The 72,089-nt window shown below is 41.9% G+C and overlaps 1 protein-coding gene across 2 annotated transcripts; it reads right to left on the bottom strand.

Moving 5' to 3' along the window:
* Positions 1-21,416: 21,416 nt before the first annotated feature.
* LOC148036721 (mraW methylase family protein) lies at positions 21,417-62,834 on the bottom strand. Of its 2 annotated transcripts, XR_015690492.1 has the most exons (6): positions 62,434-62,834; positions 23,565-23,816; positions 23,392-23,460; positions 23,017-23,215; positions 22,199-22,783; positions 21,417-22,104 (listed from the first exon to the last, which is right to left on the bottom strand). XR_015690492.1 is itself a non-coding variant. In XM_087675600.1 (5 exons), the coding sequence occupies exons 1-5, from the start codon at positions 62,773-62,775 to the stop codon at positions 22,353-22,355; spliced, it is 1,293 nt and encodes a 430-aa protein (XP_087531726.1). In that variant the 5' UTR covers positions 62,776-62,834; the 3' UTR covers positions 21,417-22,352. The 2 variants fall into 2 exon arrangements, 1 of the variants encoding a protein (XP_087531726.1); XM_087675600.1 differs by having other exon boundaries at positions 21,417-22,783.
* Between the last annotated feature and the right edge of the window lie 9,255 nt (positions 62,835-72,089).

The raw sequence follows: 72,089 nt of genomic DNA, 5'->3' as shown, positions 1-72,089 counted from the left end.
TAATTGACTATCTTCATCACGCTTTCTCTTGCCCAAAAAATCTTGTGAATTCGTCCACGCGATGAAGGGAGTTGGGTCATGAAGTCCCCAAGGCTACCTCCATTAAAGTACGGTGTAATTGTCCACAAGGGCTCTTCAGTAGTGGCTACAATGACACACACCAGTACTTGGTGTCTAATCTTCATTATGATCTCCTTGCGTTGCTCTACTTGCCTTCTATAATTCTTCCCTTTACCAGCATAGATTCTACTAGGATCAAACCCAACTATACCTATAATTTTCACTTTGAATATTGTACCATATGTACCTCTTCCCAATTCTTCTCCCTTGACTATCTCAGTTTCACTCAAATATGTTGTTGTATATACATTGGGCATATCAGCACAAAGACTATGGAGATCTTGTGCTTCAGATCGTGTCTTTGGAGTGGTTACGAGCCTTTGCTTGTACACAGTGTTGAGATATCGAGCTCTACTCGTGATACGCCAGGGTGACCGTTGTGTATTTATGTCACCGACTTGTCAGTTGCAGACGTGGTTGGTACACCGCCCATGAATAATAGCTACATGATAGCTATCCTTATCTACTCTAGTTCGTGGCTCAGTTAGTATGCCACCGTAGTTAGTTGAGTTTGGTTTGAGACCCATATAGAGGGTTCTTCTATTTCTTTGTACTTGAGTTCTTTTGGCTTACACAACTAAGAAGAGGAAAACTGTTTTCAGCCTCCACCCTTGTGTGTCTTCCCCCATTGTGCAAGCAAGAAAGCTTCAAGCGAGACTCCTTCCTTCTCTCCCACAATCTTGATATGGTATCAGAGCCTTGTTCGTGGTAAGGAGCTCAAGAAAGCAAGCCAAGCTCGCGGTGGTCTGGTAAGAGGAGCAGTGTTGCTTTCATTTTCTGTTTTGGGAGCAGATCTCTGCAGGTAGCACAGCCGGAAATTGCAGGAGTGCATTGTCTCAGGTTGAGACGCCCTTCGCGGTGAAGCAAGAGGGCAGTATATGCTGCGGGAGAGGCCTTTAGCCCTCGGCGACCTTGTTTTTTTTATTTGAGGCCATTTCGGGGCCTGTTTTGCAGACGGAAGTTTTCTGCACGCACTCAGGAAAAGGCTCGGTTTTAAGCTGTGCAGCCACTGTTCTACAGGTCGGTGAAAAGTTACTGTAGAAATTGCATCATATGCTTGTGCGCAGAGACATTGGGAGTTTCAGAATCATCCTTGGTTCCTGTTTATGCAAAAACGTCACTAGGAAGTGACTGTGTGGTCAAATACCACTTTCGCCAGTTTTCCAGATTTGCCCTTGTGAGGGTGAAGCTGTGTTTTTTGCAGTGACAGAATTTCTTGCAGTATTCTGTAATGGCGTCTGATTCTCTTTCACAGATTGTCACTGAAAAGCTTGACAAGAACAACTTCCAGGCATGGAAGTTTAGAATGACGAATTTCCTTATGGGAAAAGGATATTGGGAATTTGTTGCAGGAAATGAAGAAGAACCAGTTCTTCCTGATGTTCCCAATCAACAGCAAATGCAGGCATTCAAAGCATGGCATGAGAGAGCCAGGAAAGTTATGTACTGGCTATCTATCAGCATTTCAGACTCTATGATTGTGCATATTCAGGATGCAAGTATGCCAAAGGAGGCATGGGATACTCTGTCAAAAATGTATAGCACAAATACACAAGCCAGGAAAATGCAGCTCAAGCAAGAGTTGCATAATGTGCAAAGAGAAAATATGAGCATCAATGACTACCACATGAAGGTGAAGAAGATTGCAGATGCACTTGCTTCCATTGGGTCGCCAGTGGAAGATGATGATTTAGTTTCCGTGACCTTGAATGGTCTAGGAAAGGATTATGCACAGTTTCGAACATCCATTTCCGTTCGTGAAAGATTTCCTGACTTTGAGGAGTTGATTGCTCTTCTAATTTCTGAGGAGCAGAGAAATGGTGGTGCATCTTCTTCAGGAGGAACTTCAAAAGAAGCTGTCTTCTACTCAAATGCTGGAAGAGGTAGAGGCAGAGGTAGAGGAGGCCGATTTGGAGGCCGTGGTAGAAATCAGAATATGCAGCAAACTCAAGAAAATCAGTCCTATGGAGGAGGACGTGGTAACTCTAGAGGCAGGGGGAGCCAAAGAGGTCGTGGTGGATGGCAAAGAGGCCAAAATGCAAATAGTAATGTTGAATGCTACTACTGTGGTAAAATGGGTCATATGGCTAAAGACTGCTATAAAAAGCAGAATGACATTATGAATGGAAAACTGCAACAAGGGAATTATGCATCTTCTAGTAGACAGGGTGATGACAGAAATGAGCATTTGTTTATGGTGCAGCACATGAACAATTCTGTGACAAGTGCAGAAGAAAGCAATGATGTATGGTATGTTGACTCAGGTGCATCAAACCACATGACAGGTCATGCAGAATGGATGGAGGATGCAAGGAAAATGGAAAAACCAGGATTTGTGGAGACTGGTGATGATACTGCACATCCTATTGTGCAGATTGGAAAAATTCCTTTGTCTATGCAGGATGGGAAAAAGAAATACCTGTCCGATGTATTTCATGTCCCGAATATCACCAAGAATCTGGTTTATGTTGGTCAAATGGTTGAACAGGGCTTGCAGGTCAGATTTAATCCTCATGGATGCTTTGTTGAGGATATGAAAAATAAAGGTCGCTTGATAGCAAAAGGAAAGAAGAAGGGCAGAATGTTTACGTTGGATGCAGACATGTCTGAATTGAGTGCAGCAATGTTTGCACATGGGACCGGTGTAGTTGCAGATATTGATATCTGGCATAAACGCATTGGTCATGTTAATGTACAGCGACTTAAATCAATGCAGGCCCAAAATATTGTTGCAGGATTGCCCAAATTCAAGGTTGCAGAAATGCATAAGGTATGTGAAGCCTGTCAGCTTGGAAAACAGGCAAGGAAACCATTTCCTAGACATGTTCAAGAGAGTGAGAAGCCATTGGAATTAATCCACTCTGATGTGTGGACTACTAAAGCTGCATCTCTTGGAGGCTGTCATTATTTTGTCAGTTTTATTGATGACTATAGCAGAAAAGTTTGGGTGTATTTTATGAAAAAGAAAAGTGAAGTTTTTGGGCATTTCAAAACTCTTAAAGCGATGGTTGAAAAAGAAACATGCCTGCAGATAAAATGCCTAAGGTCAGATGGAGGGGGAGAGTACCTCTCAAATGAGTTTGCAAGGTTCCTGCAGGAGCATGGCATAAAGCAGCAATATTCATGCAGTCATACCCCACAACAAAATGGAATTGCAGAAAGAAAAAACAGGCATATTGGAGAGGTATCTCGTGCCATGCTCAATGAAAAAGACTTGCCAGATTTTTATTGGGCTGAAGCAGTTGCTACAGCAGTCTACATAATGAACAGGACTCCCACTGCAGCAATACATGGAATGACTCCAGAGGAGAGGTATACTGGTAGGAAACCAGATATTTCTCATTTGAAAATTTTTGGTTGCATTGCCTATGTACATGTGCCAGATGAGTTGAGATCCAAGTTGGATCCAAAAGCTGAGAAGTGCATCTTTATTGGTTATTCTCTGCAGCAAAAAGGGTATAGATGCTATAACCCTTCTACTCGTAAGTTTACAGTGAGCAGAGATGTTGTTTTTGATGAGATGAGTAGCTGGTATAAACCAGTAAATGTGATTGATGATGTAGATGCACAAAATGGTAATGCTGCACAAAATTCACAGCAGCAGTCACAAAATATTAGTGGACCTGGAGCGTCCTCTAGTAGTGGTTCACATTCTTCGCCATGGACAGGCAGATTGAGATCAGGAGAATCTTCTCAAAGTAATGCAGATAGTGGTATGCAGGTATCACGAAAAGGAAAAGAGAAGGTTGATCAGCCCATGTTTGATGTGAATGCAGGTCACTCTTATGTGGATGGTGAATCCAGTGGCTCAGAACAGAGCATTGGTGATGAGTTGGGTATTCCTTCTATTGTTACACCTGGAGTAAGGAAGACCAGGGATGATTTGAGAGCACCTGGGAGTGAACCTACTTTGCGCAGGTCTACGAGAGCTAGGTATCCTGTGGATAGGCTGAAATATGATGGATTTACAGCCATTCACTATGCATATATGGTTAAAGTGATACAGGAACCAGAACCCACTTCTTTTGAGGAAGCCACGGGAAAAGAAAAATGGGAGAAAGCCATGGATGAAGAAATGGATGCCTTGGAAGCAAATGTTACATGGGAATTGGTACCTTTGCCTAAAGGTAAAAATGCAATTGGCTGTAAGTGGGTTTATAAGGTGAAGCACAATGCAGATGGTTCTGTGAACAGATACAAGGCAAGATTAGTAGTCAAGGGGTATGCACAAACATATGGCATTGACTATGAAGAAACATTCAGTCCGGTTGCAAGAATGGCAACCGTAAGAGCAGTCATTGCTATGGCTGCATCAAAGGGATGGTCTTTACATCAGATGGATGTAAAGAATGCCTTCTTGCATGGTGATTTGCAAGAAGAGGTCTATATGGAGCAGCCACCAGGTTATGTGCATGCTGTTCATCCTGAGTTTGTTTGCAGGTTGAAGAAAGCCTTGTATGGCTTGAAGCAAGCACCTAGAGCATGGTCTGACAAGATAGGACAGTATCTTGTCACTATTGGCTTTCAGATTTCCAAGGCAGATTTCTCACTTTATGTGAGAAAAACAGAGAAAGGTATTATGCTACTTGTCATTTATGTTGATGATTTGATTATGACAAGTGACAGTGATGAAGATATCCTTCATGTGAAAATGCTATTGAAGCAGAAGTTTGAGATGAAGGATTTGGGAGAGCTGCGTTATTTCTTGGGCATTGAGGTGATTAGATCACCAAGTGGGATACAGCTCTTGCAGAGGCAGTATGGATTGGACATGCTGTCCAAATATGGGATGACAGGCTGTAAGCCTATTTCAGTTCCTTTGGAGCAGAATGTGAAGCTGAGCACAGATGCAGGTGAGCTTCTAGAAGACCCTACTATGTACAGACGCATAGTAGGAAGTTTGATTTATATGACTATTACCAGGCCAGATTTGAGCTATGCTGTTGGATTCGTAAGTCAGTTTATGCAGGCTCCAAGGAAACCATATTTGGATGCGGCTAGACACATACTCAGGTATGTGAAGTCCACATTGCAGTATGGACTATTTTATGAGACTGGGGTTCAGATACAGTTGCATGGATACACTGATGCTGATTGGGCTGGTAGTATTTCTGATAGACGATCTACCAGTGGATATGTGTTCTCTTTTGGGAGTGCTGCAGTCACTTGGAGCAGCAAGAAACAGCCTACAGTTGCCTTGTCAAGCACAGAGGCTGAGTACAGGGGTGCAGCAATGGCTGCATGTGAGGTAGCTTGGTTGCATAAGCTACTTTATGATATGCATCAGTCTACAGATGGGCCAGTTGTCATTTATTGTGACAACATGAGTAGTATACACTTGGCAAATAACCCAGTCTATCATGCTAGAACAAAGCACATTGAGGTGCATTATCACTATGTGCGAGAGAGGGTTTTACTAGGTCTTATTGATCTAGTTTATGTCAGCATAGAGGGTCAGGTAGCTGACATATTCACGAAGGCATTGGGCGCAGAGAAGCTGCGCAAGTTCAGAGACCTGCTTGGTGTGCAGGAATTGGGATTGAGCTCGAGGGGGAGTGTTGAGATATCGAGCTTTACTCGTGATACGCCAGGGTGACCGTTGTGTATTTATGTCACCGACTTGTCAGTTGCAGACGCGGTTGGTACACCGCCCATGAATAATAGCTACATGATAGCTATCCTTATCTACTCTAGTTCGTGGCTCAGTTAGTATGCCACCGTAGTTAGTTGAGTTTGGTTTGAGACCCATATAGAGGGTTCTTCTATTTCTTTGTACTTGAGTTCTTTTGGCTTACACAACTAAGAAGAGGAAAACTGTTTTCAGCCTCCACCCTTGTGTGTCTTCCCCCATTGTGCAAGCAAGAAAGCTTCAAGCGAGACTCCTTCCTTCTCTCCCACAATCTTGACACACAGGCTGCATCTTTTTCCACCAAGAAATTGCCTAATTGACACTTCTATCATATTTGCTTTCGGCAACTTGTACTTCAGCATAAAAGCAATCCCATTTGTGTACTTTCTCACCATTAAACTCTTCCCTAAAACTAGATTTACTCTTGTTCCAAGTTTCCATAAGATTCCCAATCATGCAAGAAATCCATCGAGTCATGGTGATATCTAAGTCTATCTTTTCCAACAAGTATCCAAGGCCTTCATTTTTCGTGTGTTTTTTAGTTCCAGAAATCACCTTGCACCTTAACACATCCCTTTTTCCAAGGTTCCAAAAAACCTCATCTCATCATCGTCCATAGCTAAAATGGCACTCAATAGCTCATATTTACATATTTCAACAAGTAACTTCCTATCTGATTTACACATACTTTCTTGTTGCATTGTTTTCTCAATGTACATACACTTGCTAAGTTTAGTAGGTACATATAAAATAACTCGAGCCTCTCTCTCTCTCTCTCTCTCTCTCTCTCTCTCTCTCTCTCTCTCTCTCTCTCTCTCTCTCTCTCTCTCTCTCTCTCTCTCTCTCTCTCTCTCTCTCTCTCTCTCTCTCTCTCTCTCTCTCTCTCTCTCTCTCTCTCTCTCTCTCTCTCTCTCTCTCTCTCTCTCTCTCTCTCTCTCTCTCTCCCCCCTTGAAATGAGAAAGCTACAATCTGTTTAGGCTAGGAGCACTAATGCACTAATCATGGTGCCACTTTGGCGCCAAGCCACGAGAATGTGGGACCCAGACACCATGCATCGTGTCGGCATAAGGAAAGCCTTGTTGTTCCAACTGAGGCCTAGGACATCGTTACAAAGTGAAAAGTGCAAGCCTCAAATTGTTTAGGTCAGGTGCATGACCGCACTAATCATGGTGCCCCGTTGGTGCCAAGCAACGAGGATGTGGGACCCGAACACCATGCACAGTGCATGCATAAGGAAAGCCTTGTGTCTTTGTGTGCTAAGCGAGGCCTGGGACATTGACACACAGTAAAAAGTACAAGCCTCAAATTGTTTAGGGTAGGTGCAAAAATGCACTAATCATGGTGCCCTTTTGGTGCCAAGCCATGAGGACGTGGGACCCGGACACCATGCATAGTGCAGGCAGAAGGAAAGCTTTGCATCTTTGTGTGCCAAGCAAGGCCTAGGATACTAACACGAAGCAAAAAGTGCAAGCCTCAAATTGTCTAAGTTAGGTGCACGACTACACTAATCATGGTGTCCCTTTGGTGCCAAGCCACAAGGGCATGGGACCTAAACACCATGCACAGTGCAAGCATAAGAAAAGCCTTTTGTCTTTCTATGCTAAGTTGGGATAGTGACACAAAGCAAAAAGTGCAAGCCTCAGATTGTTTAGGTCACATATAAGAGAAAACCACACACATTTGCATTTTTATTCAATTGCTAGATTGAGCTTGCCAATGTAATGCTTGTTGCTAAAATGCTTGCCAATTTTAAAATGTTCTTACTTTTTTCACATGGGCTTCAATGTATTATGTAATATTTTATGCTCTTGCTTTGTTTCACATGGTCTTCAATGATTTTTCCCAAATCAAGAGTCTTTAACATGCAATGTCGCGTGTTACCACAACTGACAAGGTGCTAACCAACCCTACAAGGCACTAACGGGGCACTAACCCACCATTGTTTATAACCTTGCTACTCACTTTGCGTTGCCACTAACAATCATATTCTACCAAGCCACAAATCCTACAAAGCTAATAAGAAATCCATTGTGCATTGCTTTGGAATGAACATATAAGCCACTTAATGCTACTACAAACACATAGCCCGCTACAAGCGCACAAGCATTTATATTCTTTTTTGCCCGCTTACATCACCAACTCAAAACAAATAGCCAACACATTGCTTGTTATCCACTCACAAGGCACTAACCAACCATACAAGAAGGTCATAACCCACCATTGCTTATAACCTTGCTACTCACTTTGTGTTGCCATTAACAATCATTTTCTACCAAGCCACCAACTTTACAGGCTAAAAAGAAATACAATGCACATTGCTTTGGAATGAATTTATGGCACACTTAATACTACTACAAACACATAGCCCGCTACAAACACACAAGCATTTACATTGTTTATTATCCACTTACATTGCCAATCCTAAACACATAGCCACCACATTTCTTGTTATTAACTCACAAGATGCTAACCAACCCTACAAGGCAATAACCCACAATTGCACATAACCTTGCTACTCACTTTGCATTGCTAGTGACAATCATTATCTATCAAGCCACCAACCCTACAAGGTAAAAAGAGATCCATTATACATTGCTTTAGAATGAAGACATGGCCCACTTAGTGCTACTACAAACATGTCGCCCTCTACTACAAACACACAAGCATTTATGTTGTTTGTCACCCACTTACATTACCAACTCAAAATACATAGCGATCACATTTTCTTGTTGCCAACTCACAGGTGCTAACCAACCCTTCAAGGCACCAACCCACCATTGCATGACATGGCATGGTCAAAAGCATTGTAGCTAAGTAGTGCAAGGGAGTGTGAAGTGTGGTCACATGAAGTCTAAAGTGTAGTTGAATAGTGCAAGTGACTTTGATTACCTACATCCTCACCTTAGGTTCAATTGCAACAACCCCGCCCTCGTGATACCTATCCTACAACCCCCCAAAATAGCAAACATTTAGAGAAAAAATGAAAAATTATTTATTGTCCTACTTGCATACATAGAGATCATAAACAAGTAGTCCAACAATGTTTTGGACTAGATATCATTACTAAGAAACTAGCCTTATCATGTATATTCAAGCTCTCATAAAGAAATTAGATGCATACTTGAAGTAATTTCAATAAGCATTAATGTAGAGGGGTCTCCCTATGTACATTTTTTAATCCTCCTTCAATTTGGGTACTCCTTATGATATAAATACACTTCTTAGCATATAGAAGACACATAGATTGCAATTGTCTCACAAATTAACATATGTGATAGGATAACTTTCCAAAAATTGACCACCTACTAGGAAGAATCCCATGTGAACAAGAGCTATGATTTGTACATTGTGTGGAAGTAGAAGTACTACATAAGTGAAAAAAGGAGGACTAGCCATGAACATTGAACGAAAAAGGAGGTGAATAAGAAGACAAAATAGTACATTTATATCTAAATCTATCTACCTCTATGCATTTTTCTCTCATTCTCAGTTACAAGATGTGCTTCGATTTCAAAGCATGTCTTTAAAAAATAGGCTTTTGCATGTAAGAGTATTGATTGCAGTCATCTTGGCCAGTGAAATAAGGTCTCTATAGTAAAAGTAAGAAATGGTTCAGATGTTTACATGTAATACTAACATGGATTCAACATCCATTTGAGGTCTACATATATACTATACATAGAGACACATACACATATGCACACACACACCCACACACACCTACCTGTACAAAACCAGCAAGAGGGTTAATGTGATGCAACTAGTTTTTTAAATGTCTGTAAGAGAGAGAGAGAGAGAGAGCTCCAAGTTCTTTTCTTTGAGATATTCATTTCTGAGAGGGAGTGAGAGAGACAAACCTTAGTTCACACAAAGGTTCATAGGAGGTCGTTAGTAGGTCCATGAGCAACTTGGCAAGTAGGGAGCCATCACACCCACCACTGCACACTGTAGGTGGTAGGCGCCCTTCATTGTCACTTTATTATTCATTCTTTTAGTGATAGTTTGAATAAAGTAAGGCCCGATCACACATTGTGATTGTTGGAGTTTTCATTTGGTCTCTCTCTCTCTCTCTCTCTTGCTCTTGCTCTCCCGCCATAGCTCTCCCATGTAAGCTTCGGTCATTCTCACCTTTCAAGTACTTATCTAAGCAGCCAAAAACATAGCAGAGAAGTAGGAGTGCCAAGTGGACAGGGATGCCTTCATCAGAGCATCTTATCAAATCGGCAAGGGCACAAGTAGATATCTCACTATGAATCCTCAAGAAGCCTGTGGCCACAACAGCCATAATGTAAGTACCCACTCCTAGAGTAGGACAAAGTAACATGGAATGTGTTTATATACTCTAGTGAGATCAAATGAGCAACCCTGGTTTTATGTCCTTACCCATGCTGACATGGTTGTGAGTATGATAAAAAGGAGCATGGTAGGTACAACTTCCCAAAAAATTCTAAATATAAGGGCCCTTGAGAAGAAGAAGATCTACCTAATCCAACCCTCCAACTTCATCCTTCTTTCATACTCTTTGTGAATAAATTCATCAACTCTCTTGACCCTTTCTTCATCTCATGACATGTAATTATCTCTACAACCTCATTTATTGATTGGCTTTGAGTTGGGTTCCAAATCAGTAGGGTGATCTACTGCTCTCTTGGGAGGAAATGAAGCAGGCACCTCAAACAAATCCCTATACTCCTCAAGAAGAGCTGTCAAGGCTGGATGACTTGCTAAATTATTGGGTTGATCTTCCATCTCTTTATTCAAATGCAAAACAAATATTTGTGAACGCCTCTTGTACTCCCTTTTGAGTTGTTGAATTGTGATAAGCTGAAAATTTGATCTACTAGGAATTCCTTGTAAATTGAAGATGAACTCCATATACAGCTGTGAAAAATCCATAGTGATTTTGCCTGATGTCATCAACCAATCATGCTCAAGTCCATCTATTTCAAGCTCATTTATCCTCATAAAATGGGATTTTGAGGGATCAAGCACCTCAATTTTTTATTGTTATCTATAGGGAAACTCATCTATAATACACCTCAAAAGAAGCAAGATAGTGATTATATGAAAAGATAAATCATACCATAAAAATGTAATTCTCAAGGAAAAAATTGGAGTATATTATACCTCAGCCCTACAAGAAAAATACAATCGTTGGTTTACCTTCTTTTATCCTTGAGGATCTTAACACATTCTTAGTAAAAAAGGAACACAATCCTCCCTATTACCTATGTCACCAAGAAAAATGTAATGTATATTGAATCTATGTTGATCAACACTTTGAAGTAGGTCAAAGACCTTAGTTTCTAATGGGCCCAATAGTTTTGCCCTCCTTTTCTTCAATTTCTTTCTCTTGTGTCCCCCTCCATGTCTCTACTTAATCTTTTATAGCCTTTACCTCTTTTTAAGAAAGCCTTATTTTTTTCACGTATGCTATCTTCAGTTCTATGGATTTTATCTACCTATCTCTTATTATATGTTGGAATATTCAAAATTTTATATATCTTTACATTTGTAAGAGAATCTAGCTCAAGAATCTTAGGAAATCTATATTTGAGCCTTCTAAGAATGTTCATATATTTGTCCATTAGGGTCACTTTATATGCATGAATAGGAAAAATGCAAGCTGCTTGAAAAAACTCAGTCAAAAAATCCTTTGTAGCCTCCTAGATAGAGTCAATATCTACTCTACTCCATCTACAACCTTTGAGAGAATGATTATCACATATCTTCCTACAAAGTCCCTAAAGGGAAGCTTAGGAATTGCATTGTTCAATGCCCTCATTGTCTTTCTAATCTCCCTTAAACATCTCACACCTTGTGAAAACTTTCTCTATTTCTTGGGTGGGTAGTTCTTTTTTATATGCTTTGTGGATTGGTTGATCTTTTGAGGCAGCTGCCTTGGATCAAACTTATGCTTTCTTATAGTTTTCTTTTGTTCTTGCCATATTGATGACCATGAAAAGTTGAATGTGCAAATGTCAAATAACAAAAACCAAGCCTTCATAGATAGCAAAATCAACCATTGCACATTTCAATAAGAAACATTAAATAACTCATAATTATTTAGGAGTGTGTTATGAAACACAAACAACGAGCTGTAAGGAGAGACAGACCCTGAAATCACATTTTATAAGACATTTTCCTCCCAATGTCTTATAAAGTGTGAAAATTGTAGTGAAGTGCATAGAAAACAACCCAAGTCGCATTTGATAAGACAACTCTCTTTTTTGTGAGAAAAATCATTTTCCCTCCCCCCCACCCAAAAATTCGCTTTTCATAAGACATGTTCAAGTTGAAATTTAAAAATGTAAAATTTGTTGCATACAACAAAATAAAATTTTGACGCATAAAAAGAATGTACTCAACTTCACAACGAGAAGTGGCTATAATGGGCTACTTCTTACTCAACCACAATATACATGAGTTGTCAAGCATAAAGAAAAAACCATTAGCTCAATCAAAATTTAAAAAAAGCATGTAAATCTAAAAATAATGATACCCCCTTGGTATAAAACAACCCAAGGTACCAAGTACTACTGAAGTAGTGAAAGATCTACTTCATTACTTGCCAATCCTTAGTGCCAATGTTATGCATAAACTTGCTCATCTATGATATTGCAAAATAAAAGTTGGTTCTTGTAATGCATATATATATCAAGCATTTAGTAGCTTATTAATAGAGAAAGACATCAAATTATCTCTGGAATCATGAAGGCTCAACATCAAACTTGTCTACCAAGGAGTAGCAATAAATAGGCTTGTAATCTTCTAAGAAAATCTTTGCACTCAACATAATTTGTTGGACAAAAAGCAATAACTCCACCACTTTGCTTAAATTGAATGGGCAAATAATGATGTTGTAGGCCCAAACATTATACATCAAAAACTGAATTCAAGTCAACCTTAAATTCAGCAATATGTGCCTCATTAGGGCCAATGAGTAGCATGTCATCAATATAAACCACGATGATCAGGGATACATCAATCTCATATCTAGCATATGATGTGCTCTTGATGGGACTATTGTAAAAACCATGTGTAGTCAAGTATGCTTGTATCTCCTCATACCAAGCTCGAGATGCTTACTTCAAACCATACAAAGCCTTTTTCAATCTACACACTTTATTTTATTTCTCCTTCTGCATAAAACCATGAGGCTAGAAAATTCTCATGTAAATCACCATTCAAAAATGCAATTTTGATGTCCAACTAATGTACATTCCAACCATTATGAGATACTAATATGAAAATGCTATGAATAGTTATCATATGGCAAGTGAGAGCAAAGATCTCACCAAAATCAATACACTTCTACTGAGTATAACCCTTCATAAGTCTAGCTTTATAGTAGCGATCAACACTACCATCTAACTTGCACTTTAACTTGTAAACCCACTCAACACCAATGGCTTTTTTGCCAAGAGAAAAAGCACATAAGAACCAACTATCATTCTTGATAATTGTATTACACTCACAATACATAATAACCAATTTTTTGAATTCTGTGCCCCTTCAAAAGTCACATACTCATCCTCATAACACACACTAGAAATAGCCAATGTATAACAATTTTATGCGCAAGAGGTATTATAAGAGCTCGAATGAGTATGACTAGCCCTAATAGTACATCTAACTTACTATCACGCAATGTTTGCACCAATCATTTTGGCATAGTCCTAGACTACTCAATATCTAATCTCTATCAAGAAGTGTATCTTCTATATCTACATCAAAAATAGGATGGTCTGCATTATCATGAGAGACCTATATAGGCTAAAATTTTGCCTCATTTGGCACTTCACATGATTACACACCGCCAAAAAGAGTCAATAAGTGTCATCGATATCCTATGAGTGTGCATTTGTCTCTTTTGTATATGGAAGTAAAGGTTGAATAACATCTTCTACAAAGATAATATTAGAGCTAACCAAGATAACGCATACTAGATAATGTCATCAATATCCTATGAGTGTGCATTTGTCTCTTTTGTATATGAAAGTAAAGGTTGAATAACATCTTCTACAAAGATAATATTAGAGCTAACCAAGATAATGCATACTTTGTGGATGGTATAACCTATAACATTTGCTTTCATTACTATATCGAATAAAAGATATATTTTACAACTTTGTCATCCAACTTCTTGTGTTATTGCACATGAACCAAAGCAAGTGAAAACATGCAAGTGAGCCACATATGGTTTCTTACCGTACAAAGCCTCATGTGGAGTGATAGACTCCAAAGCTTGAGTGAGGCACCTATCAAGTACATAGGCTACATATAAAATACTTTTAAGCCAGAAACTATATAGCAAATCTTGACTCTTAATCATGCATCATACTATCTCCATCCATGATCTATTTTTTCTCTCAACTACACCTTTTAATATGATGTATATGACATTGCACATTGGTGTCCTATTCCACATTCAACTATATATACATTAAATGTCTTAGACATACATTCCTTCCCTTGATCGAAATTGAGAGTACCCACTTCACATCTTACTAATATTTTTGCCATGCTAACAAGTGCTTAAAGCACACAAAAAATTTTGACTTAACTTTTAAGCTATATGCCCATGCATGCTTAGAGTAGTCATCAATGAAAGTCATAACAAGTGGTTGCTAAAAGATATTGTTTGCATTGGACCACATGCCTCACCATGTACAAGTTGTAGTTTGCAAACAAGTCTCACTAACCCATCTTTTGGAAATGAAGCACGTTACATTTTACCCAATATAAAACCTTCAAAATTGTATTTCTTGTGAACCTAACAGCAAGCAATGAAGACTCTATATTAGATTTTGATAGATGCAACAAACTAGAAAATTTCAAAATGGCCAAGACCTACATGCCAAATTTTTGTGTTTGAATTTGTCTACAAATCTACAAGACCACATACTATGTCTTCTACACATTCTCTATGATTATTGAATCCCATGATATAGTGAATCAAATGCAATAATCATATCACCACAAGGAGAGATCATGAATTGTACATCTATTAAACTTTATAATCAAGCCAGCCATGATAATTACGAAAACTGACAACAAATTCTTTTTAATCTTTGTTATAAAAAAAAGCATCTATAAGTATGAAAGTACTGCCACTAACTACAATCAATATAATTTTTCCAGCTTCTTTGACAATAAGAGGATTTATTGACACATATCACACTACTACCCTTGGGGACATGCTCAAGAGAAATGAACAAACTACGTAGAGAAGTATTATGCTTGCTTACTAGCAAAAAAATAAGCTTTACATTTATCTTTGTAATTAGCCATAAAGGTTGGGTCTACGATCATGTATAATGCCTTATTTAGCTTAAATTGTTCTTCTTGCACTTTAGAAAAACCAACTCATCAAATAACAAAGTATTCAAATTGACTTTCACAATCAAATTCAGAGTAAATGTAAAACTTAAATAAGAATCAAGAAGACCATTAAGAACAATCTACACAATTGAACTTTATAGTAAAATCTCATGTGTAGCAATCAACTACACCTTAAGATATTTTATTGTCATCAAAAAATTGACCATGGAGTCATGTTCGTCCATATGTTCACTTTCTAACTAGTTACTAGGTAAGCAACAAGTGCCTCATTTCTTCCTTGATACTAATGTGTAAGAATATCCCAAGCATCCTTAGCTATATTACCTAATTGAATATGTGGGATCATGGTACATTTAATAGGGAACGCAATCAAAGCATGAGCCTTTGCATCTATATCATCCCAAAAAAACTACTTAGGAGTAGGTGATGGTGGTGCTCTAGTATCAACTAGAGTAAAACTTAAACTTATAGCATCCCAACATCACCCTTTTTTGTTGCTTCTACTACACTTGCACCTTAGGAGTAGGTGATGGTAGTGCTCTAGTATCAACTAGAGTAAACCTTAAACTTACAACATCCTCAGCATCACCCTTTTTTGTTGCAACTACTACAATTGCAGCTTCTGAAACACCACCAAGATGTCTTTCAATTCCATGTATATTGTTCTCCCTTTATAAGCAATACATGATGCATCATATAAGCCCACAACAAAAAAAGTTGGTTCCACCCAACTTGTCCCAACATCCAATATATAGAATATATCATTGTTTCTAGCCCTGGCCATTGACTATATTTGACACAAAAGCTATTTGTATATTGGAAAATATACAAAAATATATATGCTATATAGCACAACATAAAGGAGATTGTACTTTACTACAGAAATAAGTAATGTCCAAAACCTATACAAAAGGATGAAATAGCATGTATATAGTACTAGCTATAGTACAAATGAAGGCCAAAATCAACCTGAATTAAAAAATCTGATGATATTGAGAGTGCGCAATCCAAAGTGTATCAAGAGGCATCAATAGAGAATATCTACAAGATTAACTATGCACTAAAAGTGAATAGGTATATATATAACGGCAAGGGAAAAAAAACTCCTAAAGAGAGAAAAAGGCATCACAACAATCCTAAGTGTATTCATATATATCGTTATCAAAATATAGTAATACCTAACACACTATACAAACGAGTCCTTTTCACATACATACACTATAATACATCGCACTAAACCTCAAAAATATCCCTATAAACTGCAGCTTGAATATCCTCACTATACTCAACCATGGGACTAATGAATTTTATGCATCATTATCATTCTTACGTGTGGATTATACCCCCAACTAACATGGCCATTTGGGTCCCATAGCATTAACCAAATGAGAGCTAGTTGATTTCTATCACTATACCATACTTTGTTGATACAAACTTTCTGTCAGCTATACCATACTTTCTTGATACATAACCATATATTTCACATGCATTTACCTCTCAAAAACTTGGTATATCTTTGTTTTTGGGCTTTTTATGGTTGCAATGATAGTTCAATTACTAAGACCTACTCATTTTTATACACCTAGAGTCCAAAGATAGTTATCACTAGTCATGCTGAGGTAGAGCCTTCCTGACACATATGCATATATAAAGATAATATCAAATCAGATATTTCAAAGAACACCCAATAAATAATCAATAAATTTCAATAACTCTCTAAAGACAATTGAATCAACATAAGATCTCAATCGATGTAACCAATTATGGTAGCGTATGACTAGTCAAATGACTACCTAGTTAGACATATTTTAACAATATTCTCTTGGCATTCCATGCACTTAGAATGTAGTAAAAAATAAGATATCACTTGATTGTGTGCTCTCCTCTTTACACGTGAAGGTTTTATGCCTCTTGCATAGCCATTCATTATACATATCGACTATGCTAGACAAAAGTATGGTTCTGTTTTTAGAGTTTTTTTTTTTGCTAATTTGCTTGAATAGAGGCCTTAACTTAACAAAGAATCCATCAAATCAAGCCTATGCTAATCTAATTCTGCAATCTCTTATTACATATTGATTGTCTTCTAATCTGTCCTTCCTACTCTATGTCATATAAGATTTTTGCTATCACACATGCATGTGAAAATCCCCATCCTGATAATGCACTGTGTATTCCTCTTATGGGTGGTAAGGATATACAAATGATCAAGAATCAATTGTGTCCTAGCAAGGAAACCAAAATATAGGTTGCAAACCCATGCTTGTTGGGTCCAAATAGATTTGCTAAATCAATTGTGTGCTCTCAATTGGTCACTCATGACTTGTCACACCACAGAGTATCCTCACCACAATTGTCTCTCAAGCCTATCCTAACCAAGAATCTATTTTATAGTCAAGCATGGCTCTTGAAACCAAGGAAAAAAAATAGACAAGCATTAATGAACTAAAAGGGGTGGGCATTCTTCTAGCTCCTTAAAGAGAAAGGGAACATAGCATGGAGTAATTTGGCCCCATTATCCTCCATGCATGCATTACTCAAACTTTCACCACTATGTATGGCACATAAGCAATGTTCTTAGGAAAATTTGAGATTTCTTCAAAGCTCTCTTTTTGCTCGATTTTGGCTTCAAATGGATTATGGAATGTTTATATGATCCAAAAAAGTAAATTTTGAGCTTGTTTCTTACTCTAGCTCATTGTAATCATATCTTGTTGATTAAGTCTATTGCTCCATCTTCTTACAATTGAGATTTCCTTCTTGCTTGATGTCTTTACTTGCCTATGCTATATATGTTTCACCTTGAACCTCTTTCACCACCATGCCTCCTATGAGTTATGTCACTTCTACTAAATGAAATAGAGACTTGATGTCCATCTTTGTATTTTAGAAGAAAATGATGGTTTAGAGAGCAAGAGATGAGCCACTTGACGTAAAGCGACAACTTCTAGTCATGTATGTAGGAGTGTGGTATGTTCGATTGTTTTTAATGTGCAACATTTTGGGAAAAAGGATAGCGATTCACAATAATAGTTGAATAGATTTGCATGAGAGGTTGATATGTTGCAATAGAAAATGTATGCCACCATATAAAAGAAACATAGGTAGCCCAATTGAACACTGGTGTTGGCTAGTGTAAGCTCACTTCAATGCCATGTAGGAGGAGACAGAAGCAAGGTGGAGCCCTAAACACGTACATATGTGAAGAAATGTCATGCGTTAATTGGAAGGTAATGTCAAATACACAATAAACAATAAAAATTATTGCTAGAAATTTGGGTGGCTATTAGAGTTGCATAGCACCAAGGATTAGGGGAAGAGAACCAAGCATAGGGGAGGGGCCAATAATGACACACTTTGTGAGCACTAGCAAGGGCCAATTAAAAAACATCCCAGCTACAGTGAGAACAAGCCGCTCTATCCAAGCGGTTTGAACGCCTGCCTCCTGACTCCACGAGGCGAAGGACAAAGGTTCGATTCTGGTGTTGCCCCCCCCCCCCCCCCCCAATTAGCCTATCAGTCAGCATGCCGGTCCAGCAATAATTTTTATTGTTTTCCAAATGTAGAATCTGAATTACGCAATAAAATTTATATTCATATTCATATCACCAAAGCTATGAGACAACAAAAAAGCTAAACTTGGCTATTGATGAACGCTTTAAAAGAAACCTTGTAAGTCTATGACATTTTCTTGAGACCTCTAGAGGCATGCCACTAGAATGTTCTCTTTAAGCATCCCAAAATCATGTATAAGGCTATCATGTTTGGGTGAGCCCCTATATAAAATCCTATTCCTATGCTACAACACATGAAAGGCATACCAGCAACAACTAATTTGTTGCTAGACAAATTCGTAACAGTTTTAACATGTTGTACCCTATCATCAACATTATATCCGAAATAGTGTTAGAACGAGAGCAATAGTATTTCCACCAATATTACCATTTGTATGTTGGATAGTAGATACCAATGGCAATACTTGCAAGAAAATTTACTGTTCGAAGACATACCAATGGTTGTTGCAAGAGGAAAAACTTGGCATGCCTATTGCAGGGGCCATACCCTTATGATTCATATTTGCTATTCAATCAAGCAAGGAGCGCAATCACACATCTCAATAATCAAGACTACCTAAGCCAATTGATGAAATAAAAAGAAGTACAAATACACTTGAATGAATGGTTATTATATGGCCACAAAAAACGAGTACATATGGAAATTTGTAAGCCAATACATCCACATTTGAAAAAAAAAAGGCTATACAAATAATGAAAGAACTAAGCCATACATAATACAAGAGATGACATTCGTAACCAAAAATCTTGTCCTCTTGTGGCTTCTAGACACCCAATTCTGCACAGACAAGCATAGCTTATGACAACTCTTGAATAGAACACAAAAAACACATGACAAAAGTATGATGATTTTACTTGCGTTATCTATCCTCCATGTTTCCATCACCTCTCAACAAGTACCACAAGCCTGTGGCATGCCCCGTACTCCTTTTGCATCATGGTCCATTAGTCAATGAATCCAATCTAAATAAATATTAGACAACAAAATGAAAATTTGTGAAGATAAATAAATCTAAAATTATTTTACAAAATTGAAACTCAAAATATAAAAAATAATTAAGCATAGCACTTATAAATTCAATCTTAAACAAGTGCCATCCATCACTATCAAGATGCAATGTGAGACCCAGCCAAGTTGCATGCATTGATTTCTTCTACTACTTTCACTCGATCTGATTTTCCTTTACATCCTTTTTTAAATCATGTTCCACTCATCTTGATCAAGCCAATCAGATAGCATTACAAGCTAGTCAGATAGTGTCCTTCCACCACTATCAAGATGCAATATAGGACACAATCAACTCACACACACTTTCTTCTACTACTTCCACTTGTTAGGATTTTCCATTGTATCCTATTTTTAATCTTGTTCCATTCATCTTGATCAAACCAGTCATGCAATATCATAGACCTCTAAACGAAGATGGACTAAATGCTTCCACATCTTGATCATCATACATGTAAATTTGTATGGCATAGTGAACAGAATCTAATCAAAGGATAAAGAGTACATGTCAAGCTAGAAAAGATTTGATATTTCTTTATTTTGAAAACAAGGTGGTACAACGATTGGCTTTGTCCGCTCGTATGCTTCCATCATGAAGGCTAGACAAATTCTTGACAAAGAGCTTACAACTTCCTAGATCAATTCTAGTTGGTTGTATGAACAATCATGGTTCTAAGGCGAGCATCTTTTAAAAGCCCATGAAGGTGGTCCATTAGCATGATCAAAATACCATATTGTTACATTTGCTAGTTAGCTAGGGAATATTTTAGAGAATATAACCTTAAATCACAATAAAATCCTCCACACAATCTCTTCTTTAGCTTGCAAACTTTGTTCTCAAACAAGGAGTCCCAAATCTTAGTGGCTGAGCTATATATCTCATTGATGACATCGTTCAAGAGCACTAACTTGACATCCACTTAGTAAATCAAGCACTTTTTGTAAGTGTCCATCGTGTTATTGTAAAAATAGTGGCCATTTAAATAGTTGAAACAAAGGATTCTTAAAAATCAAATCCTTTAGCCCATGAGCATCCCTATGCAACTAATCTAGCTTTATACTTTTCTAAGGCCTTATCAACATCATCTTTTATCATCCAATTGGACGCAATATCAATAATCTTCCTCTTCACGATTAGTTCAAAGTCAAGAATCGGAAGGCATAAAGGGGCCAAAAGTAGGATCAACTTGGATTAGATTCATATAGAGGAAGTAGCCCAAAAAACTATTATTTGCAGCAAATCACCCATATGATCATACCATGAATCATTCATCTCAAGCTATGGAGGATGTAGTTCAAGAGATCAATTTAGAAAATGATCAAAAGATCCAAGGACTATAAATATCATCTTTAACGTTCATAAGAACTTTGAATAGTAGTTACTTGGAATGTTGTAGAGTTTATTAGACATATTTGCATGGGATCGTATTGACACGAAGAGATTTGTCCCAAAAGCCTATCAACATAAAATGAACCTAAAGACAAACGCCCAACATGAAACTTTGGAATCCTTTGGTAGCAATGTGTAGCTATGACATTTTGCATAAATAAAACATGAAGATATGTGAAAATATACTAGCCTCTATGAAGCCATACACTGGCTCTGAAAATGTACACTTGATTTGATTTATTTTGATTAGAATAATTACACACATGTTCAAGGAGTATGAGGGATTGTATCATACAAAAGGCACATACATATTTAAAAGTCTAACAAAGAAATGCTTAGCAAATAGAGTAGGAAAAAATTGGTCCTTAAAAAACCTCTCATAGTCTTAACACAAATGTAAGGGGAATAATTTTAAGGTGAAGAGCTATTTGTAGGCAAACTCTCTGCCTGGCGTCGGAGTACCGATGATGGAGCATGCAAAAGAATGAATGGTTTAGTCTTGACAAGAGACATGGGTGTCTATATACATTGAGGACGTCGAAGGGCGTGAGCCACAAATGTTGCAAGTGAAGGATGATGGACCCTCAATATATTTTTATAGGGAAAAAAACTTACAACAGTAATAGATAATCCACTAGTTACGTTTTTAAATCTATATGGCAGGACAATACAAAGCCGTGTCGAGAGCGCGCAATGTGATCTGCAGCTGCATTGGGATTACGTGGAAGTCACTGCAGCATCGCTTGTCAGTATACAACATGCCAGCATTGCTATTCATCACGCAACATTGAGCTTCTTTGTTCCCAACCCCCCCAGAAGCTTTGTGTTTATCTGGCAAAACTACTCTAATCTTCATATTTGGACACATCAATTCCCTACTGTGGCCACAGACATATCTCTATATCCAGCTTGGTTGTGATTCTGCTCGTTCTGGGACTCTCAGATAGTCTCTCTGATTCTGGGACTTTGAGATAGCCTCTATGAAAGAATTCTGCTTGGTTGAGGCCAAGTTCTGGATCTTCATCGATCTAATTTTGTCTGTTTTCAGACAGCCCTTGATTCAGGAACATTAGAAAACACAGCTTGGGAAATGCACGGAGAATACAAGGCAGTATGCAGTGGGATCACCAACCTTGGAACAGCTCAAAGACCTGCTCAGTTACGATTTTCTGCTGGACCTGGCCTTCAGAAACCAGCAGTCCAACAACCTGTTTCTTTTGAAAGACGGGCGTCTGTACCTAAAACCCACCTGTCGGTAACCATGTGAGCGGGAAATAAATGCATTATCATTTCTTCTCCAAGATCCTCAGTTTTGCACTCCTAGCTTTTGGATTCTGTTTAACCTCTTCCGTCTTTGCAATGATAGGTTTTCTTGTCAGCACTAGGGCATGACTACCTTCCAAAATCCTGTTACTGCCTTTACTACTACTCTCTACTTCGTGCATAATGATGCCATTTGAATTGTCCCTGTCAGGACATTCTTTGCACTTAGGCTTGCTCAGCTTCACCTTTGTAACTTCGCCTGCAACCCTCAGGAAAAACTGTTTAACAAGTCTATCCTCTAGGCTATGAAAAGATATCACCGCCATGCGACCTCCAGGATTCAAGCACTCATATGCATCAGGTAGAGCTGCTTCCAATGCAGCCAACTCATCATTCACTGCAATTCTCAAAGCTTGAAATACTCGAATAGCAGTCTTCTTCCATCCAGGCCGTCCTGGGACATCAAACAGGACGTTGCCATGAGCATTTGACGAAAGGTAAATCGTTGTTTTAGAGGCTTTTCACCACTATATCTACAAATTCACACAACAGCCAGAAATAAACAAATGCATGCCTTCGACCACAAGGTGCATTGTTGTTTTACAAGCTCTTCACCAAAATATCTACAAGACTACAAACTCCCATCATAGCCCCATCTTGTTTTGGAAAAGACAAACAAAACCCAACCTGGAGAAAATTTCAGTGGAAGCGCAGCTTGAATCAGCTCTAGCAGCTCTAATGTAGAATGTATGCCCCCAGCTAGTTGTGCCTCGCTTATTTTCTTTGCAAGCCTCCTCCATTGCTTCTCTTCCCCATACTCACGGAGAATGCGCCCTATCTCTGTCTCAGGCCAGTTATTCAGGATATCCTTCGCTGTCAAGAAGGACTGCAAAAGAGGGAGCACTACATTAAGCTAGAGAAGTTAATTAAACGGAGAGTAACATTCGAAATTATTTTGCAAGTACACGATATATAACATTATTAAAGTGTTAAACTATCAAATGTAACAAGAATCGTTCAGTCATAGCCCAACAAAATGAAATTCAGCTATAGAAATTTTACAGAGGGGTCCATGCGCATATCCAGTGGTGCATCATGTTGTAAGCTGAAGCCTCTCTTTGCACCATGCAACTGCAATAAACATGCCATGAACTCACAGACTCATAGAAGACACAAGCCACTAGACAGACATAAGTTTAGCCTAACCTGTATTAAAAAAAAGAATGGATGTAGACCTGCATTGAGGACATGCCTAAATCCATCAAAATGCCATCCACTCCTCGCTCTGATAGACCTAATTGCTCTATGACAGTCTTCACACTCTTAAAATTTATCAATCGCATATGTAGTGTCAATTCAGGCAATGAAGTAAGCGTCTTGCGTCTGACTTCGATGACATGTTTCAGCTGTACAGTAGCCTTTGAATGTGCCACAGGATCCACATCCAGACCAACAAATGTTTCCATTTCCTTATGACTCTTTATAATCTGCAGATGGTCAAACAACAGTGCAACAGAACTCCATAAGAACTGTATGTTATCAGATATTCAGCACAGCGAAAAAATATATATAGCAAGTTTTTATATTGTGTGGAAAGGCCACTTTTTACAGGATTTTCTCGTTATCAAGTTGGCTCACATGTTACGTTTGAGCATTCACAAGCCAACAGCACATTCCAATATACAACATCCTGGATGCTCATATGTCTCAACAATTTGCGAGGATCCAAAATTTGAACCATCAAAGCCTTAACATCTTTGGAAAGGCATTTTCCTTCATCCCAAATTCCAATATACTTCCATTTTATGTTTCCCAATCCAACTCTAAATAATTTAAAGTTCAACAAAATTGCTAACTGTACATTTCATTTACAACTGACACTTGTTTGTCTTAATTTCAAGCTTTGCAAGAATCCAAGTTTGAACCATTGAACTCTTACAGCCTTGGGCAAGCCTTTTTCTTCTTCCAGCAATACAAGCATTTCACCAATCCAACTGTATCTTACATTGAGAAGTGTAATATAACATTGTCAAGACATAGATGAACCATGATATATGATAATCAATCATTCTCCAGTCGTGATCCCTCTCCAGCAGGTCAATTACTGTGCCCTCGCTAGAGTAGACCATGTGCAATACAATCACAAGGCAAGATATTGTTGCCTCGAGCTTCTATGCACTTAATAGTGCATACTGGGCTATATCCTCCTCAATCTACTGCCGGGTGTGGCCAATCAAACACAATATCCTCCTGATAGCTGTCAAGAGGCCAGCCTTTCTTGCATCCAAGACAGTTGAGAAAGAAGTAGATTGAATAATCAACAAACCAAATGTGTATTCATGTTGACTTCACAGAACCTGGATTCCTGGCCACACCAATCTGTAAGAATGTACAATGGTGGCAGATGCATAAGACATAAAACATGAACACAATATAATGAATAGTGAAAGAAAGGAATGGGCAATGGAATCCATGACATCAAGAACGAGAACGAAGTACATGATCATGGGTAAGCAGCTCTGGATGTGACCAGCAGCAATACTCCCAATATCTCCCTCCAATCTCCATGAACTGAATAAATAGTGAGGAGGAGTAGGCTATATGAAAGCCCATGTGAAAAGCCACTGAGGAGGTCGGCCAGGTGAAAAGGGACCAAACCAATTGGTTCAGCTGAGAGAAGATGCCACCAGACATTATGTATGTGCAGCCCATTAATAGCTGCCCCGCCAAATTGACTAGTCAATGTGCTGCCCAAATGGATGGAATGCGCCACCCAAGCCGTTAAGCATAAGCCACAATCACCATGACATGTACAAAAGCTAGCACCCTCTCCCAAATCATGCGTGATCAGTACAATAAGATATACAATAATGACAAGACTGTTGAAATATGCCCCTTCTAACCGGCTAATGTGAATCCTCCCCTATTTGGTGGAAAAAAGGGGAGATGTACTTAGCCCATGAGAGAGATATTTACACCCATGTGAGGTGTTGGTTGGACCTACCCCATGTGGCTTTGAGGTCATCAATGATATAGTCAAAACCACTTGTCTATGCCTATAAAAGAGGCTCTATCCCACATTGTAATCACTTGATCTCTATTCTAGAACTCTTATCAATATGAAGATCATTCTACTTTGCACGTAACTTGTGTCTTGATCTCTTTTTTCATCTCCACATACACACAAACTCTCTCACACAATCACAAGTATTAAGGTATCATCCACCATAGCTATGTTCTCAAGCTCATAAACATGTGTGGATATGAAAAATCCAACACAGTATCAAGGCACACAGCTCTAAGCTTGTGCACTTAGTTCACTATTATGTTGTCCGTAGTTCATCATTAGGGACTTAATCCTTTCCACCTACATTTTGCTACTCATCATCCTCTCCATCTACTCACCTACCCTTAAACTAGGTTTTTCTTTTCTTTTTTGAAAGAGAGAGGCTTGAAATTTGAAAGATGCCTCAGAGCATACCCAAGGTTTGAACTCACACATCCGAACACTCAAACTACTTACGCTACAACCCCGTGGCTATTAACTACTTTTTTTTTTAAAGAGAGAGAGAGAGAGAGAGAGAGAAGTTTTTACGAAAAAAAAAGAGAGAGAAAGTTATATTAATGTCTACAAAATGCCAAATCGATCTATGAAACCAAAAAGTTACATCTAAAAAGTCACGAAATTTCCCCAGTCCCAAAATAGTTGTCATCTAATGTTGACTAACTAAATGGAAAATAAACAATAAACAATAAACAGTTAATCAGTACAAAATGATATCTAAGCCAGATACAATGTGGAACTACTCAGGAGGCACTCTCATCCCAAGATCTCTCATGGGTCTATCTAGCATAGAGAGGCTGAAGTGGCAAGGTATGGTATCGATGGCAATGTAGTATCCTCTATTTCTGCAGATGATGCCTCCTACGAGGGTGTGGGCTAGTTGGGCATGGGCAATAGGCTCTGCATCTCTCTATGGTTGTGTCTAGGGTGGCCCTTAGAAAGAAAACCTAGTGAACTCCATGTCATCATTAGCTGCATATTTCTCTACTTGCTTGAACACAACATCCAAGCACAATCAATAGCATGCAAAAAGCCGGTCATTACTCTGGCGAGCTTCAGCAGAAATTCCTCAACAAGGTTCTTGTCAACATCTCTTTTTATTGCTGCTGTTCTTGCTCACAGCACAACATCCACAATGAGCTGCCTCACTACTGATTGACATGCCAACTCAGCACTCCCCGACATTTGCAACTCCAGTCCCACATCCAGCTCCAAGTCAACTCAGCGCCCTTCACAACAAATTTGACAATCATCGGTACTGACTGATTCATTATAAGCTTTTAAGCTTATATCCTCATTACGGTTTAAAACCTTAATACTCTGCAGGCCCTATTTGCACTTCTCCTTTTAGCCATTCTTCATACACGGCAATCGGCATCATTACCTTCTCAAGTGGTAGCTTGACTTATTGACCTTATCCATTCAAGATAAGGTTTAAAACGCTTTACATGAAGTTTTTTTTTCATATTCCAACCCAAAGAATAAAAACAAAAGACCATAGTTCACCAACAAGCTCTCACTAAGGGAGAAACTATTTTGCTTGAGCTATTAAGGATTTTTTTTGGAATCACTACATCTGTTTATACCATGTGGACAATGTCATGTTTGCATGATACACACAAGGGAGGGTCATCAACCAAAATGGCCAACAACGAGCTTCATGTGTCTCCTATGAGGACACTACTTTTTGCATAAAGAAGATCAATGTAGATCCTTCTACATCATCTAGACCTCAAATATGTTAGCAGTCATGTGTGTCTTGTGCGGTCATCTCTTGCCTGTGAACCTCAATCTAAGTCATCAGACGAGGACATTAGGAGCTCCAACATTGTCTTCCTTTGTCGTTTTATGTGTTTTAGACACTTTACATGGAGGACATATCAGTGTATTTCTTTTTTGTCACTTCTGGCCATTTTTAGGGTTTCAACCATATTTAGGGTTTTACTACTTTTTTGCCTATATACAAGCAGCCTGCCCTTCCACTTTCATTATCCATCATTGACCCTTCATGATTAGCCAGCCCTCCGCATTCTCTCATATTGCTACTACCATCTAGCGCCGCCCACATTGACGTGTAGAGTTGTGTATTGGGGCTGACTATTGCAACCTTATACCTTCAACCATTGCAATCACATTGTTCCTTCTCCCTCTTGCATTCTCTCTTTGTCTCCTCTTTATGTTCATTTTTCTCTTTCCAATGTGCACTCTCACGTGGTATCAAAGCCACATGTGGGAGCCAGAGATCTTGAAGAGGAGCGTGTTGTCTGTGACGAATCCTGCCAACACCATCCACGTATTGCAACCCTTTCAGCTGTATTTATCAAAATCAGATTTGCATTTTGCTCTTGCACGGCCTCTACTTGTTGAGCTAAAACACGCTTTTCAGCTGATTAGCATTCTTAAACAGCCCCAAAACACACTTAATTAATGAAAAACCCTAAAAAGAGGAGCAGTTTGAGAGAGTTTCAGTGGTACCCTAAAAACCCTAATTCTAATGCCAGGAGACATATTCCATGATGGATTCTGTGGGACCACGGTGGATCCTGTGAGTTTTTTATTCCATGGTGGATTCCGTGAGGTTTTGTTGTGGATTCCGTAAAACTATATTTATTTGCCAGGGCTCGTACACAAGGTGAATTCCTTGTGTGAGAAGTTGACGGGGACGCCTGTCCTTTTCAGGTGTCATGTTAATTTAATGTGCACATGGGTGATTCCACAACGGGTGATTCCGCAAAACACATTTTTAAATTAATGGACGTTTATGAGTTTAGAGTGCACTCGTATTAAATTAAGGTTAGGACAGAGTTCCAACCTATTTATTTATTTTGTAGTTGAAGACTACTAGGTATTCACTTTTGTCGGTTTAATGTAATTATTTTCAAACAATTGTGAATGCTTCAGTTGATGTGTAGAGCAGGCAGCAGTGGCGTTATGAAGCATTGGGCGATAGCGTGTATTCAAATTACCTAGAAGAAATTATCATTTTTGATGGACGTGCACCTTATCATTAAAAGCGTGGTGCTAATATTTATTTAAGCGTGTTTATTTATTAAAGCGCTTGACAGACATTTATTATTTTGTATGCACATGGATGCACAGTTTAAATATTTCATTATCGAACATTGTATTTGAGCACAGCCCGACTTTTGGAACATCCAACTGCTTTATTCTTTATTTGGACAAAAGCAAACACAAAAGCCAAAGCATGCTAATTATAAAAATTGGGCTATTTTTTAGCTTTAAAATGAATAAATTTATAAATACATGCCTTGTGAAACGCTCATACAAAGCATGGAGAGAGATTGTATCCAATTTGTCTCTTTTCTTCATGTCGTGCATGGGGACCTTCCAACGCTCGCTACGTACACATCCAGCATCTGATTTGCGCACCAATGGTATAAGAGCGAAGCTGAGATCAAGAGCTTCTAATCGCTTACCATCTCGCGCGAAAGCGAAGCTCTTGGAACAAACGGGCTCTACAGTCAATCTCGCGACGAACCATCAATATCAGCATGTTCTTGGCGGTAAAGAACCCCCTGCTGTACTATTGGATCACGAAGGACTACTCTCTAGCGACAGAGGACCACTCGGGAAGCTCCATTATCAAGACCTTTTTTTTTCTCAGAGAAGCAGAGACTTTCATTAGTCATTATTCAATTGGAGATTATAAAGCTTAATAAGCTTTACAAAAAGCTTAATTTCTCCAATTCAAACGTCTGCGGCGGTAGGACGTACTCACTGCCGTTGAATCCGACGTCAACATACCGCCGTCTTGTCACGTTAATCCTCAAAAAAATTCAAGCTTTTTCTTTAAAGCTTAAGATTACTAAGCTTTCTAAAGCTTCAAAATTCAACCTTTAGATTCCTCCTTAGCAAGCATTCACACAGAGCTCTTTCCCAAATCAATCTCGAACTGATTTTGCAACTCCAGCAAGCCCCTATTTGTACCTGCGCTGTAACAGAGACAATTTCCAATAAGTAAACTGACACGCATAGTCTACTTCCCGCTTGGAAGAAAACCTTCATCAATTACCGTAACCGCAAAGAAGAAAGATCGTAAAAAGCCCTCTTTTTTTTTAAAGCAAGCCTTGTAAACCCAACTTTGAGCTACGCTCATCCCTCTAACAAGATTTCGAGTGTGTGAGGTTGTTTGAAATTTTACAAGATGTCTTATCAAACCATGGAAGATTTTACGGCCAAAGATGATTTACCGAAACCAACGATGGAGCAAAAATTGAACCTAATTATGATGCAACTTCAAGAGGAACAAAGAGCACGTAAAACTTTGCAAGCTCAACTAGCTACTCTTTAACGATCCACTGTCGATCAAGATGGACCGCAATCCAAAGATATTATACAACATACGATCGATGAGACACTCAAAGCACAATCTGTCAGGAAAGAAACCAAGATAAGTAAAAGAAATTTCAAATTCCGTACTTTTAATGGGCTACGTGACGAAAAAACTGTTCTCGCTTTTATCAGTCAGTTTGATGATTATTTCCATGAAGAACAGTATGCCGAAAAAGATAAACTCAAATGTGTCACTAACCATTTAGTGGACACTCAAAGCACAATATATCAAGAAAGAAACCAAGATAAGTAAAAGAATTTTCAAATTCCGTACTTTTAATGGGCTACGTGACGAAAAAACTGTTCTCGCTTTTATCAGTCAGTTTGATGATTATTTCCATGAAGAACAGTATGCCGAAAAAGATAAACTCAAATGTGTCACTAACCATTTAGTGGACAAAGCATCGCTATGATAGACTGTTATCCGCAAGAGTATTGATTATCCTTCTACTTGGGAGGCTTTTCAAAAGAAATTTTTACAGAATTTTCTTCCACCTCAATTTTATGAAAAAACAATTAAATAGTGGGATCTTCTGCAACAAAGAGATTGTGAGCCTATTCCACAATACACTGAGCGTTTCTGGAATACCTTATTGCAACTTCGAATGTTTGAAGATGTACCTGAGGCGATCCACAAGTGCAAGTGCAAGTATATGTCTGGTTTGCTTGGTCACTTCTATGCGGAGATGAACATGTTCAAGCCAACGACTCTAGAGGATGCGATTTCTTCAACCCATGATACTGAAGACAAAATTTGTGGACGAGAGAAGCGATCGCAACAATTTCCAACTAACGGTAGCTTCGGTACAAAGCAATTCAATTCTAACTTTCAAAGATTCAATCAAAATCGCTTTGTTCCTTCTTCTTTCCGTAAACCTTGGATACAACCTCTTCTTTTACCAACAAACACAAATCCAAATCCTAAGCCTTCTCTTCAGCCAAATCCCAATATACCTAAACTCCCAGCCATTATCAATACTATTTCCAAAGCCAAGCCTATAGTTTGCTTCAAGTGTCATCAACCTTGACACCCAGCGGTGAATTGTCAATTCAAAAAGCCAATTATTCACATCAACTACTTGGGAGCGACTGACGATAAAGACCATGAAAAAATGCAAGATTCCATAGAAGATGATGATGATATCGGTACTACTTCAGATACTTTACCATGTATGTCAAATCCTCATTCATTATTAACGATGAAATATCTTGTACATGGTCACAAAAAGATTGTTTTGCATGATGATGGGAGCACACATAATTTTATTTCTGCAAAATTGATCAAAGAATTGAACTTTGTACTGTTCCAACTCATTATCACATAAAAGCTACATTCTTAGGTACTAGATACAATGATACACAAAAAATTCATGATTTAGAAATTAAAATTGGTGATTATGTTGAGCACAGAAATTTCTTGGTTGTGCCTTTGCAAGCTAGTGACATTATCTTAGGAATGCCTTGGAATCACAAATATAATCCCGATATAGATTATTCCACATATTCAATGAAAATTCATTCTAACGGAAACAAATCACATTACATGGTACACACACTTTAGATAACTTTTCATTGCTTAGTCACATACAAGCTAAACGTGCATTAAGAAAAGGTAGCTGAAACCAGCCTTCCTTCTCGGATAGGGTGATTTAACCTAATTAAGCACTTAATTACAGCAATTAGCAAATGAACATAAATTGAAATGCTCACTTTACATTCATAAACTTAGACAATGGACACCCTGTTGACCCCAAAACTGGGCCCCCTTTCGGTATTTCTTTAATTTCAATTGCTGATGAATAAATTACAAGCCGAGATTTCACAATCTCCTTGGCTGATTCAAAAGCCCCTTGCTGTTCCAATAATCAGCAAAGCATTCGGGCAAATTTTGCTTCTTGATATTCACCCAGGACTTGCTCTAATGGAACCCCAACTGGTCAAATGCTGCCTCAAATTCACAATAGATGGACTAGCATCTGAAATCCTCACAATTCCACGAATTTCCAGTGCTGATTTCAATGTACACTGCCTTTGACTGATAGCACAAGTTCCAAGGTGGCTGCTAAAACCTAATTACTGCTGTAATTTAGGATTTATAGCAATAAACTCTCTATTGTCCACCAAATTTGGCTGTACTCTGCTACCCATGGCTGAGAATTGCTAAGAATACTTGAGCATAAACTGGAGGAGATGAGAGAATGCTGTAGAAAGAGAGAAAATCAATTGAAATGTATCTTCTGATTCGTAGCTCTGATGACAAATTTGATGGCACCAACAACTTCAAAAGAGGGACAAAACACAGCTTCGCTAACGAGCCCTCCTCTCCTGCCGCCGCCTCTCTTGAGGTGGAACAGAAAACCTACTGTCCCCTGTCCTATTGCGGCACGTGATCAATCGTCGTCGCCTCTCAGAGCTAAATCTGATCACCTCCTCTCCCTCCATTAAGCTCCAAATGGCTACCATTCAGCTTCCACCACCCTCCAACAGTCTTCTCCCTAGTTGCATGGGAAAGTTTTGCCAAGTGGCAGCCTTCCTGATGCATTTTCAGCCATTTAATTAATTTTTCAGAATTAATTAATTCTGAAAATTAATTTCAGCTCTTTTGACCCTGCCCAAAATTAAGCATGCCTATCTGGAATGAAATTGATTAAGCCATTTGCAACTTGGAGTGGTTCCCAACCTCTGTTGACCCTTAGACTAGCATTAATTAATTAATTAATGCTACACTGACAATTAATGGCCAAACAATTGTCCTAAGATCCAACCTGGCACCAATTGACCACCGAAACCCAGTTGACATAACTTAACACAACTTTTGTCTTTAACACCCACTGCATCCTCGGGATCCTTGGCCCGCTCCCATGAAATAACTGCCATGTGCATCACATGTGCTAAACAACCTTGCACATTTGATTAGTAACTTAATCAAATGTTACTAGCAAGATTAAAGCATCTCAAAATTTCACATCCTCGTGACAATAGCAAATCATATTTAGTATGGGTAAATGAAATTGAAACTAAGGAAAATCAGATGCATCCTAGGCACGCACAATTTCTTTCACAATTTAAAGATTATTTTGCTGTTGACTTACCACCTAGATTACTACCTATACGTCCTGAAGATCATAAAATAGATTTAATCCTTCTCAACCACCATGTTAAACACCTTATAGACACAATCAAATTGAACAAAAAGAAATCCAAGCCCAAGTTAAAGAATTGTTAACCCGAGGACTCATTAAGCCCAGTAGTTCTCCTTTTGGTGCACCTGTCCTATTAGCCAATAAGAAAAATAATATCTACGAATGAGGAATTCTAACTCAAGTGAATTAGATTCTAAGATAGATTAGCTTGGACTCGTAAACACAATCTTGAGTGACTCAAATTAATAGTACCATTATATTGAAATGAGTATCAAGTACATGCCTTTATAGCTTTTTGGATAGTACCACTTTTCTTCTCTATGCTTATGGGATTTTGGACATCTCTTCCTAGAGCTTCTAGAGCATACATCTTTGTCATATCTCTCATACAAAACCACTTATGGACAAGCCTCTATATCAAGCATCATTTGCTATTCTCAACAAAGAACCCCAATAAATGCAATAGATGTCAAAGGAAAAAATTGTGATAAGTTATACCGACAAGGTTTTGTTGGTCAATTGGTATCAAATTGAACCCTAGGGCAATGGTTTGGCTAGTAAGTGTCAATGGTGATAATAGAGACTAGGATTAATTAGTTAATTAATTCTACTCTAAGGGTCAACAGAGGTTAAGGATCACCCCATGTTGCAAATAGCCTAGCCAATTTAATTACAAATGGGCACATTTAATTTTGGGTAGGGTCAAAAGGATTGAACTTAATTTTCAAGATTATTTAATTTTAAAATTTAATTAAATGGCTAGATAATGCTGAAAATTGAGTTTAGAAGGCTGCCACTTGGCAAAAATTCCCATAGAAACTGAGAAAACGTTTTTGGAGACTGGGTCTCAACCATTCAATTAGTTTACAGCTCTTCTCTCTCTGCTCACTCTTTGTCTTTGTCATACGCATCCACACTGCTTCACTTTGATACCACTCACGAGAGTGTGGGGCCATTGGCAGAGTATTAAAAGCCTAGGGATTGATGCCTTAATCACCTCCAAATGGAGGAAGAGAGTTGATGAGGGAGTAGCCATCACTCCTGAATCCTTTGAAGACTTCTCCTTCTTCTCCTTGTCAAGGCAATCGTTCTTCCAGTGACCTGTCTTGCTACAAATGTGACAAGTAAAATCCATCTCTTTGTTTTTTGATTTGTCATTTTTCTTCTTCTTTTGGTCCTTTTTCTACATTGTAAGTAGAATGACCTGCACAAAAACAAGGCCAGACCACTCCAACTCCACACACGATGTCAGTGCTTGCTAGGGCTTCCTCCTCTCATCCTCAAAAAGTTTCACCAGCCAAAGGCAATGAAAACTCAAAATCTGCAACAAAAGGCTGAAAACACAACCTTTTCTCCTTCATGAACAGCAAGGACCAGCAAAAAACAGCAACTTCACTCCATGCACAACCTATTCACGCAGCCTCCTCAAGCTGAAAACTCAAACTTTTGTCACGAAGAATCCTCCCGATCAAGTTTGCCCACAATCAATCAGCCCTTCTACGTTGCTCCAATACCATGGCAGAGTCAGCAAATGCGGAAATGTATGGACAAGACTGAAAGAAAATGAACACGAGAGAAAGGGGGAGAGAAAAGCGATAGAAGAATGCAAAAATTTGGGGTCAATGGATGCTGAAATGAAAAGGGCAGGGCTGTAGATGTATCTCCTCAAGCCGAATCTCTCCCACCAGCACCTAAAAACTAAGTGTGTAGAGCAAACTACCAAGTGGGCTAAATAGGGAAAAAAATGCAATAAAATGCAATTGGCCAACAAAAGCTGGCCGACCTCATCAAAAACAGCCAACTACATCATAAATGAATAAAATAATCAGCAATCAGTCCTCCAGCTACCAAGTGGCACCATCACCTACCTGACAAACTACCATTACATTGTGTTTGCCAAAAATGCCCACTAACTAACAAGAATAATGAATAATGCCCTCCCAGAGTACCTCCGAGAGAACTGACTGCACCAATGGTAACCTAAGAAATGCTAGTCCATGGGGGATGAATAGTCTCTAATACTCTCAAGTAGATCCTCATCAGTAGCTGCAGCAGCGCTTGTGCTTGCTGCATTACGAGTACAAGCTGTCATATCTCGTAGCTCGAAGATTCATCATAAGCTTGTCATAAGTTTGTAGAGTGCAAACAGCCACGGACTAACTGATTACAAGCCGACTCTACCCCCTCCTGATTTGGCATTGTCGTCTACTGCCATCGCCCTGTCTCTCATTCTCTGAAGGCTGCGTTTTTGCACCAGCTGCCTGTGTTTTCCCTATTTGCTGCATTTTCTGCAGGTCGTCTACATTTAATGCTGCTTACTCTGCCTTTTCATTAGCAGCTGCTGTGTTTTCTGCAAATCTTGCTCCTGGAGATTGGGCAATAGCATCTTCTCTTTACTGACAGTGTTTGTTGGTTGTTTCCTATTTTCTGCATTTGATTTTCATGGTTGGCTTGTGAATTCTGCGTATGAACTCTATTTTTGGGCAGTCTGTGCTATTTGGTTGGCTGTCTTCTCCCTTTGTCTACCTTCTTTTATCTATCTTTTCTTCTCCAGATGGCTCCTCCATGCACTTCTATCGATGACAAGTTACATGGACCTGACTATCTTACATGGAGTGCTATGATGAAAGCCTAGTTTGTGCAGAAGCCGATTTGGTAGCTATTCCTTAGCCCCAACGTCCTTGTTCTATTCCCAACGATTTTGATGAGGACAACCATGAGGAAGTTGTACTTACATGGGATTTGGACAATGCACGTGTGTATTCTACGCTAACTTCAGTGTATTTCTAAAGAAGTCCTGCCGGTGGTTACCTGCTACAAGGCATCTCCAAAAGTATGGTCAAAGCTTCAGATGTTGTACGAGGCACCTTACACCATGCATGCAGTGACCCTCTATGGACAGCTTTAGCAAATGAACTTTGAGTCTGAGGACACCATTCAGTCATTTTTGCTCCATGTTACACAGGTACATGACCAGCTTCGACACATGCAGTCTACCCTTCCAAAGGCACATCTGGTGGGAACAATACTCTACAAGGTCCCCCACCCCCCACCGAGATTGATGGAGTGGCAAATGCTTTGAGGGGACAAACATCCTCTACACCTATGAGCTTCACACGTCCTCAATGTTGCTTAAGCATGAGGCATCTTTGCGTTTACAAGGGAGGCTTCTGTCTCATTATGGAGGTTCCAGTGAGGCCTTTACAACTTCAAAGAGGGGTGACGGGAAGGCCCCATGTTATCACTATGATAAGAAGAGACACTTGTGGAAGACTTGCAAGGAGTTAGCAGCCTCACGACAGAAGGAGGAGAAGAAAAAGAAGCAAGGTGTAAACTTCTCCGACAAGTCATCCTCTTCCTTAGACTCCAACTCTCATGCAATCCATCATTCTTTAGGTGATCTTCTGCTGGAGAGAGGAGCTAGTGCCCATGTCCATGTGACCATCGACTCACTCTTGTACGCAACTATTTCGTGTTTGGTGTATGGATTCCATTTCCCGAGCACATCTCTGAGTTCTCTTCCTTTGCAATGTTCTTTTGTTTTCTTTCTCTTCTATCTTCTATTCAACAATTTATTTCAGCACTTATCTATGCATCCATTGCTACACCACTTTTGACAAATTCATAAATCCCAAGGTTTAAATAGAAGGCATGGCTACAAGGAGAAAATTTCCACTTTCACGTGCTTTCATAAGGGAAAATGCACTTTTATCATAAGGTACACTTTTTTGCACCAAAACATCACTTTCCAACCGTTGACCTTTTTTTTTAATGTATAAAAGATGCCTCAAAAAGGTAAGAAACGTTTTTTACCCGTTTCATATGTTTTCCACCTTAGGAAACGCGTTTCGATGTAAGTATGGACTCTAGATCCACCATATTCGCAACATCTCCCATGGCAGTCCCCAAGGGCAGTCTCCCTTGCTGGCTTAGCTTGCCTAGCTCATTTCCACCTATCGTTTTGGCCCATGGTAACATGGAACATGGGACGAGAATGGGGATGGGGGGTGGGACAAAAAAGGGGACGGCATGGATAAATAGCATTTTAAAATGTATACATGTGATGTGGTGGGTGGATGTATGGATGAATGTATACTACTAAAGAATATGTACAGGTGTATGCATGCATACGTATATTTCCCGGTGTAGAAAAACTGCATGTGTAATGTGGGCTGATTTGATATGGCTTCATACAAGAGTATGTTGATTTTGTATGTGTATGTGTAACAAAAGGGGAAGTCCTTTGAAAAAGAATGAAAAACTCACCCACAAAAAAAACCCAACAATAAACCACCCCCAAAAAAAAAATTCCCTATAAGGAGACATGACAAGGGAAAGGGGTAAGGAACAACCAGGACATGGGACAGGATAGGGGACATCCCCTATTTCATTTTGGCATCCCCTGTCAGAAGTGGTGCAGCAATGGAAGCGTAAACATAAGCTATAATAGACTGCTGAAACACAAGACAAAAGAGAAAGGGAAAGAAAGAACACAATACAGATGAGAACTCAAATGTATGCTCGGGAAATGGAATCCATATACCAAGACATGAGACAGTACAGAAGCAATGTGAGTCACCGGCTGTGGAGGCACTGGCACCTGCTCTCTCTCTCCAAGAACTGTCAAGTGATGAATGAATGTGGAGGAGGGAGCCTGACAATATATAGGCCAAATAAATGCCAAAAATATGATTGGTCTATTGGCCGATTGGCTGCAAATAATGCCAAAACACAATAAATGTTGGCAAATAAAATGCCTAAAATATCTCTATGCCCAACCTGCTGTACCACATGTACAAACTCAACCATGAACTAACTAATCTGCTAACACCCTCTCTCAAATCATGGGTGATCTGACACAATACAATATACAATGATAATGTCGCATCATAGTACATACAACAATGCCCATCATAGTAGAACCATGGATACCCAAGTAGTGGGTACACAAGCCACCACCAAGGAGCCTCGGAGAAAACCTGATGTCGATGTCGATCGTACTAGCTCCTGAAGATAAAGAAGATCATAGCAGCTCTCAATGTGTGTCAACAATGCCTCTAATGTAGCATACGTGACCATTCTGTCACCAATGCCGCAGTGCATAAATGACCATGAATTCTCCTTCTTTGGCCAAACTGCCAAAGTGTCCCCTCATGTGAGCTCCAGACGAAAGCCACTCGCTCTCTGTCAAATAACCAGCCCATCATGAACCTAGATGTCAACCCCAGCTCCAGAATTTATACCTGCCAGACTTCGGTCAATGCGTCAGGGATGTCCCTCTCTGGATCCTGTGCATCTATATAGAAATATAGATGAGACGCAACTGCCCCATCTCACCACCCTCTCACACTCCCTCTCTGGCACCGGAGAGTCATGAGGGATGACCTCATCACCACCACTAGAAAGCAGCTGAGATAGGGGCCACTAAGCCCTTCCCATGATCCGAAGAAAAGGATTCTTGTCGCACCTTGGACTTTGCCTTGGCCGGAGGATCGAAATTGGAATCTCAGGCAGATAAGGACTCGTCGCAGGAGTCCGCATCCCGCTCCGTCTTCTGCTCCTTTTTCTTCCCGGAAGCCTTTAACTCGTTGCAGTCCTTTCTTAAATGGCCTTTCTTGCCACAATGGTAATGCTGGGCCTTTGACTTCTTTATCTTCAAACCCCTCTCTAAAGCTGCAAAAGCCTCACAAGAATCTCCATGTAGCGTATCATCAACAGATGTGCACAGAGGAGCCATCTGGAGAGAATGTAAAGCAGAAGTAGAGAAAAGAAGGTATTTGGAGAGGGAACACAGCCAAACCACAAGCACATACTGCAAAAAGCAAGAGTTCACATACAGTATAACCCAAAATCTGATCTAAAGAAGCCAAAATCTGCTGCACAAAGTCAAAAAATTAGTTCAAAACTGCCAGAAACAGCAAAAAACGGTCTATTCTGTCAGTCGCCCAGTCCAAAATAGTGCTGAAAACAGCAAAACATAGGCTGCGCACTGCATAAACAGGTGTAGGGTGCTGTCACCAGCAGCCTGATGATGAAAACACAGGCAGCAGGAGGTGTTGGACAGCAGGTGATGGCAAATCTCTAGAAAACGCAGGTCAAATAGGTCGCCTGTTACCACGTCAGAAGTGATGCAGCAATGGAAGCGTGAACATAAAACTGCTAAAACACAAGGCAAAAGAGAAAGAGAAAGAAAGAACACAATACAGATGAGAACTCAGATGTATGCTCGGGAAATGGAATCCATATACCAAGACATGAGACAGTACAGAAGCAATGTGAGTCACCGGCTGTGGAGGCACTAGTGTTAGCAGTCATGTTTGTCATGCCTTGTCATCTCCTGCCTGTGAGCCTCAGTCTGAGTCAGACGAGGACATTAGGAGCTCTGACATGTCTGTCATATGTTATGATGGGGGAGGCTAGTCACTCTTGACTAGCTGTCTTAGGATGTGTATTTCTTTTGGGCCTCTTTTAGTGGGCAGCCACTGGCTGCCCGGCCACTTTTTGGTCACTGTTGTGGGGCGCCCATTTTAGGGCATTTTTAGGGTTTGCGTCCATTTTAGGGTTAGGGTTAGGGTTTGTCCTTTTGCCTATTTATAGGCAGCCCCCCTCCCCACTTGATCACTTGTCTTCTTGCAGATTCCGACACTCCTCCCCCGTGGTGGTGCTGCCATCATCATCAGCCTGATCTGGTGCCCTCACTGACGCTGTGGGCTGCGTGCAGGGACTGATCAGTCTCCTTCCGCCTTCCCGTTTGTATTCAGCATTCATTTCAGTCAGTGCAGATTTCTCTTCCTTATTTTCTGCTTTCTGTAACTGGCATGTTCACTGGGAAAGGCGGTAGTGTACAACCAAAATAAATAAATGCTTTCATCCAATTTAACAGTCGCCCACTTTACTTGAACTTAAAGACACAGAATCAAGAAGACATACAGGAAGCTAGAATGCTCCTGTTGCAACACAAACACCCTGTTGGCCCCTAAGTTAGGCACCCCTTGCGGTATTTCTTTATTTTTAAAAAGAGAAAGTACAATGGGATGTCTTTCACCTATTCTAGGTGAAATTTGACAGCATAACAATACATTTACTGACCCAAATCAAGTTGACCAGGAGGGGAAACTCTGCCCAAGTTTGAATCTTCTGGTTGGAGTGCAGAATTGACCATTTCAACCTGCTGTATTTACTAGTTCAGACCTGTTCTGAATCCTGTTTACAACTCATACTGTTCCCTATACTGTTCAGCCCACTGTAATTACTGGTTCAGACCTGTTCTGAAACCTGTTTTCAGTTCATACTGCTCCCTGCACTGTCCTGCATCATCTGGGCCAAGTGCCCCTTGACTCTGACATCAATTGGGCTCTGAATTAACCTCTGAACAGTCCAAAAACAGTACTGATTCAGTGCTGTTTCAGACACTTACTTGGTAAGGTTACCACCCTCACCTGTCCCTGCTGGGACAGCATACAACTGCTCCTGTTCCTGGAGAAAGGAGGCTCTTGCCTCATGCAAAAACAGCATATTCGCACACAGCTGTACCTGAATCAGAAGAAAGGCCCTTGATTCTGCAGCATAACCATATTGTCAAGGGGAGAGAGAGAGAGTAGGAAGCAAGCTCAGTCCTCTGTGCACCATAGACAAGGTAGACCAGCTCTCAAGAGCTCTCCATTTGCAGCTGTTCCTCACAAATGAGCCTCCAACCATCAAAAAACTGCACGCCAGCCCTCTTTTGAAAAGGTAAATGCACACATGTGTGCCAAGTGGCAGCACTGTAGGATATTTCCCCTTCCGGTCTAAAATTCTCCATGCTCGGTGCAGAATTTGACCCCGGCACAGACTAGAAGATTGATCCTCCTGCAAAAACGAAGGTAATGATGCGAACAGATTCTGAGGTCCAAAAATAGTAACTCCCTAAATTTTAGGAGTTGCTTCCACTGCATCCCACTAGTCTTCTGACCATCTTTGCAGACTATGGCTACATCCAAATTTGTAATGTAGCTCAACTGAAAGTGAATTTCCACTGATGACCCCACATGGACTAATCTCTTAAAGATTTGTCCATCTTCACTTTGAACTAGTCTCTTCCAGGCTAGTTCTTCAACACACTTGTCCATATACACTTTCACAAGTCTCTTCCAGGCTTGTCAATCTACAGTGCCATCAGTCTCTCCCAGACTTGTACTGAACCTTAACTGTCCAGTCTTGACTCACTAGACATTCTTGTCCGTTTCACATACTAGCCATGAAACTCAGGCGTTTAGATTTCAAGAGGGATCTTTCCAAAAAGAAAAACCAAATAAAATATGTAATAAAGAAATCAACAAAAAGGTAATAGTTGTCACAGTCTTGTGACATACCTCCCTCTCGAAATCGCAAACGTCCTCGTTTGCATGAATGTCATACATGCTTCCAGCTAACCCAGTGAACTTACACTTGGCAGCACATGTACAACACATACATGCTATCAGTCAACATTGTGTACTGAACACAATGTTAACACATGTATGTTCTAACTGTGAAACATGGCAGTCTATCATCATGTGACTCCACATCACTGTTTCCAGATATAGTGGCCGGTACACCACAATGATATCCCCATAGTGTCAGATTCTCATTTGATGACTCCACATCACCCTGACTAGAGATCTAGTGGCCGGTACATCAAAATGATATCCCCACTGAGTCAATTCACAAAATCTTTTGCTATTTATAGCTAGGCTATTGGTTGTCTTATCTATTTGTGCAACACTCATTCTAACATATAGAATGCAATATCACAGGTTAGTAGATGTATGTACAGTCCAAGGACACTACATTGGCAAGCTATTAAGCGCCTTTTTCCATATTTGCAAGGAACACAACAATATGGTTTACTATTTCCCAAAGGGGGGGAGGGGGACTCACGAGACTTGCAAATGTGTGGTTACAATGGTCCATATTGTCAAGAATCGCATGGTGGGGGGATTTGCTCAAGATGCTGTGCCAAACACACGCAGAATGCACAAGAAGAAGCTCACTCAAGAGACAAGAGGAGAGATGGAGGCCAAAACGTTTTCTTGTTGGTTTCTTCTTCTTCTTCTACACTCTTTACAATGTACACAAAGTATAGATAAGATACAACATAAAGGAAAGTGGCCTACTAAGTCAAACAATGCATAACCGACTACACTAGTCGACTGGCGCTATAACTATGCCAGCTGTAAATAGGTGTAACAACCTGAATATAATAAGTAATGAGTCAGTGGCCATGTGAGAGTCATAATGACCACCGACGTGCTAAGTGTAGACATGTGGACCCATCTAACCAGGCGGTCCATCATCAATGTCCGCGTGTCCGCGTGTGTTAAGCTTGTCATCTCAACACTCCCCCTCAAGCTCAACTGCATCTCTGCAACTCCAAGTAAGCTTTGAAACTTTTGAAGCTTCTCTATACCCAATGCCTTCATGAAGATGTTAGCTATCTGATCCTATGTGCTGACATACACCAAGTCAATCTCACCTGTTAGTACATTCTCTCTCACAAAGTGGTAGTGTACCTCCATATGTTTTGTCCTGGCATGGAACACAGGGTTCCTAGCCAATTGTATACTACTCATGTTGTCACAATAAATGACAATTGGACCTTCCACCTGCACATCCAAATCAGCCATTAACTTTTGTAGTCATACTATCTCACATGCTGCAACAGCAGCACCTCTATACTCAGCCTCTGTACTCGACAAAGCAACTGCAGATTGCTTTTTGCTACTCCAAACCTGTTGCACTACCAAGAGAGAACATGTATCCGCTGGTAGATCTTCTATTAGACATACTACCAGCCCAATCTACATCTGTGTATCCAAACACCTGTACATCTGTACCAGCCTCGTAGAAAAGTCCATAATGTAATGTGGACTTCACATATCTCAATATGCGTCTGCCTGCATCCAAATGTGGCTTTCTAGGTACTTGCATAAACTGACTCACAAGACCAACAGCGTAGCTCAAGTCTAGCCTTGTAATGGTCATGTAGTGTCAGAGTGCAGCGGTGCGGAAGCCTAGGACTGAGAGAGAGAGAACGCAGAGAGAGAAGGGAGAGAGAGACAGTGGACGATGAAGATCTGTTGTATAAAGAATGCTGAATACAAAGATATACAAGGGCGCAGTGCGCTGGACTGCCTGTCTCCACCTCGACGATGCAACCTACTGTCCACCTCGAAGTCTGCTGCAGTCTGCACTGTCTGCTGTCTGAAATCTGTGAACAGAGACAGAAACTGCGCGTCACCGGTCTGTAATCTGCATCAGAGAAGTGTGTCCAGACTGTTGAAAGTGTCGACTATAAATAGCCGAAATCTGCCATGAAATAAGGCGCCAGAAATAGGGCGCAGCCAGGAAATACGTCGGCTGCATTAAATGCAGCCGACTGGGCTGCAGGCAGTCGGACTGCCACGTGGCAGTCCGACTGTGCAGCTGCCCTGCTGCTGCCAGACAGGCTATGATCTCTAACACCCCCTCTCAGAGCCTGGACAGGGCAGAAGCCTGAGGGATCGGGAATGTCGCCAAAGTAGAGCCTGAGGAAGCGCCTTCGTAAACAAATCCGCAAGATTATCCTCCGTCTTGCAATACTCCATAGTGATGGTCTCATCCAGAAGCTTTTCTCGGATGAAGTGGTACTGGATCTCAATGTGCTTCGTCCGGGCATGAAAAACAAGGTTCCTTGCCAAGGCAATGCAACTCTCATTGTCACATCGCAGCAATGTAGGACGAGTCTGGGGGCACCCAAGCTCCTCCAACAATCTCCGAAGCCACACAACCTCGCATGTGGTGGAAGACGCGGCCCAATACTCCGCCTCAGTAGACGAAAGGGCTACTGTGGGCTACTTCTTGCTACTCCATGAAATAACACCTGCACCCAAAGTAAAACAGTAACCTGTAGTAGACCGCCTGTGGTCCACGTCATCGGCCCAATCCGAGTCGCTCCAACCTGCAAGTACAAGATCTGACCCATCTGTCCCTGCGGGGTAATGAATCCCCAAATCAGACGTCCCCCTCAGATACCGAAGTATCCTCTGAGCAGCCCGCCAATGCACCGACTTAGGTTCACTCATGAACCCTGCCAAGAGCCCAACAGCAAAACATAGATCAACCCTGGTGTTGAGAAGCCAAATCAAGGACCCAATCAACTGTCGATAGCGGGACGCATCCGCCAAAGGAGAAGCTGAATGGGAAGTGGCCTTCCAGTTCGGATCCATAGGAGTAGAGAAAGCCCGACAATCTTCCATCTCAAAAGACACCAAGAGCTCCTGTACATATCTCTGTTGAGAGATAAAGATCCCCCTCTGAGACTGATAAATCTCATGGCCCAAAAAGAAATGGAGTAGCCCCAAATCCGTCATCTCGAACGTCCGATGTAAAGCTGACTTTGTCTCCTGGACCTGCTGTACATCATCACCTGTGACAATCAAATCATCAACATATAAGACAAACAGCACACAACTATCCTCGGAAGTGTGAACATACAGCTGCGGATCGGCCTTGGACTGCCGATAATCCAATTGAGACTGGAGGAACGAATCAATCTTCTCGTTCCATGCATGCGGAGCCTGCTTGAGGCCATACAAGGCCTTCTTCAACCTGTAGACGTTCCCATCTGAAGAACCAAAGCCAGGAGGCTGCTCAACATAGATCTCCTCCTTCAAATCACCATTCAAGAAGGCCAACTTCACATCCAACTGATAAACAGGCCACATCTCCTATGGCCAGCCAAAGCAAGAACAGCTCTAATAGTCGCCATACGAGCGGTGGGGGCAAAAGTGTCATGACAGTCAATCCTTGGGCGCTGTGCAAAACCTTTAGCAACAAGGCGAGCCTTGTGCGTATCCAAAGTACCATCACTGAGATATTTGGTCTTGAAGACCCACTTGACTCCAATCACCTGCTGCTTCGAGGGGCGGGGCACGAGTGACCAAGTGCCATTCCTCTCAATAGCCTCCAACTCAGCTTCCATAGCTTTCTTCCATGGTGCGGACTGTAAAGCCTTCTTCACGGAGGTGGGCTCTCGATCCTGCATAACACGGGTCATCAAACAATAGTTGGAGCAAACCAGCTCCATAGAATGTGCCTGGTGCCTCCATGACCGCCGCGGACCATCCTGCGGTCCCCACTCCTCAGGAATCCCCTCGATCCCTGAATCACGGAGTGTGTCACGGGCCCAGCGAGGAGAAGGCCGAACCTCCCCTCGTCGTTCTCCATCAGCAGAAGACTCTGGAATATCCACCAGTGGTAACTCCTCAGAGGTGTCCAGTGGAACTGTAGACTTTGTGTCAGAAACAGAATCATAATCAAAAGGCACGGGCTCCAGTGGAACTGTAGAAGGAGCCCAACTCTCCCCTGGATCTCCAAGAACGGGATGCTCCTCACCCGTTGAAGTAGCCGGAACCTCCACAAACCGCACATCACGGCTAGTGTACACATCCCGCTTGACGGGATCATACAATCGGTAGCCTTGGGACTGGGAGCTGTAGCCAACAAATACCTGTTTTCGGGAAGCCGCTTCAAATTTATCACGGTGAGCCTTGGGAATGTGAACATAGGCATCACAGCCAAAGACCCGAAAGTAAGAAACATCTGGCTTCGTCCCAAAATAAGCCTCAAATGGAGTCATCCCTTCCACGGCCGAAGTAGGGGATCGATTAAGGATGTGGACTGCAGTAGCCACAACCTCGGCCCACAGAACCTGAGGGGTCTGTCGGTGCTCCATCATGGTGCGCGCCATCTCGATCACACTGCGGTTCTTCCGTTCAAGAATACCATTTTCTTGAGGAGTATTGGTATTGGCAAACTCCTGGTGAATTCCTCTATCTGCACAAAACCGAGCAAACTCATTAGACACAAATTCACCTCCCTTGTCGGATCACAAGGTCTTCAACTTCCGGCCTGATCGGTTCTCCTCAAAGAGAAGCCAATCCTTGAAGTGCGAGAAAGCTTCTGACTTTAGTGCCAAAAAGTAGGCCCATGTCATCCTGCTATAGTCATCCACAATCAGCATGAAGTACGAGCTCCCACGCAAGGACTCATTCCTCATAGGGCCACATAGATCCGTAGATACTAGCTCCATCGGTGAAGTAGACCGCCGCGAAGCTGTGTGGGGAATGGCATCTCTATGCTGCTTCCCCCGAATGCAGGAGACACATGGCTGCTGGCTCACCACTATATCCGGCAACCCTCGAACAAGCTGTCCACGTGACGCCCTCCGAAGATAGTCATAGTTCGGGTGACCAAACCGAGCATGCCATAACTCAGACTGTGACTGTGAGGTAAGAAGAAGAGTAGAGAGGGCGGTGGAAGACTTCAGTTTGTAAATGCCGTTCTCCTCATATCCGGATGAGAGAACCTTCCTCGATCCACGATCAAGGACGCGTACCGTAGTACTATCAAACTCCACTAAAAGACCAAGGGAGCAAATCTTATGAACTGAAAGGAGATGGTACCCTAATCCTGGTACATGCAGAACCTCTGAGGTATGGGTACCACCTCGTCCATCCGGAATAAGCTGCATCTTACCCCGACCTGCAACAGAAACTGAAGAGCTGTCTCCAATGAGAATCTGCCCACGCGAGGGTCGCAAATGGGCAACACCATCTGATTAAGGAGTCATGTGCCGTGAGGCACCACTATCAACAATCCACTCTCGAGCTTGGGGAGCCGTCATCGCAGCATCAGAAGCATTCGGTGAAGCGTCCTCAATGACAGCTAGATGAAGAAATGCAGCTGATGAGGGTACAGCCACCGCTCCAGAATCCTTGGTGTCCTTCTTCTTGGTGTCCTTCGTGTCTTTGTCAGGGCAATCCTTCTTCCAATGGCCAGTCTTTCCACAAATATGGCATGTGGAGTCTTTGTCCTTGTCCTTCTCCTTGTCCTTCTTGGACTTGTTATCCCCCTTCTTCTTCTTTTGGTCCTTCCCCTTCTTCTGAGAGGCTTCACTTGTCAGCGCCTCCGACTTGGAAGCATTCTGTCCCTTTAACTGTTCCTCTTGGTCCAAGACCATAGGAACTAACTCTTCCCAGCGAAGAGTAGACTCTCGCCCCGAAGCAATAAGGGCAGAGTAAAATGTACCGAAATCGTGGCGGCAACTGGGACAATAGTGTGATCGCCATGTCTTCGGAGGAAATCGGCTGCCCCGCATTCTGAACCTGCATCTGTAGCTGCCTTAGCTTGTTAATGTGCTCCCGTAGCGAAGAAGACTTATTTACGGACAAGGTCTGCATCTGTACCTCCAAAGAAACCCTCTTTATCAGGGTCATCCGATTGTACATTTGATCAAGCTCCAGTCATATCTCCCGAGCCACCGTCAAGTGCTCGATGTGAGCAATCACGGCTGTAGTGCATGATAGAAAAAGCAAGGATCGAATCCTGGCATTCAGTTTGTCCCAATGAGACTGGGCCCTAGCCAACTCCGCACGAGCATCAGAAGAGAGTTTGGACTCATCTCTTACCGAGGGCCGGTCAATCTCCTCCTGTACCAACTCCGCCAAATCATAGGACTCAAGGATGGCCAACATCATGACGCGCCAAATGCGGTAGTTGTCGCCGTCGAGCTTCTGATTTGTAGGAAGAGCCGGTAAGACAGGCACCTTCCGGTCCATAATCGCCTGGAACTCCAAGTCCATCTCTGTAGACATCTTCACCTGCAATGCCTTCTCAAACGCGAAAGCAGCCCCCTCTGACTGGGAAAACTCAGCCTGCTAAGGCTCTTCCGCGTCCTGAACCTTCTTCACCCGCCGGAGGCGATGAAAAAGCAAAACCTGCACTTGTAGGCTGAAAACTCAAACTTCCTCCGCATTAAACAGCAGTAAGCAGCAGCAAATCCACCACCTTTACTCATTTCCTGTGCGCCCACACTCATTTCAGCCTTGTTCCAAGGCACAGCCCTCCTGTCTGCCCTTAAACGCAAAAAACGCAAATTTGTGTCGCGATGGAAACTCCTCTTTAGGTTGATTCTGCGCTCAGTCAGCCCTCAAACACTGCTCTGATACCATGTCAGAGTGCAGCGGTGTGGAAGCGTAGGACTGAGAGAGAGAGAACGCAAAGAGAGAAGGGAGAGAAAGAGACAGTGGACGATGAAGATCTACTGTATAAAGAATGCTGAATACAAAGATATACAAGGGCGCAGTGCGCTGGACTGCCTGTCTCCACCTTGACGATGCAACCTGCTGTCCACCTCGAAGTCTGCTGCAGTCTGCACTGTCTGCTGTCTGAAATCTGTGAACAGAGACAGAAATTGCGCGTCACCGGTCTGTAATCTGCGTCAGAGAAGTGCGTCCAGACTGCTGAAAGTGTCGACTATAAATAGCCGAAATCTGCCAGGAAATAAGGCGCCAGAAATAGGGCGCAGCTAGAAAATAGGTCGGCTGCATTAAATGCAGCCCACGGGGCTGCAGGCAGTCGGACTGCCACGTGGTAGTCCGACTGCACAGTCCGACTGTGCAGCTGCCTTGCTGCTGCCAGACAGGCTATGATCTCTAACATGTAGATCAAACTCTCCACTATCCTCCTGAACATAGTAGGGTCTTCTATCTCATCCCCAACATCAGTACTCAACTTTACATTCTGCTCCAACGGGACTGAAAGTGGTTTACATGCTGTCATACCATACTTGGATAGCATATCCAAGCCATATTGTCTTTGGGACAGCCATATACCATCATCACATCTGATTACCTCAATGCCAAGGAAGTACCTTAGCTCACCTAAATCCTTTATCTCAAACTTCTTCTTCAAAAAATCCTTGACTTCAACAATCCCACTATCACTATCACCTGCGTAATCAAGTCATCCACATAGATGACTATGATGACCAACTTTCTCACATAAAGTGAGTGATCAGCATCAGAAACATAAAAGCCAATATTAACAAGATACTCTCTAATCTTGTCAAACCATGCTCTAGGTGCTTGCTTGAGCCCATAAAGCGCCTTCTTCAACCTGCACACATACATGGAATGCTCTAAATCTTCATAGCTTGCTGGTTGATCCATATACACTTCTTCCTGCAAATCACCATGCAAGACATTCTTCACATCCATTTGCTGCAACCTCTAACCTTTGGTTGCTGCCAAAGCAATCACACATCTGACACTTACCATCCTAGCAACTGGACTGAAGGTTTCTTCATAATCTATGCCATATGTTTGGGCATAGCCTTTTGCAACCAACCTAGCTTTGTACCTACTAATAGAACAATCTGCATTGTGCTTAATCTTATAAACCCACTTACATCCAATAGCTTTCTTGCCCTTCGGCAATGATACTAGATCCCAAGTCTTATTGGCCTCTAATGCAACCATCTCCTCATCCATTGCTGCATTCCAATGAGTATGACCAACAGCATCCTCAAAACAAGTGGGCTCAACATCCTCAACTAGTTTCACCATATAAGCATAATGGTGAGCTGCATAACCTTCAAAACCAAATCTTTTCACAGGGTATCTGACCCTGCTAGATATGCGTACCACCGGATCACTCAATGGAGCCTTTACATTACTATGAGCTCTCTGTACACCTGGTGTCCTTACAGAAGGAATACCAAGCTTATCATCCAAGCTCTCTGAGCCACTGGAGTCTCCATCAAGAACTGCATCAATGCCATCTGACACTTTATTCTTTCCTTTGTCTTTACCTGTAGTGCTACTAGATGCACCTAAAGATGTAGAGATACTCCTTAGTCTGTCAGAAGTGAAGCAGCGGTGGAAGCATAAACATGTGCTAAAATAAACTGCTGAAACACAAGACAAAAAGAGAAAAGAAAAGAACACGATACAGATGAGAACTCAGATGTATGCACAGGAAATGGAATCCATATATCTGAACATGAGACAGTCGCATACAACAGTGAGTCACTGGCTGCGTGGGCACTGGCGCTGGCGCTGGCTCCTCTCTCTCCACAGAGTCTGCAGATGGTAAAGATGATGATGATGATGATGATACTGACTGAGGAGGAGCCACTGAGTATATATAGGCTGAAAAAGTGGGGAGCAATAATACTGGTCGGACAGCTTAATGCTAGCCGACTAGTGCATAAAAATGCCCCAATGGCATAAAATGCCACACCAGAAAAAACCTAAAATACCTAATAAAAATGCCCAGCCCAGATCAAGCTCAGACTCACACATGAGCTGACAAATACTCTGCTAACACCCTCTCTCAGATCATGGGTGATCTGATACAAGACAATAGTACAAGGAAAAGGGATCAGAAACTATACAACATAGAACCACCAAGTAGAACCATGGATACCCAAGCAGTGGGTGATCAAGCCACCACCAAGGTGCCTCGGAGAGAACTTGATGTCGATGTCGATCATACCAAACACCTGAAAATAGAGAAGATCATAGCATGTCTCTATGTCCGTTACCAATGTCTCACAGTAGCATACAAGACCATCCTGTCAAAAAATTGCCCTGAACATAGGTAACCATGGATTCCCCGCCGACCGCCAAAGTGTCCCCTCATGTGAGCTCCAGACGAAAGCCTCCCGCTCTCTATCAGATAACCAGCTCAGCATGAACCTGGATGTCAATCCCAACTCCAGGATTTGATTCCGCCAGACTAAAGTCGATGCGTCAGGGACGTCCCTCTCTAGAACCTGTGCACCTGTATAAAAGTATAGATGAGGCGCGGCTGCCCCATCTGAACACTCACTCACACTCCCTCTCTAGCACAAGAGTCGTGAGGGATGACCTCATCACCACCACTAGAAAGCAGCCAAGGAAGGGGCCACCAAGCCCTTCCCGCGATCCGAAGAAGAGGATCCCTTCCGCACCTTGGACTTCACCTTGGTCGGAGGATCGGAGTCAGAGTCTGATGAAGGAGAGAACTCATCGGTAGAGTCAACATCCCACTTCGTCTTCTGCTCCTTCTTCTTGGAAGCCACTAACTTCTTGCAGTCCTTCCGCAAATGTCCCTTCTTGCCACAGTGGTAACACTGGGCCTTCGACGTCTTCTTCCCGTCACCCCTCTCTAAAGCTGCATAAGCCTCGCCTCCATAATGTGCCGGAAGTCGCCCCTGTAATCTCAAGGATGTCTCATGCTCAAGAAGCATCGAGGTCATATGTGTAAAACTGACAGGAGTCGATGATGTCTGCGCCCGCAAAGCATTGGTCACTCCATCAAACTCCGGGGAGAGCTTGTAGAGACGCCTTGGGAAGAGCAGATTGCATGTGCGGAAGTTGATCCTGTACCTGCGTAACATGAAGAAGAAAAGACTGAATAGTATCTTTCGGCTCAAACTTCATCTGCTGGAGCTGGCCATAAAGTGTGACTGCCCGCATGGTGGAAGGTGCCTCGTACATCTGCTGCAACTTCTGCTATACTTTAGGAGAGGTTGTCAGAGATCATAGCCTGGTTTCAGGCAGGCAGCAGCTGCACAGTCCAGCTGTACAGTCGGACTGTGCAGTCGGACTGTGGCAGTCCGACTGCCTGCAGCTGATTTTTATCAGGCTGCGCCCTATTTTGGCGCCCCATTCTAGGCAGATTTTCGCCTATTTATTGCTGACGTTTTCAGCAGTCTGGCATTCATTCTCTGTCGCAGATTTCAGACCGGTGCCGTGCAGATCTCTGTCTCTGTTCGCAGATTTCAGACAGCAGACAGCGCAGACTGCAGCAGACTTCGAGGTGGACAGCAGGTCGCATCGTCGAGGTGGAGACACGCAGTCCAGCGCACTGCACCCGTGTATATCTTTGTATTCAGCATTCTTTATACAGCAGATCTTCAGGGTACACTGTCTCTTTCTCTCCCTTCTCTCTCTGCGTTCTCTCACTCTCAGTCCTACGCTTCCGCACCGCTGCACTCTGACATGGTATCAGAGCAGTGTTTGAGGGCTGACTGAGCGCAGAATCAACCTAAAGAGGAGTTTCCATCGCGACACAAATTTGCGTTTTTTGCGTTTAAGGGCAGACAGGAGGGCTGTGCCTTGGAACAAGGCTGAAATGAGTGTGGGCGCACAGGAAATGAGTAAAGGTGGTGGATTCGCTGCTGCTTACTGCTGTTTAATGCGGAGGAAGTTTGAGTTTTCAGCCTACAAGTGCAGGTTTTGCTTTTTCATCGCCTCCGGCGGGTGAAGGAGCTTCGGGACGCTGAAGAGCCTTAGCAGGCTGAGTTTTCCCAGTCAGAGGGGGCTGCTTTCGCGTTTGAGAAGGCATTGCAGGTGAAGATGTCTACAGAGATGGACTTGGAGTTCCAGGCGATTATGGACCGGAAGGTGCCTGTCCTACCGGCTCTTCCTACAGATCAGAAGCTCGACGGCGACAACTACCGCATTTGGCGCGTTATGATGTTGGCCATTCTGGAGTCCTATGATTTGGCGGAGTTGGTACAGGAAGATATTGACCGGCCTTCGGTAAGAGATGAGTCCAAACTCTCTTCCGATGCTCGTGCGGAGTTGGCCAGGGCCCAGTCTCATTGGGACAAACTGAATGCCAGGATTCGATCCTTTCTCTTTCTATCATGCACTACAGCCGTGATCGCTCACATCGAGCACTTGACGGTGGCTCGTGAGATATGGCTGGAGCTTGATCAAATGTACAATAGGATGACCCTGATGAAGAGGGTTTCTTTGGAGGTACAGATGCGGACCTTGTCCGTCAATAAGTCTTCTTCGCTAAGGGAACACATTAACAAGCTAAGGCAGCTACAGATGCAGGTTCAGAATGCGAAGAAGCCGATCTCCTCCGAAGACATGGCGATTACACTCTTGTCCCAGTTGCCGCCACGATTCGGTACATTTTACTCTGCCCTTATTGCTTCGGGGCGAGAGTCTACTCTTCGGTGGGAAGAGTTGGTTCCTATGGTCTTGGACCAAGAGGAACAGTTAAAGGGACAGAATGCTTCCAAGACGGAGGCGTTGACAGGTCAAGCCTCTCAGAAGAAGGGGAAGGACCAAAAGAAGAAGAAGGGGGATAACAAGCCCAAGAAGGACAAGGAGAAGGACAAGGACAAAGACTCCACATGCCATATTTGTGGAAAGACTGGCCATTGGAAGAAGGATTGCCCTGACAAAGACTCGAAGGACACCAAGAAGAAGGAAACCAAGGATTCTGGAGCGGTGGCTGCACCCTCATCAGCTGCATTTCTACATTTAGTTGTCATTGAGGACGCTTCACCGAATGCTTCTGATGCTGCAATGGCGGCTTCCCAATCTCGAGAGTGGATTATTGATAGTGGTGCCTCACGGCACATGACTCCTTCATCAGATGGTGTTGCCCAGCTGCGACCTTCGCGTGGGCAGGTTCTCATTGGAGACAGCTCTTCTATTTCTATTGCAGGTCGGGGTAAGATGCAGCTTATTCCGGATGGACGAGGTGGCACCCATACCTCAGAGGTTTTGCATGTACCAGGATTGGGGTACCATCTCCTTTCAGTCCATAAGATTTGCTCTCTTGGTCTTCTGGTGGAGTTTGACAGTTCTACAGTGCGAGTCCTTAATCGTGAATCGAGGAAGGTTCTATCATGTGGATATGAGGAGAACGGCATTTACAAACTGAAGTCTTCCACTGCCCTCTCTACTATTCTTCTTACCTCATAGTCACAGTCTAAATTATGGCATGCTAGGTTTGGTCACCTGAACTATGACTATCTTCGGAAGGCGTCACGGGGACAGCTTGTTCGAGGGTTGCCGGATATAGTGGTGAGCCAGCAACCATGTGTCTCCTGCATAAGGGGGAAGCAGCATAGAGATGCCATTCCCCATACCGCTTCGCGGAGGTCTACTTCACCGATGGAGTTAGTATCTACGGATCTATGTGGCCCTATGAGGAATGAGTCCCTGCGTGGGAGCTCGTACTTCATGCTGATCGTGGATGACTATAGCAGGATGACATGGGCCTATTTTTTGGCACTAAAATCAGAAGCTTTCTCGCACTTCAAGGATTGGCTTCTCTTTGAGGAGAACCGATCAGGCCGGAAGTTGAAGACCTTGCGATCCGACAAGGGAGGTGAATTTGTCTCTAATGAATTTGCTCGGTTTTGTGCAGATAGAGGAATTCACCAGGAGTTTGCCAATACGAATACTCCACAAGAAAATGGTATTCTCGAACGGAAGAACCGCAGTGTGATCGAGATGGCGCGCACCATGATGGAGCACCGACAGACCCCCCAGGTTCTGTGGGCCGAGGCTGTGGCTACTGCAGTCCACATTCTTAACCGATCTCCTACTTCGGCCGTGGAAGGGATGACTCCATTTGAGGCGTATTTTGGGTCAAAGCCAGATGTTTCTTACTTTCGGGTCTTTGGGTGTGATGCCTATGTTCACATTCCCAAAGCTCCCCGTGACAAATTCGAAGCGGCTTCCCGCAAACAGGTATTTGTTGGCTACAGCTCCCAGTCCCAAGGCTACCGACTCTATGATCCCGTCATGCGGGATGTATATACTAGCCGTGATGTGCGGTTTGTGGAGGTTCCGGCTTCTTCAACGGATGAGGAGCATCCCGTTCTTGGAGATCCAGGGGAGAGTTTGGCTCCTTCTACAGTTCCACTGGAGCCTGTGCCGTTTGATTATGATTCTGTTTCTGACACAGAGTCTACTGTTCCACCGGATCCTTCTGAGGAGTTACCACTGGTGGACATTCCAGAGTCTTCTACTGATGGAGAACGACGAGGGGAGGTTCGGCCTCCTCCTCGCTGGGCCCGTGACACACTCCGTGATTCCGGGATCGAGGGGGTTCCTGAGGAGTGGGGACCGCAGGATGGTCCGCGGCGGTCACGGAGGCACCAGGCGCATTCTTCGGAGCTTGTTTGCTCCAATTATTGTTTGATGTCCCGAGTTATGCAGGATCGAGAGCCCACCTCCGTGAAGGAGGCTTTACAGTCCGCCCCATGAAAGAAAGCTATGGAAGCTGAGTTGGAAGCTATTGAGAGGAATGGCACTTGGTCACTTGTGCCACGCCCCCCGAAGAAGAAGGTGATTGGAGTCAAGTGGGTCTTCAAGACCAAATATCTCAGTGATGGTACTTTGGATAAGCACAAGGCTCGCCTTGTTGCTAAGGGTTTTGCCCAGCGCCCAGGGATTGACTGTCATGACACCTTTGCCCCTACAGCCCGTATGGCAACCATTAGAGCTGTTCTTGCTTTGGCTGGCCATAGGAGATGGCCTGTTTATCAGCTGGATGTGAAGTCGGCCTTCCTGAATGGTGATTTGAAGGAGGAGATCTACGTTGAGCAGCCTCCTGGCTTTGGTTCTTCAGATGGGAAAGTCTACAGGTTGAAGAAGGCCATGTATGGTCTCAAGCAAGCCCCGCGAGCTTGGAACGAGAAGATTGATTCGTTCCTCCAATCTCAGTTGGGATATCGGCGGTCCAAGGCCGATCCGCAGCTGTATGTTCACACTTCCGAGGATGGTTGTGTGTTGTTTGTATTATATGTTGATGATTTTATTGTCACAGGTGATGATGCATAGCAGGTTCAGGAGACAAAGTCAGCTTTATATCGGACGTTCGAGATGACGGATTTGGGGCTACTCCATTTCTTTTTAGGACATGAGATTTTTCAGTCTCAGAGGGGGATCTTTCTCTCCCAACAGAGATATGTACAGGAGCTCTTGGTGTCTTTTGAGATGGAAGATTGTCGGGCCCTCTCTACTCCTATGGATCCGAACTGGAAGGCCACTTCCCACTCAGCTTCTCCTTTGGCGGATGCTTCCCGCTATCGACAGTTGATAGGGTCTTTGATTTGGCTTCTCAACACCAGGGTTGATCTATGTTTTGCTGTTGGGCTCTTGGCAGGGTTCATGAGTGAACCTAAGACGGTGCATTGGCAGGCTGCTCAGAGGATACTTCGGTATCTGAGGGGGACGTCTGATTTGGGGATTCATTACCCCGCAGGGTCAGATGGGTCAGATCTTGTAGTTGCAGGTTGGAGCGACTCGGATTGGGCCGGTGACGTGGACCACAGGCGGTCTACAACAGGTTACTGCTTTACTTTGGGTGCAGGTGTTATTTCTTGGAGTAGCAAGAAGCAGCCCACGGTAGCCCTTTCGTCTACTGAGGCGGAGTATCGGGCCGCGTCTTCCACCACATGCGAGGTTGTGTGGCTTCGGAGACTGTTGGAAGAGCTTGGGTGCCCCCAGACTCGTCCTACATTGCTGCGATGTGACAATGAGAGTTGCATTGCCTTGGCGAGGAATCCTGTTTTTCATGCCCGGACGAAGCACATTGAGATCCAGTACCACTTCATCCGAGAAAAGCTTTTGGATGAGACCATCACTGTGGAGTATTGCAAGACGGAGGATAATCTTGCGGATTTGTTTACGAAGGCGCTTCCTCAGGCTCTACTTCGGCAACATTCCAGATCCCTCAGGCTTCTGCCCTGTCCAGGCTCTGAGAGGGGGTGTCAGAGATCATAGCCTGGTTTCAGGCAGGCAGCAGCTGCACAGTCCAGGTGTACAGTCGGACTGTGCAGTCGGACTGCCACGTGGCAGTCCGACTGCCTGCAGCTGATTTTTATCAGGCTGCGCCCTATTTTGGCGCCCCATTCTAAGCAGATTTTCGCCTATTTATTGCTGACGTTTTCAGCAGTCTGGCATTCATTCTCTGTCGCAGATTTCAGACCGGTGCCGTGCAGATCTCTGTCTCTGTTCGCAGATTTCAGACAGCAGACAGTGCAGACTGCAGCAGACTTCGAGGTGGACAGCAGGTCGCATCGTCGAGGTGGAGATACGCAGTCCAGCGCACTGCGCCCGTGTATATCTTTGTATTCAGCATTCTTTATACAGCAGATCTTCAGGGTACACAGTCTCTTTCTCTCCCTTCTCTCTCTGCGTTCTCTCACTCTCAGTCCTACGCTTCCGCACCGCTGCACTCTGACAGAGGTCCTACAGGAGGTAACCGCCGGTAAGACCGCTTTAGAAATACACCGAAGCAATGCCAAATTAGCACGGGCATTGTCCGAGTCCCATGTGAGCACCGCTTCCTCATGGTTGTCCTCATCAAAGTCTTCAGGAAGAGGAAAAGGACAGAGAGGACGAGGAGTAGCTCCACAGACGATGTACCATAACCGCTTCTGCACAAACCAAGCTTTCATGACAGTACTCCATGTGAGATAATCAGGTCCATGTAACTTATCATCAGTGGAAGTGCACGGAGGAGCCATATGGAGAGGATAAGAAGAGAAGTAGAGAAGAGATGGAATGTAGAGAGGAAACACAGCCAAAACACAAGCACAGACGGCAGAAAATGAGAGTTCACATGCAATATAACCCAAAAGCTGATCAATAGAAGACAAAATCTACTGCAGAAAGGCAAAAAATCAGTCAAAAACTGCCAAAAACAGCAAAAATGGCCTGAAGTAACAGTCACCCAGCCAAGAGAGACGCTGAATCAGCAAAACGCAGGCTGTAACCTGCAGGAAAACAGGTAGAAAACTGTCGCCAGCAGCTGCTGATGGAAAACGCAGGCAGCAAAGGGTGCGTAGGCAGCAGGCGATGGCAAAACTGCAAAAAACGCAAGCTGAAAACAGCCCCAAAACAGGTCATCTGGCTGCAACAGCAGTCGTCAGATCAGCAGGGGTAGAAGACAGTCCTGAAATCAGCAAGAAAAACACAGCAGGAGCACAGATCCTGAAAACTGATACCATGTCAGAAGTTGAGCAACGGTGGAAGCATAAACATGTGCTAAAATAAACTACTGAAACACAAGACAAAAAGATAAAAGAAAAGAACACGATACAGATGAGAACTCAAATGTATGCACGGGAAATGGAATCCATATATCTGAACACGAGACAATCGCATACAACAGTGAGTCACTGGCTGCGTAGGCACTGGCGCTGGCACTGGCTCCTCTCTCTCCACAGAGTCTGCAGATGGTGAAGATGATGATGATGATGATGATACTGACTGAGGAGGAGCCACTGAGTATATGTAGGCTGAAAAAGTGGGGAGCAATAATGCTAGTCGGACAACATTAATGCTGGCCAACTAGTGCATAAAAATGTCCCAATGGCATAAAATGCCACACCAGAAAAAACCTAAAATACCTAATAAAAATGCCCAGCCCAGATCAAGCTCAGACTCACACATGAGCTGACAAATACTCTGCTAACATAGTCTCCCAGACCAAGGACTACCAGATGATGTCTCTGGTCCACTAAGAGTCCGTGATTCTTGCTTTTCAGCCTGCACATGAGTGTCATGATCATCATCATCATCCAATGCATCACCACTAGATGCATACCAACTGCTCATTTCATCAAAGATGACATCCCTGCTCACTCTGAACTTACATGTGACAGGGTTAAAACAGCGATACCCTTTCTGCTCTAAAGAGTATCTAATAAAAACACATTTTTCTACCTTTGGATCAAGCTTCTTCCGTAGCTCATCTGGCACATGAACATATGCAACACAGCCAAATACCTTCAAGTGCGATACATCAAGCTTCTTACCAATAAAGCATTCTTCAGGAGTCATGCCATGAACTGCAACTGTGGGAGTTCTGTTCATAATATAAACAGCAATATGAACAGACTCAGACCAAAAATGCTTAGGCATATTCTTTTCAACCATCAAGGCGCGTACAACTTCTGCAATATGTTTGTTTTTCCTTTCTGCAACCCCATTTTGCTGTGAGGTATATTTGTATGTGAACTGTCTCTTTATCCCATGAGACCTCAGAAAATCACTGAACTCATTCGAGAGGTACTCTCCCTCTCCATCTGACCTCAAGCACTTTACTTTCAAGCCTGTTTCTCTTTCAACTGCAGCCTTGAAAGTTCTAAAGTGCTCAAACGCTTCACTCTTTTCCTTCATAAAATATACCCACAGCTTTCTAGAACAATCATCAATGAATGTGACAAAGTATGAACTGCCTCCAAGAGATACATTTTGTATAGGCCCCCAAATGTCTGTATGCACAACATCAAGGATATTTCTGCTTACATCTCTGTCATGTGAAAAGGGTTGTCTTGCTTGCTTACCAAACTGACATGCTTCGCATACCTTATGAAATTCTGCAACTCTAAATGTAAACCTGTAACCAACCCTTTGGACTGCATTAATTTCAGCCTTTGTACATTTGCATATCCAATGCGTTTGTGCCAAATTTCAATATCTGCAACACCACCTTTTCCTTTAGCATACATAGCAGCATTCATAGTAGAATTCCAACATCTAGAGTAAACATGCGTCCAACTCTACTTCCCTTTGCTACCAACCTACACTTGTCATTGAAGTTTTCTACAAAGCAACCCTTTGCATTACCATCATGTAATAGATGACCGACTGACACCAAGTTATTTGTAATAGATGACACATGTAATACATCTGACAGGCTCTGTCTTACCATCATGCAAGGACAAGGGAACTTTTCCAATGTGTAAAATTGGGTGGCATGAATCATCACCCATCTGCATAAAACTTGCATTTTGCAATCCTGCATCTCTCCAAACCATTCTGCATGGCTAGTCATATGATTGGATGCACCTGAATCAACATACCAAACATCATGTGTTCCCTTTCCTGTAACAGCATTCAACATATGCTGCATAACAAACAGACGTTCATTTTTATCTTCATTCTGTCGTGAAGACGATGCATAGTTTCCTTGCTGCAACTTACCACTACGAATATCATCTTTCTTAGCATAACATTGGGTTGCAATATGACTTGTTTTGCCATAGTAGTAACACACAATACCAGAGTTGTTAGAGCCTCTGTTCTGTCATCCACCTCTTCCTCTAAAGCTCTCCCTGCCTCCAAAGTTACCACGACCTCCTGAAACCTGCATATCGCTAAATTGCTGATTCAATCTATTTTGCCGGTTGTCACTACCACGTCTTGTACCACGGCCTCTTGAAGAAAACCTGTCACGTCCCCTTCCTGAACTGGAGTAGAAAGCTTGGACATATTCACCACTTCTTTCAGATATCTCACTCTGCATGTTAATCTCTTCAGTGATCACAAAGAAGACCAACTCATCGAAATCTGAAAATGGCTTTCTGACATATACGGAAATTACAAAAGACTTCCAAACCTTTTCATTGTTAAGTGCACCCAAGGTAGACGACACCAAATCATCATCATCGGGCATTGCATCAATCACTGACAATGTATCTGCAATGCTCCTTACCTTCAGTGCATACTCATTGATAGACATCTTCCATTTCTTCAATGTATTCAACTCTTACTTGAGTTGAATCTTTCGTGCCTTTGTATTTACGGAAAACTTACTTTTAAGTATGGTCCAAGCTACATATAAATTCTCTGCATTTCTAATATGTCCCAACATATTATTGTCAATTACTGCAGACAGCCAATACATGACCTTCTTATCTTTTGAATTTCATTCCTTCCGTACCTTTGTCTCTTTTGCAGTTGGAGGATCACTCACCTCCGGCTCCTTTTCTTTACCTGAAACAAACTCGTAGAGACCTTTTCCAATAAGGAAGTTCGTGACACGGAACTTCCATGAAGGGTAGTTGTTCTTGTCGAGTTTCTCAATGATGGGGCTTCCACTATTCTCTGTCATTATCACAAAACTAATACCAAACATCAAGCAAATCTTCTGCAACCCTCGATCTGTAGTGCACAACAATACACCAGACAACCTTTTTCACTGTCTGCTCAACAATGCATGCAATCTGCAACCTGTTTGCAGATAAACCTTATATTTGCTTCATGCAAACACCTCAAGAATTACAGATTCACAATCTGTAACCTGTGCACCCACTTTCGGTCAAAACAGCCGAAATCACAGTGTACCCTGAAACTGCTGTCCACAACCTTGCGGCTCTAAAACAAGGCATGAAACGGCCTCAGATGCCCAAAATAACTACGAGAATGTCCTAAAGAGCTCATCTGCAGAATACACAACGCTCTTCGCGCACACCAAATCTCACTACAATCTGAGATTTTTGCTCTACCCTACTTCCGGTACCTCCACAGGCACTATCCAAGAGAGAGTGGAAGGATGGGAGAGCTTCTTACCCGTGGCTTGCTTACTTGAACCTTGCTTTTTCTCATTCACTTCAGCCTTCGAAAACAGCCTCTCTCAGTGGTGCGGCTCTAATACCATGTCAAGAATCGCGTGGTGGGGGAACTTGCTCAAGATGCTGCGCCGAACACACACAGAATGCACAAGGAGAAGCTCACTCAAGAGGCAAGAGGAGAGATTGAAGTCAAAACGTTTTCTTGTTGGTTTCTTATTCTTCTTCCACACTCTTTACAATGTACACAAAGTATAGATAAGATACAACATAAAGGAAAGTGGCCTACTAAGTCAAACAATGCATAACCGACTACACTAGTTGATTGACGCTATATCTATGCCAACTGTAAATAGGTGTAACAACCTGAATATAATAAGTAATGAGTCAGTGGCCATATAAGAGTCATAATGACCACCGACGTGCTAAGTGTAGACGTATGGACCCATCTAACCAGGCGGTCCATCATCAATGTCCGCGTGTCTGCGTGTGTTAAGCTTGTCATCTCAACACATATTGGCTTGGTGATCACAATACAAGGCAATCTACTAGTGGATATTATTTATTTCTAGACCAATCAGGCATTTCTTGGCTCCATGAGAAGCAACCTATTGTGGCTACCTCATCTTGTGAAGCTAAGTATAGGGCAGCTTTTGCAACAATAGTTGAATCTGTTTGGTTATAACGTATATTGGCTAATCTTCATATTCATTTGGAGGGAGCAACTCCTATTCTTTCTAACAATCGAAGTGCTATTGCAATAACACAAAATCCAATGTTTCATGCTCATATGAAACACATTGAGATACATTATCATTATGTCAAAGCAAGATCACATACAACATGATCTACATTCCCACGCAAGAAAATGTTACAAATACTTTCACCAAGGCACTATCATGTGAAAAGTTTAAGGAATTTTGGAAATCCTTAAACTTGGTGATGGATTTGTTCCTTCTACATCATCACATTGGCACTACACAAGGTGTTAGAATTAGTCAATTCTAGGCAATGCCCAATGTTCCAATGTGTGTTCTGGACACAACTTAGTAACTCGTATGACTAGTTGTAGAGTTAGTTTAAGCCCAATTAAGTTAGGGATAGGTCTAACTTGCTTTAGACCTATTGTACTTTCATTCTATCACACTAGTACTTGTATCTTTCGAGTGTGGGACTGCTGCTCACTCCAACTCACTATCTTATGCTCTCTCTCTTTTTTTTTTTCCGTAAACTTTTGCCCCCTCTCTCTCTCTCTCTCTCTCTCTCTCTCTCTCTCTCTCAAAGATAACAAAGTGAACACAAACAAAAGATAGAAATATGAGAGAACAAAAGTTTATATTGCACCAATTCTATAATATTGATGGCTGATGACTCTGTCCGCCCAGCTACTCCTATAAGCTTCAATGGTCTATGAACAAATGTTGGATGGAGAACAATATGAGCAAAAGGTGTAATGGATAATTCAACTAAACTTACTACCCACGTGATCCGACAGACCAACCCAACACTGCCCGTTTATTGGCGATACTGATGACACATATTAGAGCTCCGATACTTCCTGATAGAACGAATGTTTTTAGGACTACAAGAAGACTCACCACAGATGCATGCCCAGCAGCTCCCAGGGTGCAATCCACGAAGGTGCGCAACTTGACGTCTTGGAAAGCGGCTTGTACCTCCTCTTGAAGAACAGGAGTATGCCCTAGAGATGCATCATCGCTCTCTTCTTCTATTTCTTCTTCTTCTTCTTCCTCCTCCTGGTTCTGGTACTCCTCTAGCTTCTTGCGGAACGCGAGACTCGAGGAGACATGAATGCGAGCACGCAGGCCGTCTTGAAGAGGGGGAAAGGAAGGGCGTGAGGCTTGCTGCTGCAGGCATCGACGAGCCAATGCAGACGGGACACCGCAGGGCAGTAGCAAATTTCGTAGGACAATCATCATCCCTATACTTAAGAGCGCATCATATTACGTCTCTTGACACACGCCAAGGGCTAATGAGAGCCCAGTCACACCTAGGTCAATTGAACTAGGCTGAGTTAGCGCACTCAAGTTGGGGTGGGTGTGGCAGTGTTGCTGGAGCTTACGTTACTTAGGCCACTCGACTGTCCCATGGCAATCAAAGTGATCATTTACTATGCAGTGTACAAGTGTGTGGGTACTATAAGTGTAGTGAATACATTTGTAGCATAGGCATAGTCGCCTTTACCCCCAACAACCTCCCACTTAAAGGCAAAAATGTCTCTGGTAAAGAGAAAACAAGAAAAAAAATGTGATAAAGTACAATAAGATGAGGAAGGATGTCATCTCACCTAACACCCATCATCCTCCTAAGAAAGGCAAAACTCCTTTGAGAAACTTTTAGTGAGCAGATCTCTAGGATTTTGGTCGATTGAGATATTGACAAACTCAATGGACTTGTTCTCGCAAAACGACCTCTCTAATAAAGTAGTAATACACCTAAATATATTTTGTCATCCGGTGAAAGATCAAATTCTTAGCCAACTTAATATCACTCACAGAATCCAAATACAGTGTAGGACCACATCAATAATACCAAGGTTTGCGACCAAAAGGTCTAACCAAAGAGCATCCTTGCAAGCCTCAGTGATTGTAATATATTCTACCTCTATAATAGATAAAGCTATGCTTTTCTACACCCTAGATATCTAAGAAACATCACCTCCAGCAAAGGTGAAGACATAGCTAGAAGTGGACTTCCTACTGTCTGCATGTCATGCATAATGAGAGTCAATGTATCCCATGACTCTTGTATCTTGGCTATCACAATATATGCATATATTTGTAGTGTCCTTAAGGTACTTCACGATATCCTTCACGGCATCCCAATGCCGCCTACCAAGTGAAGCCATATAGCATGCCACAACTCTTATCATAAATGCTATGTTACGACAAGTGACTATCATGGTATACATCAAACTATCCACTACAAATACATAAGGGATCTTGGCCATCTCGGTCTTTTGCTCATCAAACTACGGAAAATCAACCTAACTAACCTTCACAACATCAGCAAAAGGTAAAGGATATCTAATAGGCTTAACATCTTGTATATGAAACCACTCAAGGATCTTCTAGATATACTCCTTTTGTGACAAGTAAAGGAGCCAATAGGCTTAACATCTTGTATATGAAACTACTCAAGGACCTTCTAGATATACTTCTTTTGTCACAAGTAAAGGAGCCCCTTAGAGCAATCGTGCATGATGCACATCCCAAGAATATATGAGATCTATCCTATATGTTCTTCATCTCAAAGCTCTTCTTGAGCTGACTTTCAAGGCATCCAGCTCATCATGAGCTCTCCCAACATTAACATATCATCCACATTAATTACTAAAATCATAAGGCTGCTAGAATATGTATTTTTCATTTATAAACACAAATCCACATCATTGTAAGTATAGCCTTATGAATGGATGAAAGTATCAAACATGTAGTGCCATTCCTTCTCAACTTGCTTACTATGTGTTCCCTACCTTTTTTCTCAAATCCCTTAGGCTACTACATATAGATCTCATCATACAAGTCCCCATGTAAGAAAGTCGTCTTTACATTCATCTTATAATGGTCCCGATCTAACTGAGCAACCAAAGCCAATACCAAGCGTAAGGTAGTTATCTTGACTACATGAGAAAATACCTCATCAAAGTCAACACCATACTCTTGCGTAAAATCCTTAGCAACCAATCTAGCCTTATATGCCAGATTGGGGTGTCCAAGGGGTACTCTTAAACTTATATATCCACTTGCATGGCAAAGCATGTTTTTCACTAGACAAAGAAACCAAATCCCACATATGATTTTTCTATAATGAGTCATACTCTGATTGCATGGCCCGCTCTCCCAAGAGTGACCATCACCTTTGTGCATGGCGTCATCATAAGTAATATGCTCGCCAACATCTATCACCATAATATAGTCCATGGAGGGCACAAACTGCTCAAGAGGATGTATATCTCTAATAGAATATCTCACAGCAAGGTGTGGATCTTGTACATCTCATCTAACATTATGGTCATGGGCCACTAGATCAGTAGTTGTTGTAGGTTGTCTAGCTGGCTGTACGAGAGTTAGAGGCTCCTCCTGAAATATCACAATGTGTATCTAAACTACCTGCTTAGGTTGCTTATCCATTTTCTCTTCATGAAAACAATAGCATAGCTATGGATGGCCTTTCAAGCCTACGGAACCCATAGATGATAGCCCATCTCACCTGCATCCCCATGACCAAGAAAGATGCAATTCACTGACTTAGAATCCAACTTATGGCACTTGTCCTTGGGAATATGGTAAAAAACCTCACAACCAAATCCATGGAAATAAGCATATGATGGAGGTTTTCTAGACCATACCTCCTCCGCAAGTAATAGTCAATAGTAGTACATGGGAATCGATCAATGAAATGTAAAATAGTAGTAATTGCCTCAGTCTAGAAATGCTACGGTAAGCCTATCTAAACTTTCTCCCAAATGGTTTTGTTAATGCGCATAGTCATACTATAGGGTGGTCAACTGACGCTTAATGCCCTTCTCATCATAAAACTACTCAAAGGCTTTAGATACATACTCACCCCCGTTGTTAGATTGTAGGCATTTCAACCTATACCTAAATTGGTTCTCAATAAGAGCAAGCCAACGCTAAAATGTAGCCAATACTTTTGATTTCTACTTTATAGGATATGTCTAGACCTTATGTTAGTAATCATCAATGAAAGTAACCAAATACTTTGTGTCATATAATGATTGACAAGGCATAGGTCCACAAACATCAGAATGAACAAGAGCTAGAGACTCACCCATACGTGTAATGTTAGACTTCTTATCTAAATTGTGTGTCTACTTGCCATAAAGACAATCATAATAAGAATCAAAACATTTATAATTAAGGGGAGGAAGACCTACAAATGGGTAAGCATTTTTATTCCCTTTAATGATATGTGTCCAAGGTGACAATATCATAATCATATATGTGGTACTACAACTATGGCTAAAACATGGTCAATAGACCTACATACAAGTAAGGGATAAAGAATGCCAAACTTGGTACCTCGTGCAAAGATAAGATTCCCATAGGTAATTGTCCATTAGGAATCACCAAAAGATATAAAGTAACCTACAATATCCAATTGTCCAACAGAGAGCATGCACTTGGTCAAAGCTAAAACATGGCGTACATCATACAAAATAAATATACTACCTGAAGCAAACTATAGTTGTACATCTCCAATACTAATAATATCCAATGCTCATTACCCAATCTGACAGATCATGTCATACTGCGGTAGGAGTGGAACCACTCTCAATGAGGGGTAACATGAAATGAAGTCCATGAATCAATCAATCAATACTAAGTATAAGCAAACAAGGCATCAATCAACTATGAAACATCAAGAGAGGAAGCTACAAGTATGTAATCATCATTTAAATCAGTCTGCACTACATTAATCTCTTTAATCTTGATGTTGGACTTGCTAGGGGCAGTGTTGCAATCACCATTCTTTTCATGCACTTTGCCCTTTCCATTTTTCCTTGCACTTATCATTATACATTTTATGACACTGACACCAAATATGGCATGGCTTCCCACAATAATGACAAGTTAATGCAGGCTTATGGCCACAAGACTTATTGCAAGAATGTCCAAGTGATTGAGAGAATGAGACTTCTAAGAGTCTATCTGACAACAATCATTACCACTCTTAGCATTATTGCATCTAATTGTCAAAGAATGAGAGGTATGAAGCATCAATATTCTTTCTGATAACTTCTTCATTAAATAATGTACCCTAGACAACTTGCAATTTCAGCCATCAGCATGTATATTTGCACGCATAGCAGTATGGAATGTGTCCCATGATTCAGGCAATGTAACCAATAGGAAGAATAGTGAAAGACTCTCTTCAACATCAATCCCAGTCTAATTTAAGTGGTCAAACATGAAAGTCCCCTCCTTCATACGAAGGTCTGATCATAAACATCACGGATCTTCTCCCATAACTACCATGCAATTTATCCTTTAGAGACAACATTGTAGAATACATGCTTAGAGAGTGAAAAAATGATTGTAGATTTACATAACTCATCTAATTTGACCCAATTCTCCACCATCAAAGCAATCAGGTTTTACACCCTCGTGTCTCAAGGGCTTAATCTTTGTAAACAATAGGTATATCTACCAATTTCTTTATCTCTTCTTTCCAAAGTGAAACTCAAGATGGAGTGTTTGATGATACTGCCAATGTCTAGGGGAGCTAGAGATGAGTTATATTGGTGCTAGTCATCAGTGAGATATGGACCTACAATATTAGGCGCAAACATCATGATGCATGCTGAGAGGTTTGCTATCGTTGTTGAACATGATGGGGCTCAAGGGGAGCCTCAACCAAGTCTATCCAAGCTTTGGAGCAAGCCTCAACAAGCCTTGATGGAGTAATGAAGCATCAACGCATACCTCATAGGGAAGAAACCATGGCTACCCTGAAAGCAAACTATTGTAGGTATTGTCGTAGCTAAAGTCAAGCTAAGGAAGCTCCTCGATCAAAGGCTTTGATACTAGTTGAAGGGAGAAGCTCGAGTGGGAGCATGAGCAAGTGGAAGCAAGGAAGGTGCAAGCTATTGTGAATGGAGTAAGAGAGCAAGAGAGAGAGAAACTCAAGATATGGACACTCCAAAAGTCACAATGTGTGACTGGCCTTCCCTTATTCATTGGTAATTGAAAGAATAAAGAATGAAGTGATAGTGATGGGTCCTCCACCTACAATGTGCGTGTGTGGGTACTATTAATGTAGTGAAGTGTAGTGAATACATGGGGGGCCAAAGGCATAGACGCCTTTATCCCCAACATTTATGACTCAATGTTAATGGAATGACTGTGCCATATCTTCATGCATGCCTTTCACAACTGCATGTGTTGCAAGTTTAATATTGCTTCCATTAACTATTAACAACTTTTGTCACACTTTTTTCATTTTGTAAGTCTATTGTAAAAGTATGCAATTTTTGTATTAAGTTGTCACCTCTCAATTAGAAGCACATTTGTTAAGATTTTCCACATGTTCATTGGCACACGTTTATAGAATTCATCTCATGTATATGGAATTGGTTCAGGGTACAAACACACACACACACACACACACACACACACACACACACACACACACAAAATCCACATGCAGCATCCATTGCGCCATACATAAATGTAGAAATCTCTAGGCGCATTGCCTTGTGTGGTTATTTCATGCTTGCATGAAATACCGAATGCCTTGACTAGGTTCACTATCTATGTTGTCCTTTCACACCCAAATAGATTGAAGCTTGCACAATCAAATAGTCTAAAGCTCACACACACACGAGCGCATGCGTGCGCGCGCGCACACACACACACACACACACACACACACACACACATGCAAGCAAACATTTGAATGGTTTCTTTTGGCAAAACATTGAGACACACCCATGAAACATTTGAATGCTTTCTTCTTGGCAAAACATTGAGACACGTCCATGAAACATTTGAATGGTTTCTTCTTGGTAAAACATTGAGACACACCCATGAAACAACAATTAGTATGCACCAAATAGAAATTAGAGTTCATTGTCTTAACATTTGAAACACAAACACTACAAATCTTTAGTGAGCTTGTGGCAAGCCTATGCTATGTCATATTGCAATTCTCGCAATCTATGTAACATTTCTTTCACTCACACGAATGAGTAAACCCATGTTTCAAAAAACAAAACTATATTAACAACATGCTTGCACATTGCCATTCACATGGTGCATCGAAGTTTCGAGGAACCTTACAGTAAAGAAGTTCATATGCTCCAAATGCTTGGTTTCTTTCATAGTTAATATAGTCGATAAAAGTATTGCATTTAATGGCCTCGTTAGTTTATTCTAAAGTGATGGAAACTATGCTTTCTAGTTTTTTTTGAAATTGATGCTTCCATGCAACAAAATGAACAAGTATTTGTGGCATGTTTTTGCTTAATTGTTGTGTGCTTCATGGAAGTCGACTTTTGCATGGTCCTTAAATGATTGGTTGATTACATATGTTGAGATGGAGGAATGTTGAATTGTTTTGCATTTAAGCATGTGTTTCTATGTGTTAGCACTGGAACAAGAATCTCAAATCTATAAAGACTCCTTGTTAATGTACGGGTCACTGTATTTGTTGCTTGATACTTTGTGGTAGCGCATCATTGATTCACACTCATGTGATTATGGAAAATTGATTGTGCCCATTGGAAATAAGTACTTGAGTAGCTTTGGTGGTTGTATCTTGCAACACTCCATAGTGTTATTCTTCTTTCTCTATAAAAAACATAATAATAATAGCAAATTCTTGTCTATCTCATGGCTTGTGTTGCATGTAAAATTTCTCACCAATGGTTGTTATTTTTTAACAAAACAAAAAACAATATGCTAATGTAACTAAGTTTCACTAATGATATTTTAGTACTGCAAGAATGACTTTTGCCTTGCAATTTGATTCATTGCTTTCATCAAAGTTAATGAGATTCTTACAAACTTGTGAGAAAGTTGTTTGCAAGGCAATGTTGTCAACAACAATTGCAATACGCAATTTAGAAAGCTTGTCTTTTAGAGAGGTCAGGTTCCTAACTTAAAAAGCTCTTGGAATTTTGTATCTCATGGAAGGACTTTGTTTTTGCTCTAATAACTCTGATTTTCATCATTTACATTTCCCTATCAAAGATTAGAATCCTTGTTGGCACATGATTTTCATTGAAACAATGAAACACTTCATTATTGCATGCTTCCTCATGTAGAATGGTTTTTGTTTATTTCATCAGTGTTCATCATATTTCGCAATGTTGAGATCTATTATCGTATCGCTTTTGTTTAGGTTGTGTCAAGGTCTCATGACCATGTCTTTCCGCCTCTCCCACCTACATTCTCACAAAGACCTCTATAGGGCTATATAGATCCTTCGCCATACCCATGCCATGTCCTCTCTTACAAGTCCAAGAGATGCTTCAGTCACAAAACATAGAGTTTGTAAACATAGTGCCTCTGTTGCAAGACCTTGAGGAGGATTTTCGCAAGTTAGAGAGGTCCCTCTTAAATTTTCCAATGTTCAATAGCCCGACACTATCTCACTCTGTGACATCCCTTGTATATCTAGCCTCCAATTTCAATCCTCTAGTCACCCTGCAAAGATTCCCTCATGACCCTCCATGTAGTGCTTTTGAGGTTGTTTCCCCTACACCCACCCTGCATGTATGCCTATTTGGACCATTGCTATTTTGACTAAGGCCTAACCAATTTCCAGCATTGTCCTTTCAGATACAGCAACAACCCCTTGTTCCCCTTCCCCCATTGCAAATGTTCATTTGGGTCATCCTCCTAGTTTGTCATTGCACTCTCCTCCTCCATCTAATCATGAATGTTCAAACATATCTCCCTACGTATCCATCAACCTAGATACCTAAAGTGCCCCTAATGTTTCACAATATTTACCTCCATCCACTCCTTCTAGCTCTAATAGTGCAAATGTTGAAACTCCTTCCTCATTGCTTGCCAGGATGGCACCTACAAGCAACACATTTGTCACACCACCTGACATAAGCAATGAAGAAAATAGTACCCAATCTCGAACCACGTGTGGGAGCTTTCACTCAACCGCCAAGACCCACGGATCGCTTATTGTTTCAAGCGTTCCAAGCCGAGCACTAATGGCTACTTCTCACATAACCGACGCGCCATCCATATCTATGGGTGTAGTGAGCTTACCTCCGTGCCGTTCGAGTTACCTCCTCTCCCGCGCACTCCGGTGGCTCCACGATCCAAGTGCAAGCTTCAAGCAAACTCAATCCTCCCGCTCCAAGCTCCAAGCTCCATTGCCGCGAGCGAGGCAAGAGAAGAGAAGAGAAGAGAAGAGAAGAAGAGAGGAAAAGATGGAGAGCTTCTCCTCCTCGGTCCCTCACCCTCACACACTCACTCCCTCACACTCTCACACTCCCTCTCTCAAGCACAAGCTCAAGCAAGCAAGAAGAAGAAGAAGAAGAGGAGAGCTACTTTTGGCCACACATAAGAATGAGCTTCTCATTCACTTTTCAACTTTATATACAAAACCCTAAATCCCTTTTGGGCGGTCGTCCCCTTTTCCCCTTTTTTACATGGCTGGCCATAGCCTAGGCCCTTTTTCCCATTGTCCTTCTATCTTCTTAGCTTCCTTTCCACCGCCCATCTACATTTACAATTTGCACGGGTGAGAGCCCGGTGCTCCTTGAATTAAACCATGATGTGCTTGCGCTCTTTTACAAAAGTTTTGACTTGCGCTTTTCCTTTTGCGCCTTTGTCTTCCGTTTCTCTTTTCCTTGGCCTTTGTCTTTGTCTTCTGCTTTAGCTTTTCCAGATTTTCCACCTTCGTTCATTTGAGGGTTAACATTACCCCCTCTTAGACGAGTGCCAGTCCCATGGCACTCACTGTCGTAGGTAGCAGGCGTTAGCATTCACCAAAGACGTGGGTGGCAAGGGCGTCTGTGGTTGCCATGGCGGAGTGTTGGTGGTGGTGTGAAAGAAGGTCCTGGGGGCCTATTGGTGGCCAAGGTGACTGGTGGAAGGTTGTTGGAGTTGGTGGTAGGGCTATTCTGTGTTCGGAATTGCATTGATGGCCAGCACAAGTATTGGTTTGTTGGGGATTCTGTACATGACGATTCTTTGCGGGCTTGTCGGATGGTAAGGGATAAGCATTCAGAGTTGGGTGTTGATGAAGAGCGAACAACACTTTCGTTGGAGTCTTTAACACCTGCAATTGAAAACCTCTCATGTGGTCTCTCCCTAAGGGTAGTGCTAGTCTTCTCTATTGTGCACAAGACATAGTGCAATTAGTTTGGGAGACAGGTCGAACTCTAAGCAAGTTGAGAGTATTGTCCTGCACTTAAGGACCCAAACTGTGTATATACTTCGGTGCAGGTATTATGTGAGTGCTTGTGCATACTTAAATATTACTTAGTTAGAAGACTGTCGGCCTAGTTTCTTGTATAGCAATGGGTCAGTGAAGCAAGGGGCTAAGTTGATGGAAAATTTTGTTGATGAAGACGGGGAGTACACTTGAAGATTGCTTGAGACATCATCATGGTCTTGTCAAGGCCATGTAGCATAATTGAGCCTCTTGATGTCTAGCTCTTGGTAGCTAGTGACTACTTGTAGTGCTTAAAAAGTATGGTGTACTTTTCCATTGTCTTTCATGCCTTGCTTACCATTGT

This window comes from Lygodium microphyllum, chromosome 4 (genome assembly GCF_053477565.2).
Source record: "Lygodium microphyllum isolate KBCC chromosome 4, Lygodium_microphyllum_v1.1.10, whole genome shotgun sequence".
NCBI lineage: Eukaryota > Viridiplantae > Streptophyta > Polypodiopsida > Schizaeales > Lygodiaceae > Lygodium > Lygodium microphyllum.
This window is presented reverse-complemented; position numbering and strand designations above follow the sequence as displayed.

Bases quoted from the DNA above. Each gene is read 5' to 3' on its own strand.
- LOC148036721 (XM_087675600.1), bottom strand. From the start codon at position 62,775: ATGATGATTGTCCTACGAAATTTGCTACTGCCCTGCGGTGTCCCGTCT. The intron at 23,817-62,433 runs GTGAGTCTTCTT...GACCATCTGCAG, and splicing joins CTGCTGGGCATGCATCTGTG to ATTATAAAGAGTCATAAGGA. The intron at 23,461-23,564 runs GTCTACATCCAT...TGTTTATTGCAG, and splicing joins TAGGCATGTCCTCAATGCAG to TTGCATGGTGCAAAGAGAGG.